The sequence below is a fragment of the Pelodiscus sinensis genome, chromosome 1 (genome assembly GCF_052426305.1).
Source record: "Pelodiscus sinensis isolate ZL-2025 chromosome 1, ASM5242630v1, whole genome shotgun sequence".
NCBI lineage: Eukaryota > Metazoa > Chordata > Testudines > Trionychidae > Pelodiscus > Pelodiscus sinensis.
Genome location: NC_143052.1, coordinates 37,361,229 through 37,433,317, shown reverse-complemented (window position 1 = coordinate 37,433,317; position 72,089 = coordinate 37,361,229). Strand labels below are relative to the sequence as shown.

At 44.8% G+C, this 72,089-nt stretch overlaps 1 long non-coding RNA gene across 1 annotated transcript; it reads left to right on the top strand.

The window, feature by feature from the left end:
* The first annotated feature begins 17,223 nt into the window (after positions 1-17,223).
* On the top strand, positions 17,224-24,881 carry LOC112544020 (uncharacterized). Its single transcript, XR_003087322.3, has 3 exons — positions 17,224-17,371; positions 23,549-23,781; positions 24,564-24,881. It is a non-coding gene; the product is annotated as an uncharacterized LOC112544020 (long non-coding RNA).
* The last annotated feature ends 47,208 nt before the right edge of the window (positions 24,882-72,089 follow it).

Below are 72,089 nucleotides of genomic sequence, written 5' to 3'. Positions count from 1 at the left end.
CCTCCCTTTGGGGTATCTGGTATTGGCCACTGTTGGCAGACAGGATACTGGGCTGGATGGACTGTTGGTCTGACCCAGCATGGCTGATTTTATGTTCTTATTTGGTGAATTCTTCAACTATTCATTATTCAATGAACAATCTGTGCTATTTTCAAACATAGCTAATTGACTGCAATCCATTCAGTAACTTGACTGAATAAAAACAGCAAAAATTAATTCAATATATTTTAGGATTTTTTTTGTTTTGGTGTCTAACCCAATTTTGGCTCTAATCTTGCCCATGGGCCCTTAAGCCAACATAGAGCTCCATGGCAGGCAATAGGACTCTGCCGGGTTCAGCCCACATAGAGCAGCTTGCAGGACTGGGACATTTGTTATCACACATACTCAAAGATAATTTACTTCCTCTGAAAAGGGGGAGTGTTTTCTCTCATTGCAGGTACGTAATTCATCTTCTTGATAATGAGTGCTACCTATGCACATATTGAAAAGGGAAGGCACCTCAGTGAGTATACTTAATTACATTTATAATAGCGCATTAGGCCTTAGGCTGATGTCTAAAATCTTAGGTGATGAAGACCGGTGGAGACGTGAAAATTATGTGCTTAATCCTTTAAATGTAAAGTATGAATGTGCCAACTTTGTGGTTCTTATAGCACTCCCTTCTGTCTCTATTAACATGGTCTCAAAGAAGGAGGAGCAGGTGAAGGAGGACCATGGCAGAGTGCCCAGGAATAAGTATGTCACATAATGGCAATGAAGGCAGTGGAACAAGTATAACTGGGAAGCTGCAATTTTTTTTTATTTGATATTTTTAAAGGACTTTCAGGCTTTAGCATGTGAGTATACCATTCATGGTAGCAATACATGTTGGTGAATCATGATACTAGTACTGCAAGCCCAGGAAATTCAGCAGAAGTACAGTTTGCTGAAAATAGCACCAGTACCTAGCTCTGATATAGTGCTCTCCATCAGTGCTTTAGATCACAAACCTACTTTAGAAAGGAAGTCAGTGTCATTATCCTCATGAGGAAACTGAGGCACAAAGAGGTGAGCTATCTTGACAAAGGTTAGTCAGCAGCAGAGCAAGGAATCAAATGTGGCTCTCCTGAGTTCCTGTCCAGTGCACTATCCACCCAGCCACAGATTTTCTAGTGCTTGCTAAAAGGTCAGTTAGCTCAAGTAATCTTTTGTAAGTGCCATGGCTTAGGGATCGCTGAAACCTCCAGTAAGGATGAGAGTTACATTTCTTTATGCCAGATGTTATTGCTGAAGAAGCATGGCATGTATCTTGTTTTGGTTAACTAATATGAATGTTTTTATTCATCCTGTCAATACTTGGAGAATGTGTGTGGGCCCCAGCAGGAGTCCATAAAGTTTGATGTTTTAATGATTGCACTTCACACATGGTTTCTCATTCCCAGTCCTGAAGGCGATGGAGATGGCCTCCTGGGAATAGATGAGTTTGGCAATGCTGAATACTTTTGAAAATTCCACACTGTTTCTAAATATGCCAGTCTTATGTGCCTTTGCAAGTAAAAACTGAAGAGTGAAGCTATTCCCATTTCATGGTTAAAGCCACCAGAGGGAAGCTGGTGGGGAAGGAAAACACCATGAGGGGTTTAGCTTGCTCTACCTGCACATAGAGTAGGCCATGAAAACCACTACCAAGCTGAGACAGTCCTCAGGGACAAATGGGAAGTGAGGACTATCTGTACACAGCCCCTATACCTCTGAAGTAGCCACACTGATGTCTAGCCTTCTCCCTGGTGGCATGATTCACTTGCAGAAATGCAACCTGAGATTTCCCCTAGCCACTGCTGCACCAGGCATCTGCCCCCCAGATCCTTAGGTGAACAACATGGATAGGGACTATGGGTACCTGTGGGGAGGGAGTGCAGAGAGGGCCACCTAGAGGAGCAGGAAGGAGGCATATGGAGGCACCCCATTTAGTAATTAAAATTTTGGTGGGGACAAAAGGGGGAATTTCATTTTCCCATTGCTACCAAGAGTCACCTATGTCCATGGGGGTGAGGGGTGGGGGAAGCACACAATCCCAAACAGTATGCATTTTTGCTTGGCACTTTCCCCAATGGCTCTGCTGGAAGTTCATCCATTCATCCACCAACACACTAGTCCCTGCCCTCTCTCTGCCTGGTTCCAGTCTTTTGTCCAAAAAAGAAATAATTCCACAAGGTTTGCTCAGCCCACCTGCCAGGCAGGAGAGGAGAGGAGAGACCGAGGCACATAGAGGCCACTCCCAGGAAAAACCTAAGGGCTGTCTCCCTCTCAACTATCTGCATTTTAAATGGCCAAACCTGAGGGGTTCTGATCATCTGCAGCTCCCCCACCCTTTTTTCCAATGGCGGTTGCAGGTACCAAGCTCATTATGTGCAGATCACAGTGTGCTTTCAAAAAGAAAAGGACTGCTCACACCAGAGCATTCATTTGGAAAGCTCTGGGTCCCAATAGTATGAGTTTTCTATATGCTAGCACTTGCTTTCCCTTTAGTAATATAGACATTGCAAAACAGCACATTCCAAACCTGTTTACAATATCTACTGGGTGCTCAGATGGTATTAAGAATAGATTTGTTTTATTCAATCAGCCACTGGCAACAAAACCATTCTCACTGGAACCAGTTCATTTTGGTCCATTAACTAATACACTCTCAGTTAGTGCTTTTTTGGGGGATGGTACAGCCCGGACAAGTTTTTGTTTGGTTGGTTTTTTTGCTCAACAAGTCTGAGCATGGAGTACTGGCATCTTTTTTCTTACACAAAAAGCACTGCTCTTAGTACTGGGAATTGCTATCAGTGCCTGACTTACTGTGAATTCTACAAAGAGTTGTAATGCTTTGTTACACGAGTAGTCCCAATATCTGTACTAAAGATTTTAGCTGGCATGTTATTTTCTTTCTTCCATAGAATTTAAGGAAGCAGCAAACAAGGAAAGACCTGAATGGCCAGGAAATCATCCAATCGAATAATGAAAAGGAGACTTTCATAGTCAGGACACTTGATTTGAATAATGAGCAAGTAGAAAAATAGGAATACTAACTCTACCTTTGGGACAAGGAGTGCAATATAAAGCTGGATACACACTGGATTTACCTTACTGCATCCTTGAAAGTAGTTTAATGTGGCCATCTCTGAATACAGAACTTGTGATTAGCAATGGTAGATCTTTTAAGTGGAAAAAGATAAAGTGGGCATTTATTGCTTACATATGATAAGCTTAGGGTTTTTTTCAAGGAAAAGCTTTCCACTTACTGATCTGCTTATTCTCAACATAGGTTCATTAATTTTGCATGTAAATGTCACAGTTAAAGGTTTATCTTTAATTGTGTGAAAAACACAGACACATAGATCAAGCAAGCAAATATACAATGATTAATTTGGGCAGAGCTTTAAATAGAATTATTGATCATTCCATTACATGGGCGAGTAGTTGATGAAGTAGGGGTTAAATTGATGGAAACATAGCAATATATTTACTTTCCAAAGGTTCAGTCCTCCAATGCACTCTGGTCCAAGTCCTACAAAAAATGTAACCTTGTGCTTAATGTAAAGCACATAAGTAATCGCCCTGAAATCAATGGAATTACTCATTTGCGTAAAGTTAAGCATATGTTTAAGAGCTTTGCCGGACCAGGTCAAAGTGCCCAAATGACAAATATACTGCTGCATGACATTAATGAGGGCCTTTTACCTGGCTCCAAGACATGCTGAATCAAGCCCCCAAAGCAAAAGTATTTTTTCTATGATAAAAACTGTTTGCATTTTATTATTTCTTTAAAAGCGACAAGGAGTCCTGTGGCACCTTATAGTCTTTCCATCACAATCATGGGTTTTTCCAGAGTTGGGTGCATGATATGCCCTTGTATGTAGCCTTGGCAGGATCTTCCAAGATACCTCCAGGAACCAGCAAATGTTCCATGGTTTGTGTCTCTGTGTAATCATGTATGTCTGGGATATTATAATAGCCCCACTTCCACATACAGACTTGCGCCTGGGAATAAGGGACATTAGATAGCTCTGACTTCCCAGCACCAGCAACTAACATCACCAGTAGCAGAACCAAAGAGAGAGCAGACTTGACTCTATCCCCTGATGTTCTGACCGGCACAGCTGAGCTGGTACAGCATGAGAAGAAGTTTATTATTGGTCTACCCTAAAAATAGGTAATCCCCTCACCCACCCACACACACATACACCAAAGGAAATCAGGAACCAAACTGTGGCACATTCTCCTTTGTTCTCTGATCTGTTCCTGATTCAGCATAGGTTGTCAAATAACAAACTAGTCCAAAACTGAAGTGTGATATCTTTTTAATAGTTCTTTTCATAATCAAGGTAGTCAAAGTACTTTACTAATATCCTAAACAATCCTGCAATGGTATACAGGAGAAGCTAAGATCCTGCTACAATCATTAAGCTCTTTTATAGCTCTGACAGAAACTCCTGGCTGCTAAAACCTGTTTTCTTGAGAGAAGATGAGATAGCCAAATACTCAGATTATTTTCTACTTTTAAAAAGTTCTTTAACTACAAAACACGGTGTGACATTAGGGATGGTCAGCAAGAGCCTCAGTTTAATGTCTGGTTTTGAAGATGAATGTTCTAAAATATGTGGCAGCACCATTGTATTAAAATATGCCATAGGCATTCTGGGCCTTACGCAAATGTCCTATTAAATGGTCTATACTGGCCATGGGAGAATTAGTTTGAAGTGATCCAAATCTTTAAATGTAGATCTATATGGTTAACTTTATTTCCTATTTTTGTATGTCTGTGAACTTCCTAGTTCTAGTCACCGACAGTAGTGGAAGTACCAAGTTAGCTGGAAAGATTTATTGCTAATGGACAGCCCACTCTGAAATAGGGCATCTTAGAATACTTATAATAATACATAGGTATAGAAACTTGGGCCGTACCACTAATGAAGAATGTATTCAGCTGTCCAGAAGACAAGGAGGTTCAACTGAGTCTTTTAAGAAACTTGTCTTTTCCCTCTCCATCATAGTAAACCACAGAAGATTACAGTGCCCTTAGTTCCCTACATTTCTTCTTCCCTTATGTATTGTGGATGGGATTTGCCTACTCTCATGAGTAAAGTCACAAATGTGTTTTCAGACATGCATACTGTCACCCTACACTTTTAAACACTGGTTCTCTGCATGTACATCATGGCCCATTACTAGGGCACAGCTTGGGAGACATGCAATTCATTACCTCGGTTTCCAGGTACCATATCTTCTGATGGGAGGAGCACCCCATGGAAGTTCTTTCACACCAGCCAGTGTTTCTGTGAAATATGCATTAGTCTCACCTCTGTCTCTTGCTCATTTCTGGCAAGATATTCATAGACTCTTTCTTCTGTGTTGTTCATGGGCAAGTGCTAGCTGTGGTGGGGTACATGACTCTGGTCTGCTTTCTCTAATCCATGCTGTGTGTGTGTGTTTGTGTGTGTGTGTGTGTGTGTGTGTGTTGCTTCTAGAAACGTGTACAGGCTGTCCTTGCTATAAGTCCAAGATATGTTCCAAAAACGTGGACTTGTAGGGTATGTCTAGACTACAGGATTTTTTTTCGAAAAAAGTAGCCTTTTTTCGAAAAAACTACACCTGTATCTAGACTGCTGTCATGTTCTTTTGAAAGTAAATCAAAAGAACGCGGCAGTTTTTTCGATCACGGTAAACCTCATTTTACGAGGAATAATGACTTTTTTCTAAAGTACTCTTTCGAAAAAAAAGTGCTATTGAATGCAAACTGTACTTTTTCGAAAGAGAGCATCTAGACTCTCTTTCAAAAAATCGGCTCATTTTCCTGAAAAGTCTGCATGTAGTCTAGACTCTTTCTTTCGAAAGAAGGTTTTTCGAAAGTATCTTTTGAAAAAGTCTCTTTTGAAAGAGGCTTGCAGTCTAGACGTAGCCATAGTGAAACAACTTAAAGCAGTGAATTTTTCCCCCGCAGCTGATTTCCATTTGTGCAAATTGAGGGCGGGAGGAGTTGCATGTCTTAAGAGCAGAGAATATGAGGAATTATAATGCGTCAGTTCCTGCAAGCATCAACAACTTTAATGCGGAACGGATGCATACCGGGGCAACTTATAGCGGGAGACATTAGATTCAGAAGGAAATCATTGCATATGTACACAGTGTGTCAATATGATGAGCAGATGTCAATCAAGCTTACTCTGCCTTGTTATTAGGTTTTCATATTATATGATGTGGAAAAAATAGCAATAGTTCAACTCTCCACCAAATAGATAAGCTTTTATAACTGACTTTTTGTTCAGAATAAAAGTATACTTAAAGTTGTCCCATCTTGAGCTAAAAAATGTATGAGTTACTAAGGCCAGATCCTCTAAGACATTTAGGCCCCTAACTCCTATTGGGTACATCTACATTACAGTGTTATTTCTAAATATCTTATCTTAGATCTCCTGGGGAAAGGAGGCGGGAGAGGGGAGGAGAGAAGATGGGAGAGGGAGGGGGAAACCTGGGAGGAGGGAGCTGGAAGGGGAAAGCAAGGGGAAGAAGGGGTAGGGGAAGCTCAGGGTTAAGGGTTGGGGGTCTCACCGGACCAACTTGATTTTCATGCGAACCTGCTCCTGGGTTCGCATATGGCCTTTGGTGGGTAGGCTGGCAGCTATCCCGCCATAGACGGCCACATTCCTCCATCTAGTGAGGAGATCATGGACATTGGGGGCATCCCCCCCAAACCTGAAAAAGGTCCATGATATCCACCCTGGACCAGGAAGGTGCCCACCTTCTCCAGGCCCTTGCAGGCTCCTGGGAGCTGGAAGACTGTTCCTGGGGAGCGGTGGAGGGCTGGCTGCCAGTGGCTTGCTGGCTTATGTTTTGGGGCCACTGGGTCAGGGGCCCCGGTGGCCACTGCTGGCTCTGGGCTGGCAGGCTTGGAGTTGGCACAGGCACTGTGGCCAGGGTCTACCCCTTTAATGGTTCCAGGGCTGGGGGAGAGGAGAGTAAGTTTTCCTGGTTGTGGCCAGAGTGGCCACCAGGGAAGGGCTGGAGGCCCCCTATTTCGAATTAAGTGTCTACACAGCACTTAATTCAAAATAGCTATTTCAAATTTGGTGATACTCCTCGTAGAATGAGGTTTACCAAATTTGAATTAAGTGCTCCGCTATTTCGAATTAATTTCAAAATAGCAGTTTGCATGTATAGACTCTATTAAAGTTAATTCGAAATAATGGCTGTTATTGCAAATTAACTTTGCAGTGTAGACATACCCAGAGCGCTTTATAAAAAACACATAATAACCTTTCCTCATTCCACCTGGAAGAAGTTCTGGGAGCACAGTTTGAGAACTTCTGATCTAGATGAAAGTTTATATTTGCATTAACCTAACATGAAAAATGTGTAAAAATAAAATGTATAGATGAAGTGTAAATGTAAAAATAAAAATTAATGTCTTCTGAAGAAACGTATTCAATTTGAAAAAAAAAATTTAGATAGCTTTCTTTCTGCAATTTTTCTTTACAAAATCATCAATTAAGTTATTGTAAGTAATATTTTGTATAGAGGCACTTTCAATTGTCAATATTGCTGAACTTGTCCAATGTTCTTAATTCATCACAAATAATTTTAACTCATTTCAACACAGAAAACAGAACATTTACCAGAAGCATTTGTGACAGGTATTGTAAAAAATATTTTCACAATGGTTTCTACATTTGGAAAAGGTTGCTTGCACACCATCATGTACAAGACTATACAAATCAACTGGTGATCTTGAATGAATGATCTATAAAATGAATGTAATATTTCACTTCATCTTCAAAAAGATTTGTGTCTATGTCTTCTCAGTAGAATTCACTTAATTTCTTCGTGTATTGGGTTTTAGCATTTTCATCCATAGTTCTGTCAAAAAACGTGCAAAATAAATCAACAGTTTTCTTTAGAGATTCACCTCTTCTCTGCAATTGTGCTACTACTGTGTCACAAATAAGCTGATGGTCTCAATGATGATCTTCTCTTTCCCTTTTAAATTGATTTAATTGTCTCTAGTTTCATAAAAAAATAACTTCCTGGATTTTTACACTTCTCATCAAAGGAAACTGTATCAGAGGAACCTATATTTTCTGTTAATGTTAGTGCCTCTGCTTCTACAGACCTATAGTCATTTCGAACTTTCATGACAAAGTTGTAACTGAGGCTAACAATTGTGCAACATTCAATCAATTTGTATCAACTTTTTGCAGTGATTTACTGATGGCACTACTTCTTTGAAGTTAAATGGTTCCACAAAATAGTAAAAACGGCAATATCATACTTTTCAAACTTTTCTGCTAAGGATTTTCCTTTAGTTTTTACATGTGGCTTTTCAGAATTTGATGTGGCTATGTCTAATAAGGTTTCTTTACAACATCATAGTTCAATTTCAAAGCCAAAAAAGCATCTGCACAAGCAGACTACTTGGTGTCACAAATTCTTCTGACTGTCAAATGTTTTCCATTTGCCAGCTCCAAGTGTGATTGTAGCATACTCCACTGATGTATAGAAACCGAAAAAAGTATATGCATTTTGAACAAATTCAAAAAATGCTAGTTCCCTCACAAGATGAAGCTATAGTATTGCAGATTAAATTTTAAGGAAAGGCTAGAACATAGTATGAATAAAGCAGAGGGATTTGCATTGTTTAGTCTTGCCTGTAGACCTGAATATTTTCCTGCCATTTTTGCAGCATTATCAAAGCTCTGCCCACAAAAATTTTTGATGTCCAAACCTAAATCTGAAGTGATTTCCAAAACTGTTGTCTCTAGACATTCAGAAGTGTAGAATTTTAGTGGGACAAAATGAAGAAACTGTTTTACAACTTCATCATTGCCAGTCACGTATCTTAAAATTAATTAACTGGTCTACATGACTCACATCTGATGTTGAATTGACTATTATGGAATAGTACTTGGCATCCTTTACTTCATCAGTGAATTGGTTTCTGAGCTCCTCTGCCATTATCATAATGAATTTATTGTAAATTTGGTGCATTAAATAGTTGGTCTTTCCTGAGTCACAGTACTGATAATTTTTCATACATTCACTGAGAAAATTGTCAAATTCACTAAGATATTCAAGGCAGGTTAAAAACATTTCAGTTTAACACTGATGACTCATCATGTCCTCTTAAAAGTAGTCCCAAAGAAGACAGCAATTTTGCTGGGGCAACAACATGTCTCAGAACTTTCTTCCAATAAGAACACTTCTTCTCAAATTGAGCTAATAATGCAGACTCAATTCTTCCAGCTAATTTGTATCTTTGAACAGATTTACACCTAGCATTAATATGTGCCCGTTGACAAATGCTTGTTTTCCTTTACCATGGTCAGGGAAAATTTGCATACATAACAGGAGACTGCCTTGTAGTTTCCAAAAAAATCAACTCATTTCTCATTTCTATGGTCCCATTTTTCTTCATCTTCAGAAAGTGAGACTCGTGAAGACATCTAAATTGCTTTAGCCCTCCAACCTCATACTCTTTTCTCAGATTTTCCATATTATCTATGTTTTCTGGTTTATTTACTAAGAAATATACTATCATATCCAATAAGTTCTTGGACTGCATTAGAGACAACTTTTTATTTCAGAAGGTTGAAAAAGCTACCGGGGGGGAAGCTGTTCTAGATTTGATCCTAACAAATAGGGAGGAACTGGTGGAGAATTTGAAAGTGGAAGGCAGCTTGGGTGAAAGTGATCATGAAATCATAGAGTTCACAATTCTAAGGAAGGGTAGGAGGGAGAACAGCAAAATAGAGACAATGGATTTCAGGAAAGTGGATTTTGGTAAGCTCAGAGAGCTGATAGGTAAGGTCCCATAGGAATCGAGACTGAAGAGAAAAACAACTGAGGAGAGTTGGCAGTTTTTCAAAGGCACATTGTTAAGGGACCAAAAGCAAGCTATTCTGATGTGTCGGAAAGATAGAAAATATGGCAAAAGACTGCGTTGGCTTATCCCCGAGATCTTGCATAATCTAAAAATAAAAAAGGAGTCATATAAAAAATGGAAAGAAGGACAAATTACAAAGGATGAATATAGGCAAACAGCACAGGAGTGCAGGGGCAAGATTAGAAAGGCAAAGGCACAGAATGAGCTCACACTAGCTACGGGAATAAAGGGAAACAAGAAGATGTTTTATAAATACATTAGAAGCAAGAGGAAGACCAAGGATAGGGTAGGCCCACTGGTCAGTGAGGAGGAAGAAACAGTAACAGGAAACTTGGAAATGGCGGAGATGCTCAATGGTTTCTTTGTTTTGGTCTTCACCAAGACGTCTGTAGGAATGCCTAACATAGTGAATGCTAGTGAGAAGGGGGTAGTTTTAGAAAGTAAAATAAAAAAAGAACAAGTTAAAAATCACCTAGAAAAGTTAGATGCCTGAAAGTCACCAGGGCCTGATGAAATGCATCTTAGAATACTCAAGGAGCTGATAGAGGAGGTATCTGAGCCTCTAGCTTTCATCTTTGGAAAATCATGGGAGACAGGAGAGATACCACAGGACTGGAAAAGGGCAAATATAGTGCCCATCTATAAAAAGGGAAATAAGAACAACCCAGGAAACTACAGACCAGTTAGTTTAACTTCTGTGCCAGAGAAGATAATGGAGCAACTAATTAAGGAAATCATCTGTAAACACTTGGAAAGTGGCAAGATGATAGGGAACAGCCAGCATAGATTTGTAAAGAACAAATCATGTCAAACCAATCTGATAGCTTTCTTTAATAGGATAATGAGTCTTCTGGATAAGGGAGAAGTGGTGGATGTGGTATACCTAGTCTTTAGTAAAGTGTTTGATACGGTCTAACATGATATTCTTATCAATAAAATAGGTAAATATAACTTAGATGGGACTACTATAAGGTGGCTGCATAACTGGCTGGATAATCGTACTCAGAGAGTAGTTATTAATGGTTCACAATCCTGCTGGAAAGGCATAACAAGTGGTGTTCTGCAGGGGTCTGTTTTGGGACCAGCTCTGTTCAATATCTTCATCAACGATTTAGATATTGGTATAGAAAGTATGCTTATTAAGTATGCAGATGATACCAAGCTGGGAGGGGTTGTGACTAATCTGGAGGATAGGATCATAATTCAAAATGACCTCGACAAATTGGAGAAATGGTCTGAGGTAAATAGGATGAAGTTTAATAAAGACAAATGCAAAGTGCTCCACTTAGGAAGGAACAATCAGTTTCATAAATACAGAATGGGAAGCAATGGTCTGGGAAGGAGTACGGCAGAAAGAGATCTAGGGGTTATAGTGGACCACAAGTTGAATATGAGTCAGAAGTGTGATGCTGTTGCAAAGAAAGCAAACATGATTCTGGAATGCATTAACAGGTGTGTTGTGAGCAAGACACGAGAAGTCATTCTTCCACTCTACTCTGCACTGGTTAGGCCTCAATTGAAGTATTGTGTTCAGTTTTGGGCACCGCATTTCAAGAAAGATGTGGAGAAATTGGAGAGGGTCCAGAGAAGAACAACGAGAATGATTAAAGGTCTAGAGAACATGACCTATGAGGGAAGGCTGAAGGAACTGGGTTTGTTTAGTTTAGAAAAGAGAAGATTAAGGGGGGACATGATAGTAGTTTTCAGATATCTAAAAGGGTGTCATAAGGAGGAGGGAGAAAACTTGTTCATCTTGGCCTCTGAGGATAGAACAAGAAGCAATGAGCTTAAACTGCAGCAAGGGAGGTTTAGGTTGGACATTAGGAAAAAGTTCCTAACTGTCAGGGTAGTCAAAGACTGGAATAAATTGCCCAGGGGGGCTGTGGAATCTCCATCTGTGGAGATATTTAAGAGTAGGTTAGATAAATGTCTATCAGGGATGGTCTAGACAGTATTTGGTCCTGCCAATAGGGCAGGGGACTGGACTCTATGACCTCTCGAGGTCCCTTCCAGTCCTAGTATTCTATGATTCTATATCCAATTAAATAGATTTTGACCATACTGCAATGTCTGTAGGGTAGGTTTCTTCCCTTAACTCGACAACATTACCAATATTTTGTAGTTCTATTGACACTTCAGATTCTCCTTGTTATGCTTTTGCGACCACTATGGTATCCCCACAACTCGGCAAATGATCAGATCATTGAGATGTTTCCTCCCCCATACTTTTTGATGAATGTCCTCTGTTCAATACTTCAAGATTTTTAAAATAAGATGACAAACTGTCTTTTTGCTTAGCTTCATCTTTTTGCGTGGACTACTACTTTTTTTGTTTTGTTTTTTAATTTTTGACTGCCATATTCATAGAATCTCTTCATTATTACTAAAAACTTACCTTGATTTTTAGGTAGATTAACAATGTTTGAAAGAGCAGGAGTGTAGGTATGGGTGGGACTGGGTAGTCTGTGATCTCAACCACCCATTCCCCAAGTAGGTTTAACACCAGTGGCACTGGAACATTTTTAAAAGTGGGGTGCTGAAAGACAGACCCTGTCTCTTCTAGATGCAGCACCCATGCTCCTCTGAAGTCTTCCAGCCCATGTTCGCGCTGCTGGCCACCTCCTGCTGACTCTCTTGAGGCTGCAGCCTGCAAGTGATTCTCCCTGCTCTCCTGCCCTCCACATAGCCCTCTCTGAAGAGGGATGCTCCCCTCCCCCCCCCTTAGAGGCTGCCTCCTTCACGGTGGGCAAAGTTCAGACCCAGTGCTGGTCTGCCTGGCCCTGGGGGCCCCATATAATTGCGGGGGCCCTGTTCCAGGACACAGTGTGGTTCATTGTAAATCTACCCCGGGAAGATCACACATATCAAGTTGCACAATAAATGAAAATGATGTTTACATTCATGACTTGCCAAAAGCTATGTCTTAATATACAAACTGCTATGGATTTTTAACTGGCGCAAGCAATGCATCCTTAATTGATAGTCTGACAAGTGATCAAGTATTTTTCAGTAAACCCTTTTTTCAGTATGTACTCTTCAGTCCTACTGGCTTAGAGATAAGGCAAATACTATTCTCTTGATACACTACCAAGTATCTGAACTGGCTGTAACTGTCAAATGAGCACAGCACATGCCCAAAAGTGAACATTATAGACACTAGCACTAACTGTGAAGCTTTATAGATGCTGGCACTTACATATATTTAGACCCAAAATCTTTGTAACACGGTGTACCTGCTGATATGTTGATTCTCTTCTGTACTGGTGTGAAGATGAATTATGGAGCTGGCCCCTTCTCAGTGCCATTGCATTTTGATGAGTCGCGTACCTATTTATTTTATGAGGTGTTTTAGATATTATATTTTTATCAAATTTTCACATTGCTCACAACCATGACTCTGTTGAGCAAGGTGAGTAAGCATGCGCTTAACTGAATGTCAAAGAGATTATACACATGCTTAAAGCTAAGCAGGTACCTCTAGTACTTTGGTGAATTGGGAAACAAGGAGTTAGTGGTGACTGTTAACTTACCATTTTTCTGAAATGGTCAGCAGGTCTATGATCATAGGCTCCCTGATGAGCAGTATGTACCTATTCCAATTTAACAAGCTCTAAAATGTTGCTTCTGTGATCCACTCACAAATGCTGTCAGTGGTTGGCTAGCATTGGTAGAGTTGCCATTGGACCCAAAACACTCTGGTCATATAGTTTGTTTAGATTGCCTTTTCAAAAGATGCTGCACTGTTGTTTTTTTCCACCCCCCACAGAGTTAAAGACCAAGCTTACAATTTCAAGCCTTGAGGACTGACCTCTACACAACTTTAAGTGAGTGTTGGTTGAGTTAATTACTTTATGCTAATCTCCTGGTGACTAATGTGATCAGAGTAGTTTAGAACACTGATTTTCCTATATTCTGTGCCAATTAAATGTGCGGTGCTTACCATACGTTTTCAAATATTTTGATTGAAAATATGCTATTTCTGGATGAAAACAAATCATAATAGCTATATTTCAGAGATTTGTTTTCATAACAGAAAGCACGTCCTAGCTGTGTCACACTCCCATTTGAAATTGTATTTTAAAAAAGCATTGATAGAGTAGCACAAATAACTGCTGATGAATACCTTTTAGAGTTGTTTATTATTTCTGTGCCACAAATTTTGTGAAAATGAGAGCAGCTGTGTGCACATTTAACTAAGAGGAAAGTCTAGGGCACATCATGATGCAGTTTCTTTGGCTCCAGGATAACAGGATGGGTGATATGACTAGGATGAATATGAATGCAAAGTTAATGATGTGTGAAGCTACAAATAGCCTTGACTGAATATTTGACTACTAAGTATTGAAGAACCCTGCTGAGCTGCATGGGTTTTCCAGCTTTGTACCAAAACAATGCCAAACTGTTTTTGGTCTCTGGCAATTCTCAAAACACTCTCTAAAAGAGGGAGAACATGACAAACGGAAGTCTACAGTAAAATACCCAGACTCCAAATTAGACAGTTCTGGTGATGAAATGCTGCTAGAAGATTTCACCTAGAATAGTGTTCCATTACTGGCCTTTGCAATTTACTAGGTGAAATCCCTGGTCCCATTCAGTCAATGGCAAAGCTCCCAGAGACTTCACTGGGAAGAGGTTTTCAGGCAATTCCTGCAGACTTGGAACCGTGATCAAGCAATATTGTGGCTTTACCCCTTCTGTGAAAAAGTCACAGAGGGGAAGCCATGTTAGTTTGTAACTTTTAACATCTTAAAGACTGATAAAAATATATAGAATCATGAGCTTTCATGAGTAAAACCCACTTCATCAGATGAGTTGGAGTATAAATAACAGAAACCGAGATACATATAAACAGCTAAGAAGTACCTGTCAATTGTAAGACCCACGTTAATGAGGCTAATTAAGTGAGCTGGATAAGAACATAAGAATGGCCATACTGGGTCAGACCAACGGTCCATCCAGCCCAGTATCCTGTCTGCTGACAGTGGCCAATGCCAGGTGCCCCAGAGGGAGGGAACACAACAGGTAATCCTCATGTGATCCCACATAACCAGACAAATGGAGGCTAGGGACACCATTCCAACCCATCCTGGCTAATAGCCATTGATGGATCTAACTTTCATGAATCTATCTAGCTCTTTTTTGAATGCTGGAAAAGTCTTAAGTCTTCACAACATCATCCGGTAAGGAGTTCCATAGGTTGACTGTGCGCTCACTGAAGAAAAACTTCCATTTGTTTATTTTAAACCTGCTGCCTATTATTTTCATTTCATGATCCCTAGTTCTTTTATTGTGGAAATAAGTAAATATTTTTTCTTGATTCACTTTTTCCATACCAGTCATGATTTCATAGACCTCTATCATATCCCCCCTTTAATCTCCTCTTTTCTAAAATGAAAAGTCTAAGTCTTTTTAATCTGTCTTCATGTGGGACCCATTCTAAACCCTTAATCATTTTTGTTGCCCTTTTCTGAACTTTTTCCAATGCCAATATATCTTTTCTGAGATGAGGCGACCACATCTGTATGCAGTGTTTAAGATGTGGGCGTACCATGGTTTTATATAGAGGCAATAAGATATTTTTCTTATTCTCTATCTCTTTTTTAATGATTCCTAACATTCAGTTTGCTTTTTTGACTGCTGCTGGATACTGAGTAGATGTTTTCAGGGAACTAACCACTATGACTCCAATTACAGTTCTGCAGTCTCTGTAATTGGCTGATGAAATTCCCTTGTAAAAGTATGGCTAATTTTAAATCCATGAATGAGTGCTCAAGTTAAAATGTTCCCCTTCAGATTTATGTATGTTGCCATTTCTGATGTGTGGTTTGTGTCCATTAATCCTTTGTTGTAGACTGTGTCCAGTATGGCCAATATACATGGCAGAAGAGCATTGTTGGCACCTGATGGCATATATCACATTAGAAGATATGCAGTTGTATGAGCCCCTGAACTTGTGGTTTATGTGGTTAGGGCCTGTGATGGTATTGCTTGTATAGATAATGTGAACAGAGATAATAAAAGGTTTGTTGCAGAAGTAGGTTCCTAGGTGAGTGTGTCTGAGATGTGATATGTGGCTGCCAAAAAAAATTGCTTCAGGTTGCAGGGTTGTCTGTAGGTGAGGATTGGTAAACTGCTCCCAAGGCCTGTGAGAATGAGGAATCGTTTTCCAGGATAGGTTGTAGATTGCCAATAATACACTGGAGGAGTTTAAGCTGGGTCTGTAGGTTATGACCAGTGTTGTTCTGTTATTTTCCTTGTTGGGCCTGTCCTGAAGCAGGTGATTTCTGGGTACTTCTCTGGCTCTGTCAATCTGTTTCCTCACTTCCCCACGTGGGTATTTAAGTTTTAAGAATACCTGATAAAGATCTTGTAGGTGTTTATCTGTGGGATTGGAACAAATCTGGTTGTACTTTAGGGCTTGGCTGTAGACAATGTATCTGTGAAAATTTTGGTAGCTTCATGATGTAGGGTGCTGGCATCTCTTCAAGGAAAATAGTTTGCAAGTCACAACAACCTTCATCCTGCTGGATGTAATCTGTATTTAATGCTTTGTCAACTTCCCTTGTACTTTAGTCTCAGTATCCAGTACCAAAGATGATGATTATGTTAAAAGATGTCACCAGAACTTTGATTTCAGTGCAGTGAAAGTTATGTAGGTAAAAATGTCATCACATTCATGACCACATGCATTCAATACTCACAACATTATAGGTGATTATTCTGCCTATCATGCATAAAACATAATATATTATTTTTGATAGGTGCTATGTAAAGCAATCTCTTGCTGCCTGGACAAAAGAAACGGGTATCCAAGCAGGTGCTCAAGCTAACTTGTTGTGCAAAAGGGCAATGGTTATGCTGTGCACCAAAATCTTCCCTTTCCAATTGGAAATAATATGGCTCTGACTGGAGGAATATGATATTGATAATGAACACCTGTTGCCAGCTCATTCGCAGACATGGCTGATACCCTTTTGGCACAAAGTTTTTATGATGCTGGAGCAAGTTTGCCAAAAGTACCTAAGGGTTATGGAGCACAAACGGCACTTGCTTTCTGTGTTCCTTGTGTTCTTAGATGCCTTAATACTTTTAAAATATTCCCCTATTGCCTTCAGGGAATTGCCTGGTAGCCTGTTTGTTACCTGACTCTACAGCAGTGGTTTTCAAACTACGGGTCGTGTCCCTGTACTGGGTTGTGGAATGTCAGGCACTGAGTCTCATTGCTGTAGGGGGATTAGGTGACCAGAAGCAGCTGGCAGCAGGCTCAGCTCTTACATGGGGTGGGGAGTATACAGGGCTCCATGCACTGCCCTTGACCTGAGCACTAGTTCTGCACTCCCATTAGCTGGGATTCTACTTCTGGCTGCTTCCTGCTGCTGGGGAACAGCACGGTCTGCAATGACAGGAGAGGAAGGAAGCCTGCCTTAGCACCCCCACTGTACCGCTGACCGGGAGCTGCTCAAGGTAAGCCTCTCCTGCCCCAGCCCTGACATCCCAAAGCTGGAGCCCCCTCCTATGCCCCATCCTCATCCTCTGCCCCATCCTAGAGTGCACACTCTAGTCAAATTATGTTGGGCATCAACAATTTTTTTCAACTGGGTCATGAAAAAAAACTTTGAAAACCACCACTGTACAGTATATTCTACATTAAATTGTTTGGTTCTTAGCAACATCATTCATGGATGTGCATGCCTGTCCTTAGCTGTGAAGAGGGATATTTATTGTTAATTTTGATCTTGACATGGTCTGAGTGAGTCTGGTGTAAGTTATGCAGATCATTGTTTTTCCATTACAATGTAAGAGTTTTGTATTGAAATTTCTTATTATAACATTTGGCTTTGACTTGTTGCTGTTGAATTTTATCCAGTAACTTATGTAGTGCTATTTGTGCAAAGAATACGCATATAGAATTGAAGTAAGAACATATTTATTTATGTCTCTATGATTAAAGAGAGAATGGAACATCTATCACCACTGGACAGTGAATCAATTGCTTTACAAAGTTGGTGGGACAGATTTACTATGGAGGAGTGCATTAGATGGTTTAATATTGACTACTATGTGTATCTGAAGGATGTGAAACAAGTTTCTAGAAAGTTGGAGATAGAAGTGCACAAGTCTAATATATCGACACATGAAAATGCATTACCAAAGAATTGCAGAGAAAGGATTATATGAGTGGAGAGGAATATTGCACAGGTAATCGGAAGGGTGTATCAGGGAATCCTGTCAGCAGTGAATTACTCCTCCATATACGCTGCAATTATGTGATGGCTTCAAGGTAAATGAAGGAACTTCTCTTGTGGTAGAGTATCATTGGCTATGTAACAATTGACCCAACAATGTTTATGCAAGCCTGCATGCAAGTAAAGTGCACTATGAATGATGATGCTATCATTATCAATCACCTTCAGACTTTCTAAGAGATATGCTTTAGCTCCAACAGAAGTTATGACTCTGCAGGAATTCCTGGGTGAGGTTCTTTGGCCTGAGTTATGTAGGAGGTCAAGCGAGATGATCATAATGGTCCTTTCTGGCCATAAAGGGTGAGATACTTATGGGGGTTGGTGTCAACAGATGCTTAATTGACAATCAGGCTCAGGCTTGAACCCAAGATCTCAGCCTCTGTAAGATGAGAGGCTCCCACAGCTTGGACACCAGCCACAGCCCAAATGTCTACACATCAATTACACAAGCCCCTAATCTGAGCCCTGCAAGACCAAGTCAGCTGTCATGGGTAAGCTATGGGTGTCTAACTGCAATGTAGACGTACCCCGAATCTGTGAATCAATATATCTATTATAATGAACTGTGAAGACCTGTCTCAGGGGTAAAATATGAGTTGCATATTGTGGTATGGATCCTTGCTGAGCCTCATGGCTTGTTATTTTCATAAACTGCTGTGAGAGAAAATTACTTCTTTTTTGTGTAATAGCAAATGACAACTTGTGAATGGTGGGGTAAATATTGTTAAGATATTTAAGCACTTAGCTTGATTTGCAAATGTAAACATCCATAATTTCTACTGAAGTCAATGGAAAATGCAGATATGTAGTACCTATGAACACCTGGCCAATCAATGTTAGTAGGCATATATTTCTAGAGATTAAACTGTAGTGTAATCCCATAATTAAAGTTAAGAACCCCAGCCAGATTAGGTATCTTGAATGGCACATAGAAAATTTATTGGGGCAGAAATCTATGAAGCAGATTTAGAGGATTATTTTATTTTATTTTGTGACACTGAGCAACATAAAATGAAGAAATAGTAGCCTATTTTTTCTAGTAATGTATGCACATGCTCCAAACTAAAACACTACATACCACCAAAGAAAGAGATGGGGTGACTAGAACTGCATACAGTCTTCAAGTTGGGAAGATACCATGGATTTATGTAGAGATATTATGGCATTTATTTTCTTATTAAGTATCCCTTTCCTAATTGATCTTAGCATTCATAGAATCATAGAATACTAGGACTGAAAGGGACCTCGAAAGGTCATCAAGTCCAGTCCCCTGCCCCCATGGCAGGACCAAATACTGTCTAGACCATCCCTGATAGACATTTATCTAACCTACTCTTAAATATCTCCACAGATGGAGATTCCACAACCTCCCTAGGCAATTTATTCCAGTGTATGACTACCCTGACAGTTAGGAACTTTTTCCTAATGTCCAATCTAAACCTCCCTTGCTGCAGTTTAAGCCCATTGCTTCTTATTCTATCCTCAGAGGCCAAGATGTTTTCTCCCTCCTCCTTATGGCTATGTCTAGACTGCAGGCTTCTTTCGAAAGAGGCTCTTTCGAAAGCATCTTTCGAAAGAGCCTCTTTCGAAAGATCGCGTCTAGACTGCAGACGGATCTTTCGAAAGAGAAATCCGCTTTTTCGAAAGAGAGCACCCAGCGAGTCTGGATGCTCTCTTTCGAAGACGGCCTCTTACATTGAAGAACGCCTTCTTTTGAAAGAGGAACTTTCGAAGGAAGGCGTTCTTCCTCGTGAAACGAGGTTTACCGCCATCGAAAGAAAAGCCGCGTTCTTTCGAAATAATTTCAAAAGAACGCGGCTTGAGTCTGGACGCAGGGGAGTTTTTTCGGGAAAAGGCTACTTTTCCCGAAAAAAACCCTGAGTCTGGACACGGCCTATGACACCCTTTTAGATATCTGAAAACTGCTATCATATCCTCAATCTTCTCTTTTCTAAACTAAACAAACCCAATTCCTTCAGCCTTCCCTCATAGGTCATGTTCTCTTGACCTTTAATCATTCTCGTTGCTCTTCTCTGGACCCTCTCCATTTTGTGCCCAAAACTGAACACAATACTCCAATTGAGGCCTAACCAGAGCAGAGTAGAGTGGAAGAATGACTTCTTGTGTCTTGCTCACAACACACCTGTTAATGCATCCCAGAATCATGTTTGCTTTCTTCGCAACAGCATCACACTGCTGACTCATATTCAACTTGTGGTCCACTATAACCCCTAGATCCCTTTCTGCCGTACTCCTTCCCAGACCATCTCTTCCCATTCTGTATGTATGAAACCGATTGTTCCTTCCTAAGTGGAGCACTTTGCATTTATCTTTATTAAACTTCATCCTATTTACCTCAGACCATTTCTCAAATTTGTCCAATTTGAATTATGACCCTATCCTCCAGATTAGTCACAACCCCTCCCAGCTTGGTATCATTCTCTTATCTTTTTTGATTGCTACTGCACATTGAACAGATGTTTTCAGAGAATAATCACAATGACTCCAAAATTGTTTGCTTGCATGGTAACTGCTAATTAGGTCGCACAATTTTGTTTGTATAGTTGTGATTATAGTTTCCAATGTGCATTACTTTTCGTTTATAAACACTGAATTACATTTGACATTTTGATTCTCAGTCACTTCATTTTATAAGGTCCCTTTGTAACTCTTTACAAGAATTTTGGAAATAATTACCAATAATTACCTCATTTGAGAACTATTTAATCTGCAGACTTTGCCACCTCATTCTTTTCCTTCTTTTAAGATCATTTATGAATATAACCAACAATACTGGTCCCTGTATAGATATCTAGTGGATATTGTTATTTAGATTTCTCCTTTCTGAAAAATGCCAACCCTGTGTTGACAATCTTATAAAGAATTACTGATCCATGAGAGGACCTGCCCTTTTATCCCATGACAGCTTACTTTGCTTTACACTATTTGGTGAGAGACTATGTCAAAGGCTTTCTGAAACTCCAAACACAATATATTCACTGGACCACCCTCGTTCACATGTTTCTTGAATCCCTCAAAGAATACTAGTAGAGTTGTGAGGCATGGTTTCCCTTTAGAAAGTCATGGTGACTCTACCTGAACAAGTTATGTTCATCTATGTGTCTGATAATTCTGTTCTTTACTGTAGTTTCACGAAATTTGCCTAGCACTGAAGTCAGTCTTAAGAGCCTGTAATTGTCAGGATCACCTCTGGAGCCTTTACAAAAAAATTGTCATCACATTAGCTATCCTCTAGTCATCTGATACAGAAGATGATTTAAGTGAAAGGGCACATACCACGGTCGGTATTTCTCAATTTCGTATTTGAGTTCCTTCCGAAATTTTGCATAAATGCCATTGGTCCTAGTGACTTATTAATGTTTAACTATTTGTTCTAAAACCTCCTCTATTGACACCTCAGGCTGGGACAGTTTCTTAGATTTGTCACCTAAAAATAATGGCTCAGGTATGGGATCTGCCTCATTTCCTCTGCAGTGGAGGGTTGCCAGGCCTCTAGTTTTTTTTACCAGAATACCCAGTCAAAAACGGTACCTGGGAGGCTCCAGTGAGCATTGGGCCATTCAGAGTTCTGTCAGTGGTGCTGTGGGGCTAATGCAGGCTATTCCTTACCTGTCCTGGCTCCATGTGTTGCTCTGGATGTAGCCAGCTCCTAGGTGGGATCCAGGGGAGGGCAGACAGCTCCATATTCTGCCTTCACCCAAGCACTGGCTTTGCACTCCCATTGCCTGGAGTCCATAGCCAATGGGAGCTATGGGAGTGGTGCTTGAGGGAAAAACCAGAGTGCAGATTCCCCATCTAGAAGCCACACCTGCCATCCACTTCCAAGGCATAGCACCATGTCAGGATAGACAGGGAGCCTGTCTTAGCCGCACTGTGTCACTGACTTAGAGCCAACTGAGGTAAGCCTGCCCCAGCTTTCATACCCCATCCCAGAGCTGTCACCCTCTCCTGTATCCCAACTCTCTGACCCAGCTCTCAGTCCCCTCCTTCATTCTGAATCCCTTATTTCTGGCCCCACTCTGGAGCTTCACATCCAGTTAGAACCTCATGCCACACCACACCCCAAACTCCTTCCCCAGCTGAAGGAAAGTGAGTGAGTGAGGGTGGGGTGGAGACCTAGCCACTGTGGGAGGGAGGAGGTAGTGGGTGTGAGTCAAGGCCTCAGGGAAGGGCAGAGCTAGTGTGTTTGGTTTTGGTTAAGTAGAAAGTTGGCAACCCTACTGCAGTACAGTAAGAAATTCCCATTTGCATAATACAATGGATTTGTCACCCAGCAGGGGATGCCTTCCCTGGGTTCTAGCTGCAGACAGTCTTTGCACACCTGTGGCAAGTTCAGTATCGTGCTTTATAAACATGTTTTCCCAAATCATACGGTTTTTCCCAAGTCTTTACCTACCACCAAGACTTAAGGCATAGGATCTTGTACATCAAATGTCTCTCCTTCCCCCCCCCCCTTTTTTAATTATTTCTAGCTCATTAACTAATTAATAGGGTTCCTCAGCTTATCACTTAGTACTTAAACTATTGTTTCAGCAATTTATCTCCTGTAGGGATACTACAGACATGCACAGAATGGGATGTCAGCCTTAGGCTACTCTCACTATGTCACAGAGATAATAAGGCTGTATTAGAAGCTGAACACATCAGAGTACAATACACCCGCCTGCCTGTCATTTCCTCATTTAACCTCTTAAGAAAGCACTTACATATAAGCTTAAGTTAATGGAACTTCATTGGGACTTAAGCACATGATAGACAAACACCTGTCAGGGATGGACTAGATGGTGCTTGGTCCTGACATGAGTACAGAGGATTGGACTTGATGACTTCTTGAGGTTCCTTCCAGTTCTATGATTCTATTAAACTAGGGGGCTGCACCCACTACTCGCTTCGCTCGCCAATCCCCCTCTCTCTGGCCACTTTTACAGCCAGAGAGCCTGATGATATCTTTCTGTCACATGGCAGGAAAAACTTTTTATATGTAGGGAGAGATACATTCTATGAAATTCTATGCTTAACATTAAGGAGATGCTTGATAACTTGCTTGAATAAGAGTCTATTTTCTTAAAAATGGACTTTTAAGATGGATAGCTACTATAATCATTTTTTATCTACCTATTTAATCAAAATTATTTTGGAATAGATACTTTTAAAGTGCATGATTTGTCTTTTTTAAATGGATTTAGCAGAGACGTCTCTCAGAATCTGCTTAAGATAAACAAATGGAACACTAAGGAAGCAGTGACCTTATTTATTGATGGCAATTTACTATTTCATTGTATTGAAATATAAATAATTCTTAATGAATTTTACTGTTAAGCTGCAATTTAAATGTAATGATTAATAATTAGACTTTAATACTTTCTCTTTATAGGGACTATAATTTTCCCAGTTATCGCACAAGACAAAATACCTGTTTGATGCTTTCTAGGCACCATTTTGGACATCACCATATGGAAAGAAAGTATGGTACGCAGGGGAAGAAGGCCCTGAGTCAACACAGCTAAAATTAAAGTTAATTTCCATAGAAATGAAGATGGATTTCAACATATGCTTAAAGTTAAAAATGTGAATAATGCTTTGTTAGATCAGGGCCTAAGAAAATAGGTGAGTACATGATCTTTGCCAACATACTGAGTCTGCATATGGTTCTGATGTATTTATTCCAACACTCACTGTCACAGTTAAAAGCATGGGCAAGAGCTGCAGGATTGGAAGCAAATGCTACTCCATACTCCAATGCCATGTAATGGTAAGGAAGCCTATAACAAACTAATATTACATAAGAACATAAGAACGGCCATACTGGGTCAGACCAAAAGTCCATCCAGCCCAGTATCCAGTCTGCCGACAGTGGCCAATGTCAGGTGCCCCAGAGGGAGTGAACCAAACAGGTAATGATCAAGTGATCTCTCTCCTGCCATTCATCTCCACACTCTGACAAAACACAGGCTGGGGACACAATTCCTTACCCATCCTGGATAATAGCCATTAATGGACTTAACCTCCATGAATGTATCTAGTTCTCTTTTAAACCCTGTTATAGTCCTAGCCTTCACAATCTCCTCAGGCAAGGAGTTCCACAAGTTGACTGTACACTATGTGAAGAAGAACTTCTTGTTATATATTTTAAACCTGCTGTCCATTAATTTCATTTAGTGGCCCTAGTTCTTATTGTGGAAATAAGTAAATAGCTTTTCCTTACTCACTTTTTCCACACCAGTCATGATTTTATACTCCTCTATCATATCCCACCTTTGACTTTTCATCTTAGAAAAGAGAAGACTAAGTCTTTTTAATCTCTCCTCATATGGGACCCATTCCAAACCCCTAATCATTTTAGTTGTTCTTCTCTGAACCTTTTCTAATGCCAGTATATCTTTTTTGAGATGAGGAGACCACATCTGTACGCAGTATTCAAGATGTGGATGTACCATGGATTTATATAAGGGCAATAAGATATTCTTCCTCTTATTCGCTATCCCTTTTTTAATGATTCCTAGCATCCTGTTTGATTTTTTTGACTGCCACTGCACACTGCGTAGACGTCTTCAGAGAACTATCCATGATGACTCCAAGATCTCTTTCCTGATTAATTATAGCTAAATTAGCCCCCATGATATTATATATATAGTTGGGGTTATTTTTTCCAATGTGCATTACTTTACATTTATCCACATTAAATTTCATTTGCCATTTTATTGTCCAATCACTTCGTTTGAGATCTTTTTGAAGTTCTTCACAGTCTGCTTTGGTCTTAACTATCTTCAGCATTTTAGTATCATCTGCAAATTTTGCCACCTCACTGTTTACCCTTTTCTCCAGATAATTTATGAATAAGTTAAATAGGATTGGTCCCAGGACTGACCCTTGAGAAACACCACTAGATACCCCTCTGCATTCTGAAAATTTACAATTTATTCCTACCCTTTGTTTCCTGTTTTTTAAACAGTTATCAATCCATGAGAGGACCTTTCCTCTTATCCCATGACAACTTAATTTACATAAGAGCCTTTGCTGAGGGATCTTGTCAAAGGCTTTCTGGAAATCTAAGTACACTATATCTACTGGATCCCCCTTGTCCATATGTTTGTTGACCCCTTCAAAGAACTCTAATAGATTTATGACATGATTTCCCTTTACAGAAACCATGTTGACTTTTGCCCAACAAATATGTTCTTCTATGTGTCTGACAATTTTATTCTTTACTATTGTTTCAACTAATTTGCCCTGTACTGACATTAGACTAACTGGACTGTAATTGCCGTTAGAGACCTTTTTAAATATTGGCATTACATTAGCTATCTTCCAGTCATTGGGTACAGAAGCTGATTTAAAGGATAGGTTACAAATCATAGTTAATAGTTCCACAATTTCGTATTTGAGTTCTTTCAGAACTCTTGGGTGAATGCCATCTGATCCTGGTGACTTGTTACTGTGAAGTTTATCAATTAATTACAAAACCTCGTATAATGACACTTCAATCTGTTACAATTCCTCAGATTTGTCACCTACAAAGGACAGGTCAGGTTTCAGAATCTCCCTAATATTCTCAGCCGTGAAGACTGAAGCAAAGAATTCATTTAATTTTTACACAATGACTTTATCATCTTTATGTGCTCCTTTTGTATCTTGATCGTCCAGGGGCCCCATTGGTTGTTTAGCAGGCTTCCTGCTTCTGATGTATTTAAAAACATTTTGTTATTACCTTTTGAGTTTTTGGCTAGCTATTCTTCAAACTCTGTTTTGGCTTTTCTTATTACATTTTTATACTTAACTTGGCAGTGTTTATGCTCTCCTTTCTATTTACCTCACTAGAATTTGACTTCCACTTTTTAAAAGATGCCTTTTTATCTCTCTGCTTCTTTTACATGGTTGTTAAACTCTTCTTTAGTTCTTTTAGTGTGATTTTTAATTTGGCGGTATACATTTAAGTTGGGCCTCTATTATGGTGTCTTACTAAAGTGTCCATGCATCTTGCAGGGGTTTTACTTTCTGTTTAACTAACCTCCTCATTTTTGCATAGTTCCCCTTTCTGAAATTAAATGCCACAGAGTTGAGCTGCTGAGATGTTCTTCCCACCAGAGGAATGTTAAATGTTATTATATTATGGTCACTATTTCCAAGTGGTCCTGTTATAGTAACCTCTTGGACCAGATCCTGCTCTCCACGCAGGACTAATTCAGGAATTGCCTCTCCCCTTAGATGATGACATTATGTACCTAGAGCTATAAGATCCTGGCATTTTGTACTTCTTAGGCTCTATGCTTTTGAAATAGGCCCTCCTCTCAAACAAGTAGAGGGGAAGAGAGGCTCCTTTCCAAGGAGGAATGATGATATTTATTCAAAAGCTGTGAGCTGACATCTAAGTACTATGACACTGAGCTATTGTAAATGTTTATTATAATGGAAATAGTGAGCAGGTGTTGTAGCCCCAATTCAGGAAAGGATTTCTATGCAGGCAGAAAGAGTAAGCCCTGGCTTAACCATTAATCAAGGCAATGGACAATCAAGTACTTTAGGCCTACTTCCGATCTCAAACCAGATCAACCCAAATGTTGCTTTACATACCACCAATTTACACAAAATCAAGAGAAAAGTGAATTAGACATAGTAATGTAATATGCATAACAACTTTTTCATTGCATGACTCTTGAACGTTTATCTGTTTAAATATAGGGGTTCCTTTATTTTGGTTTTATTTTAATTGAATTATAATATGAACATGATTCCTTCAGAACTGCATCACAAGAGAAGACTGAAAAGTTTGCAAGCACAGCAAACGTGACTGAATTCATCAAGGTGACATACTCATGAGTAAGATTAAATGGCTATCCCATTGGTTCACAGATTGCTAATATCATGTTCCAATCTAGATCAGAAAGGAAACAGACACAGTTATTGATTTTTCCTGCAGGACTATAATTGCTACTAGTCTCTTTGTAGCCCATAGTGTGCAGCAGCAATGATTCTGTATCACACATCCCACAGATTTCTAATGAATTCTTTAATGGAGATTTGATTTTTTTTTTAATGATACCCTTATTCTCTGCATTATTTTAAACTGTTTCTAACATAAAAAACTCGTGTTTAAAAAATAACAGTTATTTGCCTGGCAAATTGGGAGAAATACATCAGATTAACACAATCCTACCTGCTATTTTTACTCTGTCTTCCTTGCTAAGTGCAAGCAACTTCCTATTGTAGCCCAATCACTAAGGCCCTGGCTTCCTGCTGGCTGATCCCTGTCTGTGTCCTCACTTGGTCAGGCTACACTAGGAAAAGGAGTGTTCTTATAACATGACCATTAATGCTTCATAAAATCCTTATGTAGATGGTGCAATGGGGCAGTCTGTCCTCGATTAGCCTAGCCATGTTGAACATTAGATGGAAACCTTGTGGAGAGAATAAGATTTACCTTGACCTAAACACACACAGGATTCTCCCTCCAGTTGCTGCTCTAGGCCATTGTGGCTCTGGGCCCCAGAAGTGAGGGCAGGGTGATCATGTCTCCTCTGGTCTCAATGCTCCTGTTGCTGGAGCCTGTGCTACTGAGGAGGAGGAAGCAGCCTGCTCTGAACGCAGAGAGGTGAGGAATGGGCAGGGGACTTAAGGAGAAGAGGTTCAAGGAGAAAGAGGGTGGGGACAAGCAGCACAGGAGAGGGTACAATAGCCAGATGTGGGGGAAAGAGGAGGGAGAGAGGAGTTGGAGGGAGCATTAGATGGGAGTGAGATAGGAACTGAGGCAAAGTGATGAATAAAAACATAGGGTGGTATAGGAGCAGAAAAGGAGGCAACAGGAACTGGAAAGAAAGAGGGTGGAAGTAGAAGGAAAGATGAACAGAGGCAGAATTGTGGGGAGGGACAAGGATAAATCACCAAGGCCAGGAACTGAACCAGAAATCCTGAGTCTTAGGAGTCCTCTGCTGTCTGCAAATACCTACAAGGCGGGTCTTATTCCACACCCGTGCACCCCCTATACAGGCTGCCTGCTCCATATAGAGGACTGCCATACACTGCCTTCTATTACTGACAGTGCTGTGGAACTAATTGTCCAAATCCTGCTACTGATTCTGGGGGCCACTATGGTTCCAGGTGGTGGAATTTCTGTTTTTAATATTTTTAAAAAAATTTTGAATTGATAATGAAAAAATAGTATGTGACCATATAATTAAAGATGATCATAATGCATCTGCATGACAGGACTGAATTGGGGTCCCCAGGCAAGCTTCAAAGTTAGTCTGGGTATGTCTACACTACAAAGTTAGTTCGAACTAACTTTCATAGGCGCTACACTAGCGCTCCGTTAGTTCGAATTTAATTCGAACTAATGGAGCGCTTAGTTCAAACTAGGTAATCCTCATTCCACGAGGATTAAGCCTAGTTCGAACTAACTAGTTCGAATTAAGGGGTGTGTAGCCCCTTAATTCGAACTAGTGGGAGGCTAGCCCTCCCCAGGTTTCCCTGGTGGCCACTCTGGCCAACACCAGGGAAACTCTACTGCCCCCCTCCCGGACCCGGACCCCTTAAAGGGGCATGGGCTGGCGACGGTGCCCATGCCAGGTGCAAGCCTGCCAGCACCCAGCCAGCAGACCCTGTACCTGGCACGGATCGAGCCACCCACCCGATGCCACCCAGCCCTCCCCCTCTTCCCGGGACCAGGCTGGTGGCTCCCGGGAGCTTGCCCGGAACCGCAAGAGGCGGGCACCCGCCTGGGCTAGTGCGGACATCGTGGACCTCGTCCATGATCTCCGCACTAGGCACAGGAAAGTGGCCGGCTTGGGCAGGAGAGCTGCCAGCCTGGCCACCCAGGAGCAGGTGTGCAAGAGAATCAAGGGGGTCCAGTGAGACCCCCAACCCTGAGCCCTGAGCTTAGAACATAAGAATGGCCGTACTGGGTCAGACCAGGTTTGGGGGGAGGCCTCCAACGTCCACAACCTCCACACTAGGCACAGGGAAGTGGCCATCTAGGGCAGGATAGCTGCCAGCCTGGCCACCCAGGAGCAGGTTTGTATGAAAATCAAGGTGGTCCAGTGAAACCCTGACCGTGAGCCCTGAGCTTAGAACATAAGAATGGCCGTACTGGGTCAGACCAAAGGTCCATCTAGCCCAGTAGCCTGTCTGCCAACAGTGGCCAACAGTAGGTACCCTGGAGGGGATGGACCGAAGACAATGACCAAGCCATTCGTCTCGTGCCATCCATCTCCAGCCTTCCACAAACAGAGGCCAGGGACACCATTGCTACCCCCTGGCTAATAGCACTTCATGGACCCAACCTCCATGAATTTATCTAACTTCTCTTTAAACTCTGTTCTAGTTCTAGCCTTCACAGCCTCCTGCAGCAAGGAGTTCCACAGGTTGACTATTTGCTTTGTGAAGAAGAACTTTCTTTTATTAGTTTGAAGCCTGCTACCCATTCATTTCATTTGGGCTATGTCTACACTGGCATGATTTTCCGGAAATGCTTTTAATGGAAAAGTTTTCCGTTAAAAGCATTTTCAGAAAAGCGCGTCTAGATTTGCTGGATGCTTTTCCGCAAAAGCACCTTTTGCAGAAAAGCGTCCGTGGTCAATCTAGATGTGCTTTTCTGCAAAAAAGCCCCGATTGCCATTTTCGCAATCTGGGCTTTTTTGCAGAAAATAAATCTCTGCTGGCCTTTTTGCGCAAAAGTTTTTTGGAAAAAGACTTTTGCCCGAACGGGAGCAACATAGTATTTCCGCAAAAGTACTGACAGTCTTACATGAGTCTAGACACAGCCTTGGTTTCCTCTAGTCCTTCTACTATGGGAACTAATGAAGAACTTTTCTTTATGCACCCTCTCCACACCACTCATGATTTTATAGACCACTATCATATCCCCTCTCAGTCTCCTCTTTTCTAAGCTGAAAAGTCACAGTCTCTTTAGCCTCTCTTCATATGGGACCTGTTCCAAACCCCTAATCATTGTAGTTGCCCTTTTCTGAACCTTTTCCAAGGCCAAAACATCTCTTTTGAGATGAGGAGACCACATCTGTACACAGTACTGAAGATATGGCGTACCATAATTTTATACTTCCCCTCCTCCTTCTTCCCCTGGCTTCCCCCTTCCACCTCCCTCCTCCCAGGTTCCCCCCCCCCTTTCTTTTCCCTTCTCCCACCTCCTTTTCCCAGTCTCCCCAGAGGTTAATCCCTTCCCCCCAGTTTTGTTAAATAAAGAGAGTTTCTATTTTTGAACACACGTGTCCTTTATTTTTTATATCAGGAAGGGGGGCTAGGGAGGGGTAAGTGGAAGGAGGTGAGGGAGGAATGGGGCATGAGCCCCCGATGGGGACGACTGGGGTGGCTCTGCGGGCTCCTCAGGGTGGAATCTCTCCTGCAGGGTCCCCTGGATCCTGACAGCCCCCCGATTGACTCCCACCTCCCCGGATGGCAGACTGCGGCAAGTGCAGCCGGGCTGATGGCCGAGTGCTGTGGTGTGCTGAGTGTGGGCACTCAGGGCACTCCAAGACAGGACTGCTTTGCTCTCCCTCATCGAGGTAGACAAGCAAGTGGGGAACCCTAAGAACTGTCTGTCCAGGGTGGGTGTCGGGTCCCTTTAAGCACAGCCCTCAGCTAGCCTGAGGCAGCAGCTCCATACTCTAAGTCCTAACCTGACGCCCTGCCAGCACCTGTTCCAGCCAGCCTTAACTTTGGTTCAGGGTCCACTCAATGTGGACATGCTAGTTCAAAATAACACTTCATGTCAGTCCACAGCTTGCTGCTGACTGCATCCTCCATTTGGCCTGGATGAGATGCCAGAGGAGCTGGTCATGCTGCTTGGCCCGCCGGACTGGTGCCTGGGTCGTCAGTGCTGCCGCCATAGGGCTGGAGGGTCCCTCGCTCCCGGCTGGTCCCGCTGCAGAGAACAGAAAATGGTGAGGCTGTCAGTCAACCCTGCCCACAGTTTTCTGGAGCCCCATGATCTCCTCCCTGAGCCTCACGTTACACCACACCACAACTTTGACTTGGGCCCAATCGATCCCCTGTGTGTGTGATCACACAGACTAGCTCAAAATCCTGGGGGAGTGAAGTGATCCTCCATGGATTGTAACCCTTGGGAGACATCACTGTGAATAAAGACCTTTGTCTGTGTCCTAGCCACTTGGCATGCTGTGTCCGTCTGCTTGCACTGTGTACACTCCCTCCCCAAGGTAGAGCACATGGCTTCTACTCTTGTCACTGTCAGTGAGCATACACCGTTGATGCTGTAGTTATATTTGGAAGCAAGTGTGGCAGACAAGGTCTGGGTTCTCAGACTACTGTCATTGATTTCCTCAGAGATGCAGCCAGGGCTACTGGGAAGTGTACTGTCCCTGCAGCAAGACTCAGTGGCCCAGAGGTCTGGGCTGCCCACTTCTCTACTCCTCCTCCCCCAGCCCTCGGACAAGTAGCCCAGGGAAGTGTGTGGCCGCAGTGGGGGCTTCTCTCAGGGGCAGCAGAGGGACCGAGAGCAGCCCAGGGGCTCCATGGGGGCCGTGCTCACAGGGCTCGCTCGCTGCACTTTTCACAGGAGCAGCTGCTGTGTCACACGGGCAGGCATGGTTGCGTGCTAGCTGTGTGTGGCAACCTTTGGGATGTGTGGGGTGTGGGCTTGGGGCGTGGCTGCTTCCAGCCGGAAACCCCCCCTACTTTCCCCGGGCAGGATGTGTGTGAGCAGCAGGGTCCCAGGCGTGCTCTGGAGCTGCCTGCCGCGTCCACATGCCGCACAGTCAGGCTGCACGAGGTTGCACGTGCTGCGTACTGCTGCACAGTGTGCAGCTCGAACTGCCTGAGTGATGCTCCCCAGCCCTCCCTCCGGGCACCCTCCTCCCCCACTCTTGTGAGTGAGAAGTGCAACACTCACCGGAGGAGGATCCATCACTGGCCTCGAACGAGGCCCGGGAGACATCCTGGCTGCTGGGCACTGGCTGCAGATGGAGGGTGATGGGGTGGTCCTCTCTGTCATCCTCCTCCAGGTCAGGCAGCCTGACCACTGGGGTGCGCAGTCTGGTGTCAACCACCGGCAAGGGCCCTTGGACCACCATCTCCCCCAGGATGGCGCACAAGTGGCCATAGTGGGGGCAGGTGTCGGCTCCTGCCCCCTCACCTTCAGTGGCCCTGACATAGCCCAGGCACAGCTCCTTAACCTTGGCCTGGACCTGTTCCAGGCCGGATGTCCCTGGTCGTCCAGCATCCGGGTCATGCAGCTGAAGATGTCCAGATTGTGGTGATGGGACCAGGGGTTGTGGAGGGCTTCCTCTTCTGCCCACAGCTCCAGAAGGGCCTCAGCTTCAGCCCTGGACCAGCATGGGACACACTGCTTGGTGCCCCTCCCTGGCTGCAGGGAGCCCTGGGGTGGCTGCTGAGATGCGGGTGCAAGCTCACGGGGTGGCTATGGGGCAGACATGCCTACAGAGCTGGAATGCAGAGCTGTGTGATGGAGCTGCCCTCTGTTGCTGCTGCTGCCGTGTGGCATCTGCAGGGTGCCTGGCTGTTTAAGGGGGAGTCCGGCAAACAGGAAGTAGTGAACTATGAGTGCGGGTACGGAGCACCCAAGCGGCCATCTGAGTTTTTTCCTGGGAGGCCAGTTCTTGCACAAAAACTCTTGGCTGCCTGTCCACACTGCCCTCTTGCGTAAGAGCACTTGTGCAAGAAGGCTTCTTTCTCATACAGAGCGTCAGAATTCTCATGCAAGAAGCCCTCAATTCCGACGCTTTACTGTAAATGTACTTTCGCAAGAAGGTGCGTGCAGTGTAGACGCTCTGCAAGTTTTTGCACAAGAACAGTCATTCTTGAGCAAGAAGCCTGCAATGTAGACGTAGCCTTGGGGTTTCCCAAGTGTAAAGAGCAGGTGCCGAGGAAAGACATGGGTCAGAGATTGTAATTAAATAGTTGGATCTGTTTGAATTTTGCCTTGCAGAGAGGGCAGAGGCCTAAGGTAGCCTACTCAAGGAAATAGGACTTGTGTATATTTTGTAAATGGGTGGTGGGTGAGCCCCCAGTTCAGAGAGGCTAGTGCCCTACCCTGCCCCCCTTCACCTGCTACAGCAAGACTAGTCTCAAGGCCTCCACCTCCTCCCCACTGCCCCAGGCTCTCAGCCCCTATCTGGTCCAAGTTACTGTAGGCCAGTGGCTCAAGACGACCCAAACCAGCTTTGAGACAGATTTGGATTGAGGCTTGGGCCTAGGGTGAAGCATGTGCAGAGCCCCCCTTCAGTTGTTTAGGGAAACAATCACAGAACACAGTGGTAACAAATTTGATGATCAGACAGAAGCTATTGTATATGTTTTGAGATGGTTCATGTGGTTTCAGTCACTAATGCCTGGCTTTAAAAAATATTTATATTTCAAACAGCTCTGCTGTGCAAGAGACCAGAAAAAAAAGCCCCCAAACCGAAAACCCCACATACTGTAGTTGGATTTTTATTAACATGTGACATCAGACTTTCATTTATATTTTATAGGTCAGTCTCAAAGCTGAGCTTTACACTAACCACATTGTACTTCAAGGAATTGTGGATTTTGTGCAAATGATGTGACCAATTTCAGACTCACAAACTGTGATCTAACAGCAATAATGATCTCTGGAAAGCTGACAGTTGTTGAGGTTGGTCTACTGAAAATTTCATATGCCTTCAGGCTTTGCCATGAGGTAAACCCCTCACGTGAGTTACAATCACTAATGATCACTTCCTTTTCTTCCTGCCTTCTTGGTCAAAGCCACTTCTGATATCAATTTGCATGGTTGTGTGGCAGCTCGCAGATCTATATTTTTTAATGAGATTCAAAAAATGTTCTGCTCTGTGCAAACTTTGAGTTCTAATTATGGATTCAATCCTGCAAATATGTAAACATAGGAATAACTTGTCCAGTGGGAGCAGTCCCATTTCACTGAATGTGAGTACAGTTACCCATATATGAAAGTGTTTGGAGGACTGGAGCCTGCATTTCTGCAAATAGACCTCAGGAATGCAAGTTGCTGAGAAACTCCCCTAGCAGGTTATGTCCTCAAAAGAAGATTTTAACATCCTCTCATGTTATATAAATATGTAAGAAGGGAAGACTACTGAAGATTTAAGTTCCCAGCTCAATAAGGTGCTTGAAACTAACTATGTATCATATTTTAAATTTAAAGGCTAGGTTCTTTCCTACACTAGAGCTTTGCTCAGCTTGAATTGGGCACTAGGGAGCTGGCTGCCAGTTACTAGGTCTCGAGACCACATACATTATAAATACTTACAATTGAACATGTGATTGTAGCTGGGGTAGGCATACCTATACTAGCTTTAGCATCAGTGTGATCTGTACCAGCACACCAGGAATGCTGGGTAAATATTCATAATGCTGACTTGCACTGCAGCCTATGACTCTATGTCTACACTGCTATTTTTGCCATGCTTCCATGGGTAAGACTAGCAAGGGCATGTCTGTGAATTGCAATCACATGTCTGACTGCTGTACAGAAATAGCCTTAGAGGTGCTTTTGGGCAACTCTAATTTGCCCACTAGTGTGGGTTCCTTGATAGACCAAGGGTGGATTAGCAGAGTGGAACAGAGCTCCTCCATGCCTTTTTCTATCCCTGACACCCCCTATGGTCGAGGGCAGACCACAGCGCAGCTACCCTATAGCAGGGGAATTCTCTGCTTCTGATTTGAGGATAGTTCCTAGCCACTTTGTACTTATGGGCTGTGTCTAGACTGGCAAGTTTTTCGGAAAAACTTGCCAGCTGTCTACACTGGCCACTTGAATTTCCGCAAGAACACTGAAATCTCATGTAAGAAATCAGTGCTTCTTGCGGAAATACTATACTGCTCCCGTTTGGGCAAAAGTCCTTTTGTGCAAAGCTTTTGCGCAAAAGGGCCAGTGTAGACAGCTCAGATTTGTTTTGTACAAAAAAGCCCCAATCGTGAAAATGGCGATCGGGGCTTTTTTGTGGAAAAGCACGTCTAGATTGGCACGCAGAAGTGCTTTTGCAGAAAAGTGTCCGTGCCAATCTAGACACTCTTTTCCGCAAATGCTTTTAACAGAAACCTTTTCCATTAAAAGCATTTGTGGAAAATCATGCCAGTCTAGATGTAACCATGTTGTAAGCTGATGGCCAGAGGTTGAAGTTCAGCATGTGCTTGCTTACTTTGCTAAATTAGGGCTTTAGGATCCAATTTGGTCATGCTAGGGGAAAAAGTTGAATCATATGGTCATATAGAGTTAGTTTGCCGGACTAATTTAAAACAGAAGAAAGTTTTTTGATAGGCAAACTGGTGTGACTACAATAAGAAATGGCACATACATTTGCCCAAAACTTAACAAAACCAAATCTATTCTTATTTATTAGTGAGGTCCTCTAGATTTCACAGATGTTAAAGCTAGACGGGACCATTATGATCATCTAGCCTTTTTCTATAACCCAGGTGGAACCAGAAGCAGAGACTCTTGATGAAACCCAGGGAGCTTGCCAATGTGGTGCTCAAGATAAGTTTTCACAGATCAAATTAAACTTCCAAAGCCTTCCCTTGCAGTTGCCACACACAGTCCCAGCACTTACATTTCCCACATATAAGGACCATGAAGTTCTAGCTCTGCCACCAGTCCTGGGAGTTCTGAAGAGGCAATACGCTGGCCCATTTCCCTTCTGCACTACCCTGAAGAGATGAGAAGGTGAAGTTCCCAGTGGTGGTACAGGCAGTGCTGTAAAAAGATGTAGTAGCTTCCACAGCCCTTCTACTTCTGCTTCTGCACCTTTGTGCAGGCAAAAAAACCAGAGCCTTCAGCAGCTGCATAGCAGGTGCATAGCCCCTCCTCAAAATAGCCCCAAGCTACAGTACAAACCACAGATACAAAGCAATTTTTATTCATTTTCTTAAAGTTTCATGTTTTTAGAGGATTCAGAGCCTGTGAAAAGGTCCAGCCTTTGGTTTCCCATAACACACATGGACCTCGGGAAAGCAAGAGTTTCTCATAAACATAGTGAAGGACCGTCTTGAAGGGTGAGAACATAATTCAGCCAATGTATTTGTTCAGTCTTTGGTATCTCTGCTCATCCTCCTCAAAAGGATGCCCTTTAGTGCTGATCCTTGTTGCAGTGCTTTTGTAATAAGGACATCTTTCCACTAGGAATTGAATTATGGACACCCGTTCATTCCTCAGAAGCCAGCAGATACCACTGTCAGCATCATCCCCCAGAAAATATTCTTGTGGCATTTTTGAATGAGTATTTCACTTTATCACATATCTACCTTATTTTATTTCGGTGTCTAGGTTTGCTCACTGTTGTCTGTAAGCACAAAGGGCCTGATCCAAGTCCAGTGAGGTCAGTACAGTGGTTACAGTGCACTTTAGTGTGTCTTGGTTTAGGCCCAGAAGAGTCAGCTAAGTAGGACAGCTAATTACAAATCACCCCCACCTAACCATTCAATATAGGATGAAAAAGGTGATTTTCACATTGCTTTTTATGAGGCTATGTGAATGCTCTTGAGAGAAATTTTCACTTTATTCTAAAATCTCAATTATTTTTCAGGAAACGTAAGTTTAAAAAAACACTAACATCCCTGCTTTAAGAATCTATTGTTTTGTTTTATTTTTATTAAATTCAAAAGGCACCTAAAATGCATGTACTACACTGTAGCAAATATTTATCTTGCTTCTTTTAACTGTAGCAAGCTGGGTCCTTGAGAAAATCTCAAGAACAGTCTTGACCTGCTTGTGAAACAGCATTTCTGTCAGTATGACGCAAATCTTAGCCTCTTTCTCAGCATTTGTAAAGCTGTTGACTCATGCTCCTGACTCTCTTCAGACGTGTTCATCACATGCTCAGCAGCCGCATGTTCCCAAAAAGAGGTCAAGGTAGAATGCAAACTAATTCCTCAGTTCAGAAGCACTGAGATCCAGATGTTTGCAGCTCTGTAGCCTCCAAGGAGCAGTTTGCATGTTGGAACAGCTCTGGTTTCCCCAAACTGCTGACCTGTTACATTTTCATTCTATTTATGTGAAGTCACTATTAAAATTAATTATTTTGTTCCTTGGAGATAATGCCATCACTTTAATGTAATTTCAAGAAATCTTCAAGGGAGTGCACATATACATCGTTAAAGCATTTCTACCATTAAAACTTGGCTTCAAAATGCAAGAATGTCAACATACAACTGATATGAAGAGGAAAATAATAAATAAATGCTGAGTTCAAGCTGCCTTTTTGGCTCAGAGGTGGTGCCTTTTGCCAACATATATCACAACGGACAAATCAGTAACTTGGCTAAATCATTTGTCTTTCTTGAGAAGACTAGAGAAACCTGCTAACATGCAAAGTGCCTCCTTTACTCTCATTTTTTTGCCAAAAGTTAGCAGAATTCCCTTTTCTAATCTCAGGCTCGCTTCACTTTATTTTATGTTCACGGTGGAGAGATATCATGATTAACCTCTGTAAACTGCTAGGCAGTGGGGTTGAGGGAGCTCACCTATTTAGTTCTTGCACAATTTTATTAAGAGTAAGTCATGCTGGGAACTTCCCCAACTTTTATAGACATCTTTTTCATTGTTACTATTTTTCAGTTCAATGGGTGCACCTTGGTGAAACTCAAGGTCTTGCCCATATCCTACAGAGGGAAGCACTATAACTCATGAATTGAGTTCAGTTCCTGTGTTCACTACTTCAGAAGAGGAAGTACTTTTCACTTGTCATTTTTTCAGGACTGGTGAAGTCAGGGCAGGGCAGAGCTGGGTGAGAGTGACTACTTGGACAGAGAATTAAATCAGGAATGGGTCAGAGTAGTCCTTTCTGCCTCACTCGGAAGGCAATAAAGATGCCTGCCCAGTATAGCCACTGAGCCCCCTTAGCACTACTATTACTGACAATACATATTTCACACATTGTACGGGGATTCAGTGTTCCTGTACTAGGAAATTTCTAGCAACTCTGCAATTACTTGCACAGGTGTTTTCCCCTCTAAATTTTGTATCCTTCAGGAGAAAGAACATGAATTCCAAGTATTCACAATTTTGCAGGCAATAACACACAGCTATAATAATTTGCAGTGATTACTGTGAATTGTGGATACTGCCACACCAAGAAAGTTATGTGTGGACTGGCTGCCTAGGGCATAAAGGAGACAAAGGATGTAAAAGCCATGGAGCCAACACACATATCGGGAATAAGGCCAACAGAGGTTTTTGCTGCAGGGATACTCACAGCTCAGAAGAAATTTAATGGATAAGAGTAATGTCACAATGGGCATCACTTCAGAGAAGCTAAACTCGTGAAACTATGCAGATGAGACAATTATGGGAACTTTAAACATGCAGATAACCATAGACCCAGCAATTCTGCAAAAACAGTTGTGCAATACTCACATCAGCAAGCATTTGTTCACATGAGTAATTCCATTGGTTTTAACAGGACTATTAAGTCGCTTGGTGCCATATACAGTGTATGTAATTTCAAGCATTTGCTTAAGCAGCTTGCAGTGCAGAGACCTAAGTACAGTATATACATAAGCACTCATCAGTATGGGTAAGGGTTATGCAATCTTTCCTAGTATATTTTTAAACAGGACTTTTGAGTTCCTAAAATGATCTGACTGATATTTTTATTCAATGACAGAAATCACTCCTTACACTCTCTTTACAAATAGACTGTCACTCCATTTTAAAGAAAGCCTTCTTAAATGGATTCCAATCCAAATCTACCAGAAATTAATATAAACAGGACTATTCATTTTAGCTAACCAGTCAAAATTAAAATCAAAACTTATCAGTGCAACATTTCCAATTGTGAATGGCATTTTTCTTATTGAGTTTATAAGAACCTAATCAAAGCATTACTTACAGTTCAACACTTAAACTGATTATATTCTGGATGCTTAAATCTAGATCTACCTGTCAACTTGTTTAACAAAAATGTTTTGCCCATATAGCTTCACTGTTTGTCCCGGTGGTTCCGCGGATCACCTCAAACTCATCATTGTCATTTCACTTCATACCACCTTCAGAAGCAATTTCAACAAGGAGGATTGCATTATACATATGAGTTGGATGTGGGACAATTAAACTCATCCCGGAAAAAACAACGATTTGATTAACCTGCAGTAGCAGGTGGCAAACTATATTGGAGCCTGCAGGGGGAAGGAGAGTTCAAAAGGCAATGTCAGAGTACTGTGTGGTCTATGAGGGTATGTCTACACGACAGCGCTAATTCGAACTAACTTAGTTAATTCAAACTAAGCTAATTCGAACTAACGCATCTAGAACTAAAAACTAGTTCAAATTAGCGTTTTGCTAATTCGAACTAGCGCATCCACGCCGATTGGACGCAGGGGCGCATTTAAGGGCGGCTGAAACCGGTTCTGGCAGGGCATCAGGTCAGTAGTTGCTTTATGTGGCTGCTGTCTGAGGCTATCTGAGGCTCGTGCTTAAAGGGACCCCCCCAGACAGCCGGTTCTCAGCTTTTCCTTTTTTTCTTGCCAACCTCGCCGAGGGACAGCAAAGCATTGGTCTCTGTGCCCGTCTGTGTCGGTGCTTCCCTTCGGGGGGGCCGCCACAGGTGGCAACATGGAGCCACAGCTCGCCCTGCACCTTCTGGTGCACTTTCTGGTCTTGCTGCTGCAAGCCTGCCACCAATGGCTCGAGGCTGCCTGGCACCTCCTGGTGCACGTCAGCCCCCTGCCTCTCCGCCTGGCCGCCCTGGGGGCCGTGGAGGAGCTGCGGCGGCGCCCCGGCACCGGCGTGCCCTGCCGCATCTGGCGTCTGGACACCAGCAGCGACTGGTGGGACCGCATCCTCCTGGAGCGTTGGGAAGACTGACAATGGACCCAGAACTTCAGGATGAGGAGGGACACCTTCCTGGAGCTCTGCGAGTGGCTCGCCCCTGCTCTGCGCAGAAGGGACACTCGCATGAGGCCCGCCATCCCCCTCCAGAAGCGGGTGGCCATCGCCCTCTGGAAGCTCTCCACGCCGGACAGCTACCGATCCGTCGGGAACAGGTTCGGCGTGGGGAGATCCACCGTCGGAGCGGTGCTCATGCAGGTATGGCACTCGTCGGCCACTGCGCCGGGGGAAAAGAGGGCTGCAAGGAGGGGATGGGCCGCCCCAGGGACAAAAGGGGGGAGGGAGGAGGTGAAAGCGTCCCACACCAGAGGGGTCGGTCTGTCCCGGCCGTACTACACGCCGCCAGGGGGGTTGCTTCTGGGAGTGGGGCGCGGGGCACTGCCAAGGCACGAATACTACCAGCCACCCAGGCGCCCCACTGATTGGCGCTTTGCTGTGTCTCTCTCCGCAGGTGGTCAAGGCCATCAACCGGGTGCTGCTCCGCAGGGTGGTCCGCCTCACCGACCCGGACGCCATCATCCGGGGGTTCGGCGCCCTCAGCTTCCCCAACTGCGGGGGGGCCATCGACGGGATGCACATCCCCATCCGTGCCCCGGAACACCAGGCCTCCCAGTACGTCAACCGCAAGGGGTACTTCTCCGTGATCCTGCAGGCCATGTGTGACCACCGGGGACAGTTCACGGACATTAATGTGGGCTGGTCCGGCAAAGCACACGACGCCCGGGTGTACTGCAACTCCTCCGTGTGCCAGCGGCTGCAGAACAGGACCTTCTTCCCCGACCGCCACATCAGGGTCAGGGACGTGGACATGCCCGTGTGCCTGGTGGGGGATGCCGCCTACCCACTGCAGCCGTGGCTGATGAAGCCCTACACGGGGCACCTCAATCCCTCCCGCCAGGCCTTCAATGCCAGGCTGACCAGGGCCTGCATCGTGGTGGAGGGGGCCTTCGGGCAACTGAAAGCCCACTTTCGATGCCTCCTCACCCGTCTGGACCTGGCCGAGCGCAACATCCCTCCCGTGGTGGCAGCATGTTGTGTGCTCCACAATTTGTGTGAGCAGAAGGGGGAGGCTTTCCTGCCAGCCTGGATGGCTGAGGCTGACCGCATGACTGGCCACTACGGTCAGCCCTGCACCGCCGCCATCCGGGAAGCCCAGCGGGGGGCCGTCCGGATCCGGGAAGTCCTGCGGGAGAGCTTCCTGGTAGAGGAGGAGGACTGATCTCTCCCTGCATGCCCACTAGGGCCTTCTTCCACCCTACCCCCTTCCACTTTCCCCTCCCTACCTACTGTCAAATAAAGACACCTGTTTTTCAAACAAAAACGTCTTTTTATTTAACATAACTGGAGTGGGGGTAGGGAGGAAGGAGGGTGGAAGAGGGGAGTGGGAAACCTGGGACGAGGGAGCTGGAAGGGAAGGGGAGGGAAGGGAGGTAGGGAAAGGAAAGTTCAGGGGTGGGGGTCCGGCTGCCTCTCCTGTCTCGCAACACTGCGGGTCCGGGGGCGTTGGTGGGGAATGGTTGTGGAAGGTGGGGCAGGAGGGACGGGGGTGTGTGGAAGAAGCAGGAGCGGGAGCAGGAGCGGGAGCAGGGAGATCAGGAGAGGGAGCAGGGGGAGAAAGAGGGGGAACAGGGGGAGCAGGGGGAGCAGGAGGAATTGGGAAGCGGTCGAGCAGGCTCTGGAGATGGCCTCTCAGGGCACGGCCCTGCTCCTCCAGTGCCTCCAAGCTCCTCCGGTGCAGCCTCAGGTCCTCCTGGACCCAGTGGTCCTGGATACGGAGCTGTTGCTCCAGGAACCGGAGGTGCCGCCTCTGGTACTCCTCCTGGTTCCTGGCTCTCCTGCTGGCCCGGGCGCGGACGGTGTGGTGCGCCCTGCAGTCCCAGGTGCTGCGGCTGTGGTGAAACAAAAACAGTGGTCAATTACCCCAGGGGCCCAGGTGTGTGAAACCTAGCTCCCCTCTGCAAGGCCAGAGCCCCTGCAGGATCCCCAGCTGCTGCTCCGTGGTGGGCAAGGCCCAGGCGCACGGTCCCTGGGCTCCCTCTCGCCCCATCCCCCCGTACACATAAGGGGACCACGATGGTACTCACAGGTGGACGCCTCCCCGGCCTCGGATGACACAGGCGAGCGGCTCTGTGGGGTGCCTCGGGGGTCCTGGGTCCTGGGCGGGCTGTGGGCAGGCTCCTGGCTCTCGGAGCCCTCCTCCTCCTCCTCCTCCTCCGTCTCTGGGAGTGGTCCCTCTGCCCCGGGGTCTATCACGTCCCGGGGGGCAGGGACGGCATGAGCCCCCAGGAGGCGGTCCAGAGCCTGGAAGTGGGGGTAGGCCTCCGGGTCGGCCCCTGGCAGGCAGGCCCGGGAGTAGGACTGCCGCAGGTCCTTGATTTTCCAGCGCACCTGCTCCCGGCTGCGCTGGTGGCCCCTGGCAGCCAGGCTGGCAGCCATGTGGCCGTAGACAGCCGCGTTCCTGTGGCTAGTGAGGAGATTGTGGACATTGGAGGCTTCCCCCCAAACCTCGATGAGGTCCATGATCTCCGCACTAGACCACGCGGGCGCCCGCCTCTTGCGGCCTCAGGCAGGGTCCTGGGAGCCGCCAGGCTGGTCCCAGGAAGAGGGGGAGGGCTGGGTGTCATCAGGTGGCTGGCTCATGGGGTGTCAGCTGCTGGGTGTGCTGGCACGGGTGCTGGCAGCCTTGCAACTGGCACAAACTGTGTAGCCAGCCCGTGGCCCTTTAAGGGCTCCAGGGCCGGGAGGGGGGCAGTAGAGTTTCCCTGGTGTTGGCCAGAGTGGCCACCAGGGAAACCTGGGAAGCATTAGCCTCCCACTAGTTCGAATTAAGGGTCTACACAGCCCTTAATTCGAACTAGTAAGTTCGAACTAGGCTTAATCCTCGTAAAATGAGGATTACCTAGTTCGAACTAAGCGCTCCGTTAGTTCGAATTAAATTCTAACTAACGGAGCCCTAGTGTAGCGCCTATGAAAGTTAGTTTGAACTAACGTCCGTTAGTTCGAACTAACTTTGTAGTGTAGACATACCCTGGGGTAGTACAAAAAATACATATCCACAAGGAACTATACTCAAATATCATCACCTGTATTTTAGATATAGAGGTGGTTGGTGCCTTATAAATAGCTAAATTAGTCCTTTTGATTCTTTCTATTGCAAGTACTGCAAGTAAAAACTGTGCAACATCATTTTCATTCTCTTATGCAACAGCTGACAATTTTACAATTGAGGTTTGACAGCTTTACTTTAAACTCCCATTTCACTGCCACATGTAGACGCGGGCAGTTATTCCGGGCTAGTCAATTTCCAAAATGGTGACCGCCCGGGAACATGCTAATGAAGTGCGGGATATTTAAATCCCGCGCTTCATTTGCAATTTCGGTCGCCCTCATTAGCCTCCCTAGTTCGAACTAGGGGGCTAGTGTAGACATACTCTTACAGAAAAAAACAACAAATGGTCTGGTAGCACTTTAAAGACCAACAAAACATGTAAGTGGTATCATGAGCTTTCATGGACACAGTCCACTTCTTCAGATGACCAGAGTTATGAGTTTATCTCCCCCCTCCTCTTCCCCTCTCCTATTTACTTTGGGTGTACACATCCTAAACTCCAGTCATCTGAAGAAGTGGGCTTTTTAACATTTTCACCAGAAGCAAGATTTTTCCCCCTCACAAATCTGTAACAGAATGTAAGAATCTAGAGCTCATTTCAGCAAAACTTGAACTGAATTCAGTTAGCTAAAGAAAGGTTCTATTAAAGCAAATGCAAAAAGTGAAGATGCGTATCTTACTGTAACTTGAATTCTCCAAGACACATGGTCCCTTTCTGTATTCCGTTGGTGGTATACACACATGCGCTTCAGACCAGACACATGCGCTTACAAACACAAGATGCGTATGCTTTTGCCCCTATTTGGGCAGGCTAGCTGGCTACTCTAGCCCTTCTGACCTCCTCTCTTGCTGGAACCTCGAACTCTGTCTCCTTAAAGAACTACACTGTCTCCTTAAAGAACTTCCTATATCTACTCGGGACCAAATCCACACAGAAACACCTTCTGAACCCTGACCAGGATTGTTCTATCTGCTTCCCAAAATCCATAAACCTGGACACCCCGGATGTCCCATCATCTCAGGTATCGGCATGCTCACTAATGGATTATCCAGCTATGTAGACTCTCTTCTCAAACCCTATGCAACCAACACTCCCAGCTATCTCAGAGATACTACTGACTTCCTAAGAAAACTACATAACTTCAATCACCTCCCTGATGACACCATCCTTGCTACCATGGATGTAGAAGCTTTCTACACCAACATCACACATGAAGATGGATTACAAGCAATTAGAAACACTATCTCAGAGGATACCACTGCCAATCTGGTAGCAGACCTATGCAACTTTGTTCTCACCCACAATTATTTCCAATTTGGGGACAACTTATACCTCCAGATCAGTGGGTACCCACAGTATGCTAACATCTTTATGGCTGACTTAGAAAAACGTTTCCTCAGATCCCGTCCCTTTTTACCCCTTCTCTACTTACACTACATAGATGACATCTTTATGATCTGGACCCATGGCCAAGAAACACTGGATGTATTGTACAGAGACTTTAACAACCTACACCCCACCATCAATCTCAGCCTGGACCATTCTACATGAGAGATCAATTTCCTGGACACTACAGTACAAATCACCAATGGTAAATTAGATATCACTCTCTACAGAAAACCCACTGACTCATACAGTTACCTACATGCCTCCAGCTCCCATCCAGAACGCACCATAAGATCCATTGTCTATAGCCAAGCCCTTAGATACAACCACATCTGCTCTAATCCCACTGACAGAAACCAGAAACTTCAGGATCTCTACCAAGCATTTATAAATCTCAATTACCCACCCGAAGAAATAAAAAAGCAAATTGAAAGAGCCAGACGAATACCCAGAAACTACTTCAAGACAGACCCAAGAAAACCAACAATAGAACACCACTTGTCATCACCTATAGCCTCCAACTTAAACCCGTCCAACACATTATCAATAAACTACAACCTATACTGGAACAGGATACTACACTCCGAGAGGCTCTGGGGGACAGACCCATAGTCTCCTATAGACAACCACCTAACCTCAGGATGATTCTTATCAACAATCACAGGACATACCACACTAATACCAACCCTGGAACTTTCCCTTGCAACAAACCCCGTTGCCAGCTTTGTCCACATATTTACTCTGATGACACCTAGGACATTGGACCTAACCATTTCAGTTACAAGATCAAGAACACATATTCCTGCTCATCCAGAAATATAATTTATGCCATTATGTGCCAACAGTATCCGTCTGCTATGTATATTGGACAAACTTCTCAGACACTTCGCCAAAGAATCAATGCACACAAAACAGACAGACAGTTTCACAGAGAAAAAACAGTTTCTTATCATTTCAACCAGACTGGGCATTGTCTTAACGACCTCACTCCATGTATCCTGCTTCAAAGAGACTTTAACACAAGACTACAAGAGGAAGCCTCTGAATTGTCATTCATGCTTAAATTTGACACTTTACGAATGGGCCTCAACAAAGATGCTAATTATCTTACCCGTTACAAAGATAGCTTCCCCAATTATCACCCCTAATATCATTATCTCAGACACTAACCTTCCCCCACCCCAGTTCCCCTCTGTTCTAAAATCTGATTTGTCAATTTTATGTGTTCACTTTTTTTTATTGTAACCCTTTCGTATATATGGTTGTGCCAATTTTCTTCCACAATTTGATCTGAGAAAGTGGATCTGGCCCACAAAAGCTCATCACCTAATAAACCATCTTGTTAGTCTTTAAAGTACTGCATAGTTCTGTCTTTTGTTTCAGCCAAACCAGACTAACATGGCTACATCTCTATTACTATTGCGCTCAAAGTAATCATTCAGGAGTACTAAATTCAACCCCAAATGAGCACAAATATATAATTGCTTTGCTTATTTTTAATTATTAATAAACAGCAGAAGCCATATGAAAGTTAAATATATTAGAAAATACACCAATAAACTAAAATGGGCCAAATAATAATTTTATAGAGAAAGAATGCTTTCCCCCGGTCCCCTTTCCCTCCAACTCTCTGTCACTGGATCAATGCCTGCAGCATTCACTATGCCTTACTACTTCTGATACTCTGATTTGCAACCCACGCTAAGTGCATTATCCGTTGAAGTGGGTTTGCTTGCCAGGTGAGCTGTTTTATCAAGCTCTCTCGGCTCCATTGTACAGGTTCTTACATGCTCCAGAGTTACAGAGACGCACCCAACATATCTGCAATGTTCCCGTCACTGGTCACGTTGACACTGGCTTCGTCCCAAATCAAATGTGAATGTCTTTTTTAAAAAAACAAAACACCCTCTATTAAACAGATTAGTCTGTAGTGTAATAGAGAGAAGAAAATAGCTAAAAAATATGTGTAATGTATTTTACTCCAATCTGAACTATTCAGGGTGCCCAAAGCCTTTAAAAGCTAAAGGTAGAGAGTGGGAGAGATGTCAGAAATGATTGTAAACACCATGTTTTCCCATCTAACATTTTAAAACAAATAAAGACAGATGGTTAAGATCCTTGATCCTGATAAAATATATCTCTGTTACTCACCAGTCTTCTTTCAGATCCCAATTCAACCGACCCCCATTATGCGCGCTAATAACTTTAAGCACATAATCAGTCTCATTGATTTAAACATAACTATTCATGTACTTACAGTTGGGCAATTGTTTAAATAACGTTCAAAATTGGGCCTTTAAACTGGACACTTCCAATACTTTGTGTAGGGTTTTACCCTCCATCTTTTGTGCTATCTTATAAATCTAACCCTAACATTTATTTTTCTCATGGCCTTGTCTTTTTCCATATGACAAATACTGATTTCTTTCCCATTGTGTACTTTTAGGGAGCACAAGCCAACCTGGCTGTACCTTGTTTATATTTAGCATCATCCACGGGGTCAGAATGCTCTTAAAACAGAGCTTGTTAGTTGACTTATGTTCTCTTATATTGGCAGAATAAAAGTATTATGAATGACTATCATTTTTATGAGTTCCTCAGTAACAGATGCACGGGCTAGAAAAGAGAGTAATAGTAATGTTCAGCCCTACACTGTTGAGAAAAAGTTACTCTGCAGAAAATGGCATTAAACAGTTCATGTTTATTGCCTCTAAATGATTTCCAGATGATTTTGCTCAGTATAAAAAGAGGATTTTTTTTTCTAACCACCAAACCAGCAAACACAATGTGGGAGAGTTGAGCAGTGGTTATATAACTAATTACATAACTAATTAAAAGAAAATTAATGTTAATCAGAATAATCGAGTTGTAAACTCGCTAGCCTGCCCAGCTGCATCATCTTATCAATGTTACTCTCATAGGGTATGTCTACACTACAAAGTTAGTTCGAACTAACGGACGTTAGTTCAAACTAACTTTGATAGGCGCTACACTAGCGCTCCGTTAGTTCAAACTTAATTCGAACTAACGGAGCGCTTAGTTCGAACTAGGTAAACCTCATTTTACGAGGATTAAGCCTAGTTCGAACTAGCTAGTTCGAATTAAGGGCTGTGTAGACCCTTAATTCGAACTAGTGGGAGGCTAATGCTTCCCAGGTTTCCCTGGTGGCCACTCTGGCCAACACCAGGGAAACTCTACTGCCCCCCTCCCGGCCCCGGAGCCCTTAAAGGGCCACGGGCTGGCTACACAATTTGTGCCGGTTGCAAGGCTGCCAGCACCCGTGCCAGCAGACCCTGCACCTGCCACACCATGAGCCAGCCACCCGAGGACACCCAGCCCTCCCCCTCTTCCTGGGACCAGTCTGGCGGCTCCCAGGAGCCTGCCCGGGGGCGCAAAAGGCGGGCGCCCGCTTGGTCAAGTGCGGAGATCGTGGACCTCATCGAGGTTTGGGGGGAAGCCTCCAATGTCCATGATCTCCACACTAGCCACAGGAACGTGGCCGTCTACAGCCGCATGGCTGCCAGCCTGGCCGCCAGGGGCCACCAGCGCAGCCGGGAGCAGGTGCGCTGCAAAATCAAAGACCTGCGGCAGTCCTACTCCCGGGCCTGCCTGCCAGGGGCCGACCCGGAGGCGTGCCCCCACTTCCACGCCCTGGACCGCCTCCTGGGGGCTCATGCCGTCCCTGCCCCCCGGGATGTGATAGACCCCGGAGCAGAGGGCCCGCTCCAGGAGACGGAGGAGGAGGAGGAGGGCTCTGAGAGCCAGGAGCCTGCCGCCAGCCTGCCCAGGACCCAGGACCCCCGAGGCACCCCACAGAGCCGCTCGCCTGTGTCGTCCGAGGCCGGGGAGGCATCCACATGTGAGTACCATCGTGGTCCCCTTATGTGTACGGGGGGCTGGGGCGAGAGGGAGCCCAGGGACCGTGCGCGTGGGCCTTGCTCACCATGGAGCAGCAGCTGGGGATCCTGCGGGGGCCCTGGCCTTGCAGAGGGGAGCTGGGTTTCACAAACCTGGGCCCCTGAGGTAATTGACCGCTGGTCTAGTTGCACCACAGCTGCAGCACCTGGGCCTGCAGGGCGCACCACCCCACCTGCAGCAGCTGCCCGTGCCCGGGCAAGCAGGAGAGCCAGGAATGAGGAGGACTACCAAAGGCAGCACCTCCGGTTCATGGATCACAAGCTCCGCACCCAGGACCACTGGGTCTAGGAGAAACTGAGGCTGCACCGGAGGAGTCTGGAGGCCCTGGAGGAGCAAGGCCGTGCCCTACGAGGCCACCTCCAGAGCCTGCTCGACCGCTTCCCATTTCCTCCTCCTGCTGCTTCCCCTGCTCCCCCTGCTCCTCGTGCTCCCCCTGCTCCTCCTGCTCCCCCTACTCCCGCTCCTGCTTCCACTCCTGCTTCCTCTCCTGCTTCCTCCACACCCCCCGTCTCTCCTGCCCCCCCCCCCCCCACAACCATTTCCCACCTACGCCCCCGGACCCGCATTGTGGCGAGACGGGAGAGGCAGCCGGACTCCCACCCCTAAACTTTCCTTTCCCTTCCTCCCTTCCCTCCCCTTCCAGCTCCCAGGTACCAGGTTTTCCCCTCCCCTCTCCCAATCTCACCCCTCCCTTTCCCCATCCCAGTTACGTGAAATAAACAGACGTTTTTGTTTGAAAAACAGGTGTCTTTATTTTACAGTAGGTAGGGAGGGGAAAGGGGAAAGGGGGTAGGCTGGAAGAAGGCCCCAGTGGGGCATGCAGGGAGAGGTAAGTCCTCCTCCTCCACCAGGAAGCTCTCCCGCAGGGCTTCCCGGATCCGGACGGCCCCCCGCTGGGCTTCCCGGATGGCAGCGGTGCGGGGCTGACCGTAGTGTCCAGCCATGCGGTCAGCCTCAGCCATCCAGGCTGGCAGGAAAGCCTCCCCCTTTCGCTCACACAAATTGTGGAGCACACAACATTCTGCCACCACGGGAGGGATGTTGTGCTCGGCCAGGTCCAGACGGGTGAGGAGGCATCGAAAGCGGGCTTTCAGTCGCCCAAAGGCCCCCTCCACCATGATGCGGGCCCTGGTCAGCCTGGCATTGAAGGCCTGGCGGGAGGGATTGAGGTGCCCCGTGTAGGGCTTCATGAGCCACGGCTGCAGTGGGTAGGCAGCATCCCCCACCAGGCACACGGGCATGTCCACGTCCCCGACCCTGATGTGGCGGTCGGGGAAGAAGGTCCCGGCCTGCAGCCGCTGGCATACGGAGGAGTTGCGGTACACCCGGGCGTCGTGTGCTTTTCCGGACCAGCCCACATTAATGTCCGTGAACTGGCCCCGGTGGTCACACACGGCCTGCAGTTTCACAGAGAAGTACCCCTTGCGGTTCACGTAATGGGACACCTGGTGTTCTGGGGCACGGATGGGGATGTGCGTCCCATCGATGGCCCCCCCGCAGTTGGGGAAGCCGAGGGCGCCGAATCCCCAGATGACGGCGTCCGGGTCGGCGAGGTGGACCACCCTGCGGAGCAGCACCCGGTTGATGGCCTTGACCACCTGCGGAGAGAGACACAGCAAAGCACCAATCAGTGGGGCGCCCGGGTGGCTGGGAGCATTCATGCCCTGGCAGTGCCCCGCGCCCCACTCCCGGTAACAACCCCCCTGGCGGCGTGTAATACGGCCGGGACAGACCGACCCCTTCGGTGCGGGGCGCTTTCGCCTCCTCCCGCCCCCCCCTTTGTCCCTGGGGCTGCCCATCCCCTCCTTGCAGTCCCCCTTTCCCCCCGGTTCGGTGGCCGACGAGTGCCATACCTGCATGAGCACCGCTCCGACGGTGGATCTCCCCACGCCGAACTGGTTCCCGACGGATCGGTAGCTGTCCGGCGTGGAGAGCTTCCAGAGGGCGATGGCCACCCGCTTCTGGAGGGGGATGGCGGGTCTCATGCGAATGTCCCTTCTGTGCAGGGCAGGGGCGAGCCACTCGCAGAGCTCCAGGAAGGTGTCCCTCCTCATCCTGAAGTTCTGGGTCCACTGTCAGTCTTCCCAGCGCTCCAGGACGATGCGGTCCCACCAGTCGGTGCTGGTGTCCAGACGCCAGACGCGGCGGGGCACGCCGGTGCCGGGGCGCCGCCGCAGCTCCTCCACGGCCCCCAGGGCAGCCAGGTGGAGAGGCAGGGGGCTGACGTGCACCAGGAGGTGCCAGGCAGCCTCGAGCCATTGGTGGCAGGCTTGCAGCAGCAAGTCCAGAAAGTGCACCAGAAGGTGCAGGGCGAGCCGTGGCTCCATGTTGCCACCTGCGGCGGCCCCCCCGAAGGGAAGCACCGACACAGACAGGCACAGAGACCAACGCTTTGCTGTCCCTCGGCGAGGTTGGCAAGGAAAAAGGAAAAGCTGAGAACCGGCTGTCCAGGGGGGGTCCCTTTAAGCTCGAGCCTCAGATAGCCTCAGACAGCAGCCACACAAAGCAACTACTGACCTGATGCCCTGCCAGAACCTGTTTCAGCTGCCCTTAAATGCCCCCCTGCGTCCAATCAGTGTGGATGCGCTAGTTTGAATTAGCAAAACGCTAATTTGAACTAGTTTTTAGTTCTAGATGCGTTAGTTCGAATTAGCTTAATTCGAATTAACTAATTCGAGCTAAGTTAGTTCGAATTAGCGCTGTAGTGTAGACGTACCCCTACTCCCAGCCCTACTTTGAAGCAGCTACTTCTTGTGTCATGTCTGAAAATAGACTGTAAAAGAGCTTCGGGGAAGGAACCTTGGCATTGAATGAGTTTATACAACACTTTAAAGGCTACATCTACACTGCGCATTGTTGCGCAAGAAGATATGCAAATGAGGCATGGTGATGAATATCATCACACCTCATTTGCATAATTAATGAGCTGCCATTTTTGCATGCGGGGCTTTTGCGCAAGAAGGATCTGTCTACACTGCTCCTTCTTGCGCAAAAAACCTCTCTTGCGCAGGAGCTGTTCTGCCTCTTATTTGAGGAAGAACGGCTCCTGCTCAAGAGGGGTTTTTGCACAAGAAGGAGCAGTAAAGACAGATCCTTCTTGCACAAAAGCCCCTTCTGCAAAAATGATGGTCATTAGGTATGCAAATGAGGCACAGCGATATTCATCACCCCACCTCATTTGCATATCTTCTTGTGCAACAATACACAGTGTAGACGTAGCCCCTGTGTAACTGGACCCTGATCTTGACTGAATGATACCACAATACAAATGAGAACAATAAGAAGATACAGAAAAATTAGCAAAACAAAATTCTGAACATCATTCCATTACACTAATTTTTAACTTCTCTTCTCAATAATCCATTGAATACATAAACAAATACTTAAGTGCAAGTGTGGTCATTCAGAGTTTGAAATGTGGATTTGAGGATGTTACAAACTTATAATTGTTCAGCTAACTAACTGGCTTCTGAAATCTGAAACTTTCCAAAATGAGTGAGGTGTATAAAGCAGTGTTTGCGTTGCTTTCTATTGCTTAAAAATATTTTAGATTAGTTTTATAGCAAGGAAAGCCTGTAAGTTTATCAGTGAACATTAAAAATGGAGAGTTTAATATAAAGAATAAATCTCACTAATTCTGTACATTTTTTCTACCTCAGGATTATTATTTAAGGACATACTGGAATGAAAAAAAAACCCCCTTTGCTTTTTATTTGCATGAGATCCTCAGTTAAGATGAAGGCTTAAGGCAAAATTCTGGCTTGTTGGGCAGGGTGTGCCAAGTGGGGAAGAGAGCACAGGCAGCCTTTTCTTCCTCCTTATACACCTGCACAGGTGCTGGGCGGAGTGATGCTATGTGTGCTCCTGGAGCACTACAGGTGAGTGCAGGGCTGGTGGGCAGCACACATGTGGAGCCAACCAACTATGGCTCATTGTGCTGGGATGTGGAGACGGGCTCCCCTCCCCCCACACGTACACGCGCACGCGCGCGCGCGCATGCTTGCAAGGATCTGCCTAAGTTGCTGGAGTCAAGGGCATGTAGTGACTCATATTCTGCAGAAGCAGTAGTGGCCACTACTACCCACACTATCTCAACTTGCTCTGAGCAAGCAGCATGGCTCAGAACACTTCTGTTCACACACCAGCACTCCCTTTCCCCCACTCCTCTTTGTACTGATCAGAAAAACAGGGAGGGTTGCTCATCCTTTATGAGTTAGCCCGCCCTGATTACAGAATGAGCCATGCATGCGTGGGAGAGATCAGCCCTATAAAAACCAGCTGGAGCCTGTAATGAAGGCCAAATGCTTAGAAGGCAGATATTGCAGGAGGGTGAGCAGGTTCCTGCTGACTCCAGGGCTGTATCTAGACTTGCCAGCTGTGTACGCTGGCCGCTTGAATTTCCGCAAGAACGCTGACTTCCTACTGTCTGAAATCAGTGCTTCTTGTGGAAATGCTATGCTGCTCCAGTTTGCAAAAGGGCCAGTGTAGACAGCTCAGATTTGTTTTGCGCAAAAAAGCCCCAATTGCAAAAATGGCAATCAGGGCTTTTTTTGTAAAAAAAGTGTGTCTAGATTGGCACAGACACTTTTCCGCAAAAAGTGCTTTTGCGGAAAAGCGTCCGTGCCAATCTAGATGCTCTTTTCCGCAAATGCTCTTTTCCGCAAATGCTTTTAACAGAAAGCACATAATACCCTTGCTACACCTCTGGAGCAAGACATGAGAAGTCATTCTTTTGCTCTACTCTACGCTGATTAGGCCTCAATTGAAGTTTCACGAGGAGTAACGGTAGTTCGGAATAGGACCCTAGTCCGAACTACCTAGTTCGAGCCCCGTGTAGCCGCGCTACACGGGGTTCGAAGCAGCGGGGATTTAAAAATGGCGGCTCCCCGCTTATGCTAATGAAGCCCGGGAAATTCAAATCCCGGGCTTCATTAGCAAGTGTGGTATGCATACATTACCCCGCTAGTTCGAACTAGCGGGGTAGTGTAGACATACCCATAGAGTTTAAAGAGAAGCTAGATAATTTCATGGAGGTTAGGTCCATAAAAGGCTATTAGCCAGGGGATAAAACAGTGTCCTTGGCCTTTGTTTGTCAGAGGCTGGAGAGGGATGGCAGGAGACAAATCGCTTGATCATTGTCTTCGGTCCACCCTCTCTGGGGCACCTGGTGCTGGCCACTGTCGGCAGGCAGGATACTGGGCTATATGGACGTTTGGTCTGACCCAGTATGGCCGTTCTTATGTTCTTATGTAATAACAATACTTCGTTTTTATATAAATAATCTGCTTACATATTAATCATGCTGTCTTTCTCAAGTTGCAAAACAAAACACGTATTTGATTATTTCTTCACTCCACACTTAGCCACCACCTTTCCGTGAGCTAATTACAGGCAGTCCCCAAGTTACGCGGATCCGACTTATGTCGGATCCGCAGTTACGAACAGGGCTTTTCTCACCCCGGAGGACAGGAGAGGCTGGATGCCCAGATGCGCCGCGGTCCGCCGCCCCCATCCTCCGGGGAGAGAAAAGCTGCTCCCTGTCTCCCTGGTATGCAGGGAGATGGGGAGCAAAGCCTTGGAGCACGCCCGCAGCGGGACAGCCCGGGCGCGCTTGAGCTGTCCCCCTGCGGGCGTGCTCTGCGGCTTTGCTCCCCGTCTCCTGACCAGCAGACCAGGGAGACGGGGAGCAAAGCCACGGAGCACGCCCGCAGGGGGACAGCCCAAGCACGCCTGGGCTGTCCCGCTGCGGGCGTGCTCCAAGGCTTTGCTCCCCATCTCCCTGCAGACCAGGGACTTGGGCGGTCCCGCTACCCCCGTCTCCCCCCCCCAGCAGACCAGCTAGTGCCCCCCCCAGCAGACCAGCTAGTGCCCCCCCCCAGCAGACCAGGCTTTTCTTGCCTACCCCTGGGGTAGAGCAGCTGGGGGCTGCCGGGTTGGTCCCGCAGCGCTGCTCCGGACCAACCCGGCAGCACCCCAGCTGCTCTGCCCCAGGCGTCCTGATTCAGCCGCTGCTGGTCAGTTTCAGCAGCAGCTGAATCAGGACGCCTGGGGCAGAGCAGCTGGGGTGCTGCTGGGTTGCTCCAGTAGCGCCGAGGAGCCGCGCTACTGGAGCAACCCAGCAGCACCCCAGCTGTTCTGCCCCAGGCGTCCCCAAGTCAGCCGCTGCTGAAACTGACCGCGGCTGACTGCAGGAAGCCCGAGGCAGAGTTGCTCTGCCCCCAGCTTCCTGGAATCAGCCGCTGATCAGTTTCAGCAGCAGCTGACTTGGGGAGGCCTGGGTTTCTTAAGTTGAATCTGTATGTAAGTCAGAACTGGCGTCCAGATTCAGCCGCGGTTGAAACTGATCAGTTTCAGCAGCGGCTGACGCCAGTTCCGACTTACATACAGATTCAACTTAAGAACAAACCTACAGTCCCTATCTTGTATGTAACCCGGGGACTGCCTGTACTTACTTTTGCTTATCATAGCAACTGAATTGCTTGAACTTCAACTTTCTTAAAGGCTATTATCTTTTATCTTATGTGAGTTATTTGCAAATCATGATTTTAGGCCTTTTCTGCTACACTGAAATTGATATTTTGGGTAAAATATTATAAATTCTCGTTACTATTACATAGAAACTGGAAATGGTGCTGATGAATTATCAGTCTATGCTCGGTATGTGTGTTCGGCATCTCTTGGCTAAAAAGATTTGATTACAAAATCTGGGCCTTTCCCCTCTAAAAGTAAGTAAATTCTAAAAATGCAACTTCAGCTATCTGAAATCTATACTTTGTATCCACAACAGAAAGAGAGAGAGAGAAATATAGCTTTCTGAATATATAGGCCTACAAAAACCTTAGTTTATCAGTGTATTTACAATGCTTAGCACAATGGGGCCTGGTCTCTGCTGGAGCCTCTAGACATTAACGTCATAACAAACAACAATAAAAATTAATAAATACGTATGGACCCAATCTGGCAGCTCATATTAAGACAAAATTTCATTGAGCTTCCAGAAATATCACTATAGAGCTTGAATTTACCCAAGAAGCACATAGAAACCACAGAGCTGACTGCTTGGTTCCCCAAAGAAGAATAAACTTTACCCATGTAAGTGTTTTTAATCTATATAACAACACGGAAGTTACAGCCGAAAGAGGACCTACTGCAGAAGGTTATACAATGGAAGCTACAACAATTAAGGCATATCTGCAGAATGAACGACAAGCAAAAAATTAAGACCCTGGTATTTGGCATAATGGATGGTCCAAATAGGACAGGCAGACCTCACAGAGAATGGGTAGATGATATAGTAGATTGGTGTGGAGCTAGTCTACAGAAACTAAGGCACGCCGCACTCGATAGGGAAAGATGGGAGGAAATAGTGAGGGAGGCATCGGACACCAATGGGCATTGAGCCCATGGTTGTTGATGATGATGATGATAGTAAGGGGTTATGCCACTTCAATTATACCCATAGGCTGCATCTAGACTGGCAAGTTTTTCCGCAAAAGCTTGCCAGCTGTCTACACTGGCCGCTTGAATTTCTGCAAGAACACTGACGATCTCATGTAAGATCTCATGTAAGATTGTCAGTGTTCTTGCGGTAATGCTATGCTGCTCCCGTTCGGGCAAAAGCCCTCTTGTGCAAATGGCGATCGGGGCTTTCTTGTGCAAAACGGCGTTTAGATTGGCATGGACGCTTTTCCTCAAAAAGTGCTTTTGCGGAAAAGCATCCGTGCCAATCTAGACGCTCTTTTTCCGCAAATGCTTTTAACGAGAAAAACTTTTCCGTTAAAAGCATTTGCGGAAAATCATGCCAGTCTAGACGTAGCTGTACAGTTGTCTGAGGAAAAAAATCTGTTCTTGGTTTCACCAGACAACTGACCTACATCTAAGGAGGGCATCAATCTCAAGTGCAGTACAAGAAATCATTCTAGCCAATAACACAGCAACAAAATGAAATACTAAAGGAAATAGAAAAATAATTGCAAGCTTACCTACCTACAATTGGGATAGCTTCTGCCTGCTCTGGCTAGGCAGCCTCAGGACAAAATTAGTCTTCCCAATTTTGAATATATTTTCAGTCCTACATAACTAGAAAGTATTTAGTGTTTGCTGTTCTTTTAGGGGCCAGATCCTCAGCTAATGTAAGCTGGCACTGCTCCACTACAGTCAATGGAGCTAAGCTAATAAAAATGTTATGAGACAGCTCCTCAGCTGACAAAGTGAGGTTGTGGCCATGCAAGGTAGACAGGGTACATAAAGTTGCCCTATACTAACTTGCATGAGCTATCTGCATTGCTGCTCACAAGTGAGGAAAGGAGACAGAAAACAAGCTTTGAAGGAATGCTACAGCCTCCCTGTCCAGGAGAGAGGAACACATGAAAACAGGAGGGGGAATTCTCAGGGTGTGATATGTTCCAGCATATCAGCACCAGTATATTGGCAGGTGCACACTAAGCCAAGACTGGACTCAGTAGAGTTTACTTCTTCCTTGGAATGGAGGAGTAACCAGGGAAGAGATTATGACTTGGCAACCTTGGGCAGACCATTAACTCAGTTTAGTCCCAAATATTTCTCATCATAATGGACTGGAAATGTGCAGTTGCAATATGGAATCATTGCTTCTGTAATAGATTTTCCCCATATATTTTAGTATTGTTTAGAAATTGTGAAAATATATCTCCATCCCTGCATTCCTCTCTATTCAGCCTGATCTGCCTATTTTCTTCTCCATATATTAACATAGTCCACTCCTATCCTGACTTTCCTGCCAGGTGGCTATTAGCTTATGCCTGGAAATACCTCAAGAACATCTGTGTTGCTAGTATTTTCAAGAGGAAGCTATTCCCCTTTTCATATTCAAACCACAAAGCCTGCATACTTCTGCTGGGAGAAAAAAGAAATAAAATGACCAGATGCAAACCCTTAGGCAGTGTATTTCCATCTTTTTTTGTTTTGGTTTTAACTTTAAAGGGAATCTTGTGCCTGTGAAAGAAGCTAGATGGACAGCAGATTCTTTTATTTCTCTATGGGATGGGCAGGGACAAAATAAAATTCCACGCTACATTAACTGCTGGCCCCTTCCTCTTAAACTAATGACCTCTTTTAAGAAGTGGAAGGGGTTCCAAGGCAGCTATCACCAACACTATCCATCTCAGAGCAGGACCTGTGTATCCAGGCTGTGAGGGAATGCAAGATTCAAATGGGGCACCAGAGTCTCAAGGCTGGCATAGAGGCAATGAATGTGTGCCTCTGGCCTCCTAGTGGTCCCCGGGGTATACCAAAGAGCATTGGAGGCATTGGGCAAAATCTCCAGACCCCTCTCATCTGGATGGCTTGGAAGAAATCATTGCAAGGAAAATTTCTTGGAATTTCACCCCTTCATTGAAGGTTTCCCCATCAGAGCAAATGATCATATTCAGTGTTTTTAAAGGACTTTTACAAATATATTTGTAGGATTAATGTCAGTGAACAAGATGGCTTTTATGATAACTTAGCCTGGAAAACTAACTACTGCCATTAACTCAAAGAAACAATAATAAAAAAAGCTTTCAGGGTGAAATCTACACCACTATACTGCTACTACAAAAAGATAACATTAAATACAGCTTAATGAAATGGACTTCTGGAATTTATTTGATGTACAGGCAGTCCCCGGGTTACGTACAAGATAGGGACTATAGGTTTGTTCTTAAGTTGAATTTGTATGTAAGTCGGAACTGGCTTCAGATTCAGCTGCTGCCACTGAAACTGACCAGGGGCTGACTACGGGAAGCCGGAGGCAGAGTTGCTCTGCCCCCAGCTTCCTGGAATCAGCCTGATCAGTTTCAACAGCTGCTGAATCTGGAGCCTGAGACAGAACAGCTGGGGCGCTGCCCGGTAGGTTCCCACAGGACCAACCCGGCAGCACCCCAGCTGCTCTACCCGAGGCGTCCCGCAACAAAGCCTGGTCTGCTAGGGAGGCACACTAGCTGTGCCCCCTCCCCCCCCAGCAGACCAGGGAGACACGAGCAAAGCCGCACAGGCGGAGGGACCCCGCTGCCCATGCGGCTTTGCTCCTGTCTCCCTGGGGTGCTGGGGGGAGTCCCCCCCAAGCAGACCAGGGAGACCCAAGCAAAGCCACACAGGCAAAGCCACTGGACCCCCCCAGCAGACCAGGGGGACAGGAGCAAAGCCGTCTAGGCGGCGGGGGTCCCGCTGCCTGGGCGGCTTTGCTCCAGGGCAAACGAGCAAAGCTGCCCAGGCGGTGGCTTTGCTTGTGTGTCCCTGGTCTGCTGGGGGGGTCCACCCACTTTTCTGGACCCCCCCCCCCCAGACCAGGGAGACCGGGAGAAGCTTTTCTCGCCCCAGAGGTCACGGGCAGCAACCCGCCGCCCGTGAGCTCCGGGGCGAGAAAAGCCCCATTCGTAAGTGCAGATCCGACGTAAGTCGGATCCGCATAAGTCGGGGACTGCCTGTAATACTTTGCCCAAGAAACATTTCTTATGGAATTCGTAACTCTCCCATCTCCTCTGCTCTCCTTTTTTGGAAGGCTATGAAATTGATTCAGCAAAGGGCCATATTATATTTAGAGCTCTATAGCAGACTTATAAAGCAACTCCTTTATTTACATCATCTTCTCATTGCAGCAATCATTTGCAATTGTGACTTTTAGGAGACGAACAGTTGGTCATTTTTGTAAATATTAATTTCTCTATAATGAATGTCCATAAAATGTACATAATGAGGGCATAATCCTAGAATACAAAGTGCACCTTAGGCCTGACACAGTTAAGAACATGTTCAATTTTAAGCACATGGGCCATCTCTCTGATTACTAATTCACATACATTTAAGCATATGCTTAAATGCTTTGGGGGCAGAATGCCTAGCGCTTTGTAGGACTGTGACCAGGATGAGAATCCCTGTGTAGAGACATCCCTAGCGAGTGGGGATCTATGCCAATGGAAGTAAATGGAAATGCATTAATTTACACAAGCTTGGGATCTGTCTCCCTCTGTGTGAGGTGGTGTAAATGCTGCTTGTTTGAGCATAGCCCTCCCACTGAGTTCTGAAGTGAATATTTGTATGGTCCCATTCACACAGCCAAAGCAGCTCTATTTTTGAAATTACTTATATTTAAATCAGATTCTGTCTCCAAGGGAGAGCAAGGGCTTTTCCCCTTGCAGAGCTCTGAGTGACTTCAAAGGGATTGTAAATAAAGAATACAGACATGTGTGGGCCTGAGTCTATGTTCTATGACAACAACCCCGCTAGCGTAACATTAATGAAATAAATGGAATTATGCCAGCATAAAACTGGTGTGACAAAGGGATGAATGAGGCTCTGCATTCAGATGTGATGATTTTTAAATAAATATATAAAATGTATATTAGGAGGAAGAAAAGGCACTGCCCCATATAGGCCGAGAGCCTGCAGCTGCATCTGTGGGGGGAACTCATGTGATTGCACAAGGCCTCATTAAAGTCAGTGGTATTTTCCACAAACGATCCCTCATCAATACCTATACATCAAGCACCTGCCAATCCAGTGCATCCATCATCGTACAACTGTGTGATTAAATCTGCCACAGATTTTTGGTATGGTGGAAATGAAGTCATTGTAATAAAACCATAACAGAACCAATGCCACCTGCTTTGAAAAGAACTATCTTGGCTTCCCTTTAAGGAACAGTAGAAGATAATTTTCCTGTGATAACTTCCAGTCTATTTACATAATAATAAGGAACATGTACAATTCTCTTAAAATATTACATTCCTTTACCTTACTAAATTTACTTTATCCAATGCCATATTTTACTATAATATCTGTGAATAATTTTAACAAGGTAGATTTGTTATAATTCCTTTTAATAAACATTTAAGCCAATCAATGTTCCCTCTAGTTTTTTCCATCCATGTGCAGAATAAATGTGTGCACCAACGCATGTGAAGATGTACACCACCGGTAGAATTTATGCTGTTGGCTGTGGGCACTGTGGATGCTCTGCTAATCAGCTGGGTAGCATTTGAATCTCTCTGGAGTGACTGCCAAAGCACTTAGGGTATGTCTACACTACCCCGCTAGTTCGAACTAGCGGGGTAATGTAGGCATACCGCACTTGCAAATGAAGCCCGGGATTTGAATTTCCCGGGCTTCATTTGCATAAGCGGGGAGCCGCCATTTTTAAAACCCCGCTGGTTCGAACCCCGTGCAGCGCGGCTACACGGGGCATGAACTAGGTAGTTCGAACTAGGCTTCCTAGTTTGAACTACCGTTACGCCTCGTGAAATGAGGAGTAATGGTAGTTCGAACTAGGCAGCCTAGTTCGAACTACCTAGTTCGTGCCCCGTGTAGCCGCGCTGCACGGGGTTCGAACCAACGGGGTTTTAACAATGGCGGCTCCCCGCTTATGCAAATGAAGGCCGGGAAATTCAAATCCCGGGCTTCATTTGCAAGTGCGGTATGCCTACATTACCCTCCTAGTTCGAACTAGAAGGGTAGTGTAGACATACCCTTAGTTTAGGGAACACTGATTAGGTATACATTTTACAGAGTCTAAAGTCAGAAGGGACAACATGATTATCTAGTCTGAACTCCTCTAAAATGCAGACTAGATAATTCTTGCACCCCTCGACTGAGCCCAATATCTTGGGTTAGATTAAAGCAGTTCCCAATCCCCAGGGGTATGTCTACACTACAAAGTTAATTCGAACTAACGGATGTCAGTTCGAATTAACTTTGATAGGCGCTTAATTCGAACTAGTGGGAGGCTAGCCCTCCCCAGCTTTCCCTGGTGGCCACTCTGGCCAACACCAGGGAAACTCTATTGCCCCCCTCCCGACCCCGGACTCCTTAAAGGGGCACGGGCTGGCTACGGTGCCCGTGCCAGGTGCAAGCCTGCCAGCACCCAGCCAGCAGACCCTGCACCTGGCACGGATCGAGCCAGCGACCCAATGCCCCCCAGCCCTCCCCATCTTCCCGGGACCAGGCTGGCGGCTCCCGGGAGCTTACCCGGGACCGCAAGAGGCGGGCACCTGCCTGGTCTAGTGCGGACATCGTGAACCTCATCCATGACCTCCGCACTAGGCACAGGAAAGTGGCCGTCTAGGGCACGAGAGCTGCCAGCCTGGCCACCCAGGAGCAGGTGTGCATGAAAATCAAGGTGGTCCCCTGACCCTGAGCCCTGAGCTTACAATGGCCGTACTGGGTCAGACCAAAGGTCCATCTAGCCCAGTAGCCTGTCTGCCAACAGTGGCCAACCCTAGGGACCCTGGAGGGGATGGACCGAAGACAGTGACCAAGCCATTTGTCTCGTGCCATCCATCTCCAGCCTTCCACAAACTTTGGGCAGGGACACCACTCCTACCCCATGGCTAATACCACTCCATGGACCCAACCTCCATGACTTGATCTCACTTCCCTTTAAACTCTGTTCTAGTTCTAGCCTTCACAGCCTCCTGTAGCAAGGAGTTCCACAGGCTGACTCTTTGCTTTGTGAAGAACAACTTTCTGTTACTAGTTTGAAGCCTGCTACCCATTCCTTTCCTTTGGTGTCCTCTAGTCCTTCTTTATGGGAACTAATGAAGAACTTTTCTTGATGCACCCTCTCCACCCCACTCATGCTTTTATAGACCTCTATCCTATCCCCCCCTCAGTCTCCTCTTTTCTAAACTGAAAAGTCCCAGTCTCTTTAGCCTCTCTTCATATGGGACCTGTTCCAAACCTCTGATCATTTTAGTTGTCCTCCCCTCTCCCACCTCCTTTTCCCAGTCTCCCCCAGTTTTGTTCAATAAAGAGAGATTCTATTTTTGACCACACGTTTTCTTTATTGTGTACATCAGGAAGGGAGGCTAGGAAGGGTAAGTGGAAGGAGGTGAGGGGGGAATGGGGTACGAGCCCCCGATGGGGAGGACTGGGTGGGCTTTGTGGGCTTCTGGGGGTGGAAGCTCTGCTGCAGCCTCCCAATTGCCCCCTCTCCCCAGATGGCAGCCTTCGGCAAGTGCAGCTGGTCTGATGGCCGAGTGCTGTGATGTGCCCACACTCAGGGCACTCCAAGCCAGGGCTGCCTGTCCAGGGTGGGGGTCGGGTCCCTTTAAGCACAGCCCTCGGCTAGCCTGAGACAGCATCTCCACGCTCTAAGTCCTCCTCTGATGCCCTGCCGGCACTGCTTCTGGCCATCCTTAACCCCGGTTCAGGGTCCACATAATGTGGACATGCTAGTTCAAATTAGCAAAACGCTAATTCGAACTAGTTTTTTAGTCTGGATCCGTTAGTTCAAATTAGCTTAGTTCGAATTAGCTTAGTTCGAATTAGCGCTGTAGTGTAGACATACCCCAGGAGACTAAAGAGTTGTATCACCAGGAGAGAAAAGCAGAGACTGAGGCCCTTCCCACAGCAGGGAACTGATTAGGTGAAAAACTTAAAAAACAACAAATGGTCTGGTAGCACTTTAAAGACTAACAAACCATGTAGATGGTATCATGAGCTTTCGTGGGCACAGCCCACTTCTTCAGATGATTGGAGTATTGGAGGTGTTACAGACTAACTTGGCTACCCCTCTGAAACTTTTGATTAGGTGAAATCTGCCCAAATGATCAATTTGTGAAAAGCTAGAGAATGATAAGGAGATAAGTTACAGCTAGCATAGATTTGGGTCAAGAATAAATTGTTCAATTGTCCAATAGCTTTCTTTGACAGAGTAACAACCCTTGTCCATAGGGGAAAAGCAACAGATATGTTATGTCTTGACTTTACTAAGGCTTTTGTTACTGTCACGTAGGATCCACTCATAAACAACCTAGGGAAATACAAACTACATGGACCTACTATAAGGTGGGTGCAAAACTGGGTGGAAAATCATTTCCGTACAAAAGTACCAGTAGTTCACGGTCAAGATGGAAGGGCATATCGAGTGGGACCCCATACGGATCTGTTCTGGGTCAGGTTCTGTTCAAAAGTTTCAGCAATGATTTATCAGTGGTCACCAGATAGCTGATCCTGGGGAGTTGATCACAATCGACAGGGTCCCTACCTATCCCCCACACCTCTGGTCCGTTCCCAGAAGCAGCTTGCATGGCCCCATGGCACTGTGTGTGTGGAGGAGAGGCAGGAGTCTCTGCACTCTCCTCCTGCCTGCAGGCACTGGACTCTGCAGTTCATATTGGTTAGGAACAGGGAACTGTGTCCAATGGGAGTTGAGGGGGCAGAGCCAGCAGAGAGGGAAATATGCTGAGTCACATGTCTCACACCCTTACTGTAGGGCCCACAGGAACACATTGGCCCCTTGTAGGAGCAGTATGGGAGCAGTGCAGGCAGGGAGCCTGCTTCAGCCTTGCTGCACTACCAACCGGGACAGGTCCACTGTAAGTGCCACCCAGCAGGAGGCCATTCCTGAGTCACCTCCCATAGCCAGCATCCCATACCCACTCCTGCACCCCAACCCCCTGCCCCAGCCCAGCAAAAGTGAAGAGGAGAGGGGGAATGGAGGGAGCAGGATAGAGCTTCAGGGAAGGGGTGGGGTAGGTATTGGGCATAAAAAGTTGAGACCACTCATTTAGATGATGGCATAGTGTCCACAGGGGGAACGTTCACTTACAAAGTTTGCAGATGATAAGAAGGAGGGAGGGGTTACCAGTGTTTTGGAAAATAGGATTGAAATTCAAAATCATCTGGGCAAACTGGAAAAATGGTCTGAGGGAAGTAGGACAAAATTCAATAAGGACAAATGCAAAATACGCCACTTAGAGAGGAACAATCAGTTTCACACATACAGAATGGGAAGGAGTACCGCAGACAGGGATGTAGGGTTATAGTGGACCACAAGCTAAATATGAGTCAGCAGTGTAACACTGTTGAAAACAATTAAACATACTTGTGGGCTGTACTTTCAGGAGTGTTGTAATCACAGGGTAACCAGATGTCCCATTTTTAATGGGACAGTCCCATATAAGTTTTTTCAGGTGTTGTGATATTTTGTTAAATATGGGCAAATTGTCCTGTATTTTCTGGGATTGCAGCACAGAGTCAGCAGTGGAAGGGGAGAGGGGTTACAAGTGGATGTGTGCCCCCTTTGCTCTCCTCAGTGCATGTCCACACCAGAGTCTGTGCAGCTTCCTACAGTGACAGCAGCAACAAGAGGGATGGGCTGTGAGAGTATAGCCAGGGACAGCTTGGAGCCTCTTCCTTCTGCTTGCACAGCACTTCATGCCCTGGCATTCCACATGCCTCCCAGGAAGATTCCCACTGCGCCGCCATTGGTTCCCACATTGCATGGGTGAATAGTCGGGACAGGGCGTTTCCCCTCCTGGCACCTGCTGTGCCTGTACATGGCATCTGAAGCAGCCATCCGGGAAGGGGGTCCCTGCTCAGCCATGGTGGAAAGATCCCTGTTTCCACAAGTGGAGGGACTCCTCTGGCCCCCTGGTGAGGGGAGCAGGCTATGAGTAGTGTTTCACATTGCTGCCAACCCCCCTGCACATGGCCCTCCCCCAACTGGTTGCAGAAGAACTTGCAGGGGGAAGTAGCAATACCAGCCTTACACTAAAGGGAGGGCTAAGGAGAGCAGCTTGAGCTGGCCCTGCATGTGGGAGGGGCCTTGAGGTGTCCCATGGGCAAGCAGGCAGTCGGTGGGCTCACACCATCAGCCCTGTGGGTGGGTGCGCAGCCAAGGGGCTAGAATCAAACCATGTGCAGGGGGGAAAGGGCTGCTGGGAGATCACTGTTGGTAGCAGTTAAGGCTCAGAGGACTATCTCTACACAGCGGGCACTGAGGAGGCTCAGATCACAGAGCTGAAGGTGGGGTGCAGGCAGACATTGGGGTGGCTTGCTCCAGTGAGGAGAGACCCATATAAGTGTTCTTGAGAAGGAGGCTGAGAGGGCTCAGGCCAGCCCAAATGCAGGAGGACAAGGGTGGACTTGGGCTACCCCAAGCATGGGGAAGTAGGGGGAACTTCAGGGAGGACTTGACTTGGCCCCATACAGGTTGGGGGAGGGGTATGGACAGGCCCAGGAGTGCCCCATTTTCCCTTTGGGAAAATATAGTCAGAGTATGTAAGCAAGACACAAAAAATAATTCTTCCATTCTGCTCCACCCTGATTTGGCCTCAACTTGAGTACTGTACTGTGTCCAGTTCTGGGTGCCACATTTCAGGAAAGATTAGGACAAACTGGAGAAAGTTCAGAGGAAAGCAACAAAAATGATTAAAGGTCTAGAAAACATGACCTATGAGGGAAGATGGAAAAAATCTTTCTAACTGTCAGGGTGGTTGAGCACTAGAATAACTTGCCTGGAGAGGGAGGAGGTTGAGGAATCTCCGTCACTGGAGACAGTTAAAAGCAGGTCAGCCAAAAACCTGTCGGGGTGGTCTAGACGCTAGACAATACTTAGTCCTGCTTTGTAACATATGAGACTGAACTAGATGACCTCTTGATGTCCCTTTCAGTCCTTCGAATCTATAATCCTAGCTGATGATCTACATTCCATGCTGCAAATGTTAACCCTCCACCACTGAGACCTTGCCAATCTGACCTGGAGGGAAAATTCCTTCTCAACTCCCAAAATGGAGATCAGCATGGCTCCTGAGCATGTAAGCAAGATACACTGGCCAAGTATCTGCAAAAGAACATTCTCTGTACCATCTCAGAGTACTGGTCCACTGTGTGCTCTGCTTACAGCTATGGCCAATCACTGATATTTCAGACAGAGGTTGGGGTGGGAGAAACAGACCATATTTAGTCAATTGGATATCAGGGGGAAATATTCCCCCTTGATGCAAATGGCTAATGCTCTAAAGCATGAAAAGTAATTATAGTCTTTAATGATAGATACTTTCCATTCCTTTCAGATTTTACTCTTTAGTAATGTTGAACCAAATGACTCTCAGTGTATATATTCCATCAGAACATTACATCCTGGTCTGAAACACAGAAATAAACCTTTGTGTCCCACATAAAAGATGCTATAAATCAGGTTTTAAAATAACTATATATTATTATTTAACTAAGGAATGTACATGTATTAGGCTAAATCAATCCCAATGTAGCTCCATTTTCACTGAGTGGCACTGAGAAGAAACTAATCCCCAAATACACTGTAGTACATGATGTCATAGCCAAATGTAATTGGCCACCTAAATTCTAGAGCACTTGATTTTTAGGAGTTGTAGTAAAAGCGGCTAGAGACAAATCCAGAAAACAGCCTTGCCTTTAGACTAAATATATATTAAAACTGTTTAAATTAAATCTACTGTTTATTATCAAAAGTGGCATATAAGAAATTTACCACCTACTCCAAAGTTGATTAATGCTGCCAATGAGGAAATGGGCTTTAGAAATTGGAGGACCCAATCCTGAAAAGATTTATGTGCATGCTTAGTTTTAAGCATATGAGCAATTCCATTTAAATCAAAGGGACCATTCACATGATCAGAGTAAGAACAGATCCTGAAAGCGTAAACCTTACGGCTACGTCTACACTGTCATGATTTTCCGGAAATACTTTTAATGGAAAAGTTTTCCGTTAAAAGCATTTTCGGAAAAGAGCATGTAGATTGGCAGGACGCTTTTCCGCAAAAGCACTTTTTGCGGAAAAGCGTCAGTGGCCAATCTAGTCGTGCTTTTCCGCAAAAAAGCCCCGATCGCCATTTTCGCGATCAAGGCTTTTTTGCGGAAAAGAAATCTCTGCTGTCTACACTGTCCCTTTTGCGCAAAAGTCTTTCGGAAAAAGACTTTTGCCCAAACGGGAGCAGCAGAGTATTTCCGCAAAAGCACTGAAAATCTTACATGAGATCATCAGTGCTTTTGCGGAAATTCAAGCGGCAAGTGTAGGCAGCTGGCAAGTTTTTCCGCAAAAGCAGATGATTTTGCGGAAAAACTTGCCAGTCTAGACACAGCCTACTTGTATAGGTGAGTTCTTTCCAGAATTTTGTGCTCTTCACTTTTTACTCTGTCATCATCTAAGCACTGGCTGAATGCAGAATGTGATTACAACATTAGGTTAGCAATTTTCTTTTTAATTAGGGAGAAAAAATTGGAGTAAATTGGAATTTGATATAACATGGCTAATTTAATTAGTTTTATTTTTATCTTGTTCATTCTCTTCTAATAATCATTCAGACTATGGGTATTTGAGCTACAAAAATATATCTCCTTCTTTACTGTCAGGTGCTAGGTAAACTTGTGTTTCTTCTGCAGTGTTTAAACATTTTACTGTTTCCTGGATTAAATGAGCTCCATCTGCTTAAAACTGCATCAAGTCTTTTTGCAACAAGACTGTTCATTTATTCCTACACTTTGTTTTCTCCTGGGTGAATGCTATCTGGTCCCGATGACTTGTTAAGAAAAAGACAGGAAACAAATGGTAGGAATAAATGGTAAGTTTTCAGAATGAAAATAAGTAACTAATGGTGTCCCTCAAGGGTCTATATTGGGACCAATCCTATTCAACCTATTTATAAATGATCTAGAGAAAGGGATAAACAGTGAGGTGGCAACATTTGCAGATGATACTAAACTGCTCAAAATAGTTAAAACCAAAGCAGACTGTGAAGAGCTTCAAAAAGCTCTCACCAAACTAAGTGACTGGGCAACAAAACAGCAAATTAAATTTAATGCTGGTAAATGTAAAGTAAAGCACATTGTAATAAATAATCCCAACTATACATACGATATGGTGGGGACTAATTTAGCTACAACTACTCAAGAGAGAGATATTGGAGTCATTGTAGGTAGTTCTCTGAAAACATTCACTCAATGTGCAGCAGCAAATAGAATGTTAGGAATCATTTAAAAAGGGATAGAGAATAAGACAGATAATATCTTATTGCCTTTATATAAAACCATGATACGCCCACATCTTGATAACTGCGTATCGATGTGGTCGTCTTATTTCAAAAAGATATATTGGCATTGGAAAAGGTTTAGAAAAGGGCAACAAAAATTATTAGGGGTTTGGAATGGGGGATTTGGAATGGATGTCATATGAAGAGAGATTGCAAAGACTGTGACTTTTGCCTTAGAAAAGAGGAGACTAAGGGGGGATATGATAGAGTTCTATAAAATCATTAATAATGTAAAAAAAGTGAATAAGGAAAAGTTATTTACTTAATGACACAATAGAAGAACTAGAGGTCACCAAATGAAATTAATAGGTAGCAGGTTTAAAACAAACAAAAGGAAGTTTTTATTCACTCAGTACACAGTCAACCTATGGACTCTTTGCCACAGAATGTTGTGAAGACTAGGACATTAATGGGGTTCAAAAAAGAGCTAGATAGATTCATGGACGTTAGGTCCATCAGTGGGTAGGAATGGTGTCCCTAGCCTCTGTTTATCTGGAAATGGATGGCAAGAGAGGGATCATGTGATGATTACCTGTTGTGTTTCCTTCCTCTGGGGCATCTGGTATTGGCCACTGTCAGCAGACAGGATACTTGGCTGGATGGACCTTTGGTCTGACCCAGTATGGCCGTTCTTATGTTTCCTGTCTTTTAAACAGTTAGCAATCCATGAGAGGACCTTCCCTCTTTTCCCATGACAGCTTACTTTACTTAAGTGCCTTTGGTGAGAGACCTTCTCAAAGGCTTTCTGGAAATCTAAATACACTAGATCCCCCTTGTTCACATATTTGTTGACCCCCTTAAAGAATTCTAGTAGATTACTAAGGCATGACTCCCCTTGTTGACTTTTCCCCAACAAATGATGTTCATCTATGTATCTGACAATTTTATTCTTTACTATAATTTCAACTAATTTGCCTGGTACAGATGTTAGATTTACCAGGATTACCTCTAGAGCCTGTTTTAAATAATGGCGTCACATTAGCTATCTTCCAGTCATTAAGTATAGAAGCTGATTTAAAGGATAAGTTACAAACCACAGTTAATAGTTTCTCAATTTCACATCTGAGTTCTCTTGGGCAAATGCCATCTGGTCCTAGTGACTTGTTACTGTTAAGTTTATCAATTTGTTCCAAAACCTCCTCTAATGACACCTCAATGTGGGAAAAATCCTCAGATTTGTCTCCCAAGAAGAATGGCTCAGGTTTGGGAATCCCCCTAACATTCTCAGCCATAAAGACTAAAGAAAAGAATGCATTTAGTTTCTCCACAGTGATTTTATCATCTTTGTAAGACTTTATCTACCCTATGTAAGAACTGGGGAAATATTAAGGCTATTTTGTAGATTCTGAAGATAATATTGCAACCTATAGGGGCCAACCTTTTTTTGTGGTTGCAGTAATATGCAAACACTGAAGGGTCACAAAGCCTTGTTCTCTTTGCTTTCCATGTGTATGGCAAGTTCTTCATCCACCTGATTAAATTCTCTGATTATTTTTGACAACAGCAAAAATACATGAACTTGTTCTGAGAACAACTTTGTTGTATGTTACATAAAAATATTACAGGGCTATGAGATGGTCCAATTTAAAGCTCATTTCATGAGTATTTACAATACAACATAAGTTAAATAAATGGATAAATGGATTCTACGAACAGCTTGGCCATCTGTTGCAAAAAAGAAAGAGAGAGAAAAAAGAAAAATGAGCTCCATCTGCTGAAGACTGCTATAGGGTGGTCATGCTAAAACATTTGGCACAAAATATGTTTAAACAAAGTTTATGTTCTGAACTCTTTTTGCAGCCCTGTTGAACTCTGTTGCCTATTGTTATTTCGCACAAACAGGAGAATATTTCTGCAATACTTTGGGTTCAGTCATGAGTAATCCTTTGTACACAGGGAGGGGCATAAGGGAATTCTACCCACATCCCCAGGGGCAGTGTGGAGTGAGAACAGCTGCTCTTGGCTCCTACTTCCCCTCCCATGAGTGTGGAACGAATTAGGCAGCCAGGGACAGGGTGGAATGGATCAAAGGCCCAACTCTAACCCCAACATTCTAACTTGACCCAATGTGCCAGAGATACTGAGGAAGGGAAAACATAGTCCTTGTATGGGAATTGTTTTACAGGTAGAATTTCACCTTGCACGTATGAATCCGGTGACTATCCAGTAAATATACGGTATCAGGTCCTCTGCGAGGGTAAATAAGCATTGTTTCAATGAAATCAATCTAGCTCGCAGTTGGGTTCTCTCTGTTATAATTTCAGTGCCGAGACCTATTTGTTCTGAGTGAACTGAGATGTTTGCTCAATTCAGAAAACATATTTCAATATGGTTTTGTTTTAAAACATACTATATTGTACTACGCCTCTAACAAAAAAAATACAAAAAACAACCCACAGCAGGCATTTTCTTTCCATTCTCTCCCTCTCCTCTTTACTAGATTAATTCCTCAAACATTTAACCAAAATAGCAATTACTAAACATGCCTCACAATTTAAGATGAGGATCAGCCATTTTCAGACATGATGTAAGCATGCACACCGGGTTCAAAATTCAAACATGTGATTTTTGTTTCCTAGTAGGCTTAGATTGTGTCGGTACATGTTATATTGTCTTTTTTCCAACTGTCCTAGAGTCTAGGAGTCCTAGACTCATAGCAGCTAGATATCAAAATAACCTAATAGATTATCCTGTGTGTCTCCCTGCCAGAACTGGGGTTATTCCCCAAACTATATTTGCTGAAGCTTTGTCCAGTCTAGTTTTTTTTAAATATGTAATGGAGTTTTCACAACTTTCCTAGGGAGATTTTTCCATAACCCTCATTGTCTTCACATTCAACCTACATTTTTCCTGAAATAATCCCATTGTTCCAACTACATCTAAGCCAATCCTTGGTAGTAAAATGCTGCATATACATGCAGATTTTTGTCTGCCTACCCTCTTTAGTCATCACAAAGGCAAAATGTATTTAGCTCTGAGCACAAATCAGTTTCTCTGGTCTTTTTTTGTTGCTCTGCTCTGGTTTCATATCTTCACTGAAATAAAAAATTCCATGTATAGTTGCATCAGACAGAGGGAGAGAGTAATGCCTCTCTGTCCTCTGAGGTGAAGCCCAGTTGTAGATAGTCCAGTTCTTCATCGATCTGTTCTGAAGTCACATCACATTGCATACTCATCTCCAAGTTTGCTTCTCTACTTATAGATTCGTTATCATTACTGATTCTTAGTATTCCCTCTTCCTAAAGTTGTGTGTTTTGGGATTGATTTTCCCCAAATGTATTTTTCAAGGAGATCCTCATTTTACTATGTTATGACCATATTCCTAATCTCTCCAGGGTCCTTTGGGTTATCATATGCCCTCACTGGAATTTGCAACACCTTGCAATTTAATATAATTTGCAAATATCATTAATGTGCTGTTTACTCCCTCTGCCAGACCAGTGAAACTCTATTGCAACAGCTAAAAGCACCTTTTGAGATATGGTTGAGATACAGTCATAGACAAATTAAAATATAGACTCCTTGGCATAATGTAAAGCAATGGCATGCTATAACATTTTTATATGATTATATTGACAGATGATCAGCAATTTTATTGCCAAAGTACAAGAATACCTGAATTCTCGTCCTGGTTAACTCTTTCTATAGCCTTGGCCAAGTTACTTCACCTTTTTGTCTCTTATTTGCTTTAGATCTATTATGACGTGTAGGAATAATAGACACTCCCTGACCCAAAGAATTTACAGTCTACAAAGGAAGGGGGAAGGGGTATAATACACAAGCAGGGTTACACATTGTAACTCTAATCACTTACCTGCATTGCAGAAGTGTTTTGAAAGTAACAAGTGTTTACAAAGCATATGAAAGATGCAATCACTA